General features: G+C 36.2%; 4 protein-coding genes across 6 annotated transcripts in view; 1 reads left to right on the forward strand and 3 right to left on the reverse strand.

The window, feature by feature from the left end:
• Window positions 1-4,057: 4,057 nt before the first annotated feature.
• On the reverse strand, window positions 4,058-11,234 carry adnp2a (ADNP homeobox 2a). Its single transcript, NM_001098265.1, is given in 4 exon segments — window positions 4,058-7,310; window positions 7,453-7,545; window positions 10,543-10,660; window positions 10,985-11,234. Coding segments are annotated over 3 exon segments (2,889 nt in total). The 5' UTR covers window positions 10,651-10,660; window positions 10,985-11,234; the 3' UTR covers window positions 4,058-4,622.
• A 5,657-nt stretch (window positions 11,235-16,891) lies between these two features.
• Window positions 16,892-24,055, reverse strand: pard6ga (par-6 family cell polarity regulator gamma a). 2 transcript variants are annotated; one of them, NM_001130659.2, is given in 3 exon segments: window positions 16,897-19,790; window positions 21,752-21,974; window positions 23,575-24,055. In NM_001130659.2, coding segments are annotated over 3 exon segments (1,194 nt in total). In that variant the 5' UTR covers window positions 23,641-24,055; the 3' UTR covers window positions 16,897-18,885.
• Window positions 24,056-25,111: 1,056 nt separating this feature from the next.
• On the reverse strand, window positions 25,112-32,070 carry zgc:136493. Its single transcript, NM_001045249.2, is given in 6 exon segments — window positions 25,112-25,663; window positions 25,993-26,089; window positions 26,167-26,345; window positions 31,090-31,261; window positions 31,350-31,725; window positions 31,841-32,070. Coding segments are annotated over 5 exon segments (975 nt in total). The 5' UTR covers window positions 31,723-31,725; window positions 31,841-32,070; the 3' UTR covers window positions 25,112-25,509.
• Window positions 32,071-38,744: 6,674 nt separating this feature from the next.
• jarid2a (jumonji and AT-rich interaction domain containing 2a) overlaps window positions 38,745-72,089 on the forward strand; it is a 97,476-nt gene continuing 64,131 nt past the window's right edge. For both annotated transcript variants that reach the window (XR_015511395.1, XM_087287001.1), the window contains exons 1-2: window positions 38,745-39,310; window positions 69,394-69,517. Coding sequence is in view for 1 of the 2 variants with exons in the window: in XM_087287001.1 (XP_087143127.1) it covers window positions 39,266-39,310; window positions 69,394-69,517 (169 nt within the window). In the remaining variant the exon portion in view is untranslated. The remainder of the gene's footprint in view (window positions 39,311-69,393; window positions 69,518-72,089) is intronic.

Below are 72,089 nucleotides of genomic sequence, written 5' to 3' on the forward strand. Positions count from 1 at the left end.
ACATAAAACTCGAGACAGGTGTTCAGATAGAGTATAGTTTATTTTGTTTGACCTGCAAACTCATCTAAACAAGATAAACTTTCAGAAAACAGCACGGAAACATTATAATGTGCACGCTCATAAATATAGCCTGCGGTTGTCTTCAATAGTCCTTCTTTGCTCAACAACTTTGCTGAAAAACAAAGCAAAACATTACAACAGTCAGACACATAGGTAAAACATTACAGTTACCATGGTTTCCATTTTAATCTATAGTAAACTAAAGTTTGACACTATAGTTTAAAATAGACGATGAGTGGGCCCCGCTGCTCCCACCCACCATGACCCTTGGAGCGGGGTCCCTCTACCGGCCTCCCGTGTTTCCCTGAGGGTCTTCAGGGCTTGTATTGTTCCCTGCCTATACAAACTGCCTCGCTCCAGGGAGTGCACGAGCTAACCGGGCGCCAGTCCGTGCCAGTGTTCACTGGAATGTTGCTCGGCGGCACATTTCGAGTAACAAACACGTAATATTTTTCGCAATATTGCGTTTATGTACGCAAACCGCAAAGAGGTGGAGGGGGGGGGGGGGGGTCCGAACTAACCAGCCCCCACGGCCAAAGGGTCCAGAATTTGTCCTTTTAATTATTTTAAGTAATTTAATATTATATACTATATTTATTATATTTTTAATTTAATACATTTATATTCAATATATATTCCTGTCACGTCTGTGTTTTTGAGGCTGTTTGCTCACTTCATTCGTTTTATTCTGATCAGATATCCGATCGCTCAAACCACTTCAGAAGGTGGTCTGGATTCCAGATGAAAGGTCTAATATTTTTTTAGACATAATTAATATAAACAAAATAAATTATGACCTGGAAAAAATCTGACCTGCGCCTAAAACACCTGTAGGTGCGCTTTTACAGCCAAAATTCAATTAAAAACATGTTTACTATAAGCATTAAACATGTGCTCTAACCTTTCAGGCCTGTAGCCAGGGGGGTTCAGAAGACCCACCCTCATTGACAAAGGACCAGAATTTGTCCCATACATTTGCTCATTTGTCCTATTTTGACTGCTATGTCATCATAAATAATGAAAATAATCCATCAAAAAGGCTTTAAGACCAAACGGAATCCACTGTCGGCTGTTGCTTCGGTGGGACTGAAGTCTTCTGTCACTACTGTATTGTTTTTATACAGAGAAAACATTTTACAGGGAACTTTTATTCTAAATCTTGGACCTTATTTCTGAAAAAAAAAATGAGCAATAAAAAGGTGTGAAGCACCGGAAGCAGACCATGTTACATTAATTTGAATATATTGTGGCTATTGTTGATATCCAGGAATTTGTATACTTTTTTTTTACCAAAGAGGCTAGAAAAATTCTAAGGAAATCATTATTATCATTTTATTATTATTATTATTGTTTTAGTTTTTTTTGTGACTAAGGATAGTACAATGTGCTTGCCAGTTTGTTTTTTGTCTAAAAAATGATAGTGGCTTACAGTTTTTTTTTAAAACTTTAACAGACTGCCATTATTCCTAATGATATATTATCTAACAAATTTGTATTTTAAAAAATATTCTTGTTTTAATTTTTTTATTGCAATTTATTATTAGGAAATATTTTATTACATCAAAAAGTGTGGTTATAATGACATCTGACTAGCTAATCCAGCAAATGCATTATAAAATGCATTATTTAAATCTCATAGTTAAATAGAAACTGAGGCATATACTATACTGACAAAAAGATAGGACTGAGTTGGTGTATTTCTCTGAAAAAGTCATAATCATATTTTTTATACAAGGAATGGCACCTTACTCTTACTAAATATTTACAGGTTTACAGAATCTTTTTTTTACCTTTAGAATACACTTGTTGAACTCCTCACTATTTTCATAGTATGTTCTAATTGCTTTTAAACATTAATTATATTCGTCACATCTATAAAAAAAATGTAATAAAATTTTTATGAAGTATATTGTCAAACATGCTGCAGTGGTTGTTTGATTTAGCATTTACGTCCTTGTAAAAACAGTACATTTTCTATTTCTATGCTGGCAGCTACCTCTTCGCAACTCTCACATGGTCGTCCACTAAAGCTATGCAGGGCTGTGCCTGGTCAGTACCTGGATGGGAGACCACATGTGAAGGCTAGGTTGCTGCTGGAAGTGGTGTTAGTGAGACCAGCAGGGGTTGCTCAACCTGCGGTCTGTGTGGGTCCTAATGCCCCAGTTTATTGATGGGAACTCTATACTGCTCAGTGAGCGCCGTCTAAACAGGCATTATATGAGGCGTTAAACCAATGTCCTGACTCTCTGTGGTCATTAAAAAAAAAACCCAAGGATGTCCTTTGAAAAAGAGTAGGGGTTTAACCCTGGCATCCTGAACAAAATTTAACCACTTGACTCTGTCCATCATGGCCTCCTAACCATCCCTATTTCATATCTGGCTTTATCACTCTTGCTGCGTCCCAATCTGCATACTATCCATCCTAAATAGTGTTTGAAAATAGAATTAGTATGTCCCAAACCATAGTATGTTGAAAAGAGTATGCCAGAGGTTCCTGGATGGTTTGCTATTTCCGATAAAAAATTTAAGGCTGCGTCCGAAACCTTATACTTCCATACTATACACTACATTAAAATCAGTATGTAAGCCAAGTAGTATGTCCGAATTCATAGAATTCGGAAATCAGTATTTGAGAAGTACCCGGATGACTTACTACTTCTGGCGAGATTCTAAAGTGCGCATCCCATGCACGCTGCGCTATCCCATGATGCCCTGCGAGCAAATTCATGAATGGGAGTGAAGCGACGCAACTGACGCAGGTGGGTTAAGTGACCATGACAAAATGTTGGATGTAGTACGTCCGAATTCTATTCATTCAATTCATTTTCTTGTCGGCTTAGTCCCTTTATTAATCCGGGGTCACCACAGCGGAATGAACCGCCAACTTATCCAGCAAGTTTACGAAGCGGATGCCCTTCTCTGGGAAACATCCACACACACACACACTCATACACTACGGACAATTTAGCCTACCCAATTCACCTGTACCGCATGTCTTTGGACTGTGGGGGAAACCGGAGCACCCGGAGGAAACCCACGCGAACGCAGGGAGAACATGCAAACTCCACACAGAAACACCAACTGAGCCGAGGCTCAAACCACCGACCCAGCAACCCTCTTGCTGTGAGGCGACAGCACTATCTACTGCGCCACTGCTTTGCCCCGTCCGAATTCCATTCCACTTGTTTTAAACCTGTTTGAGTGTTAAATTCAAGAGTACATTTTAAAGGATGTCGTAATCTGGTAGCCTTTGACTTCAATATATACAGTTTAAGTCAGAATTATTTTCCCCCTCTTTATTTTTTCCTCAATTTATGTTTGACGGAGAAAAATATTTTTCCTAACACATTTCTAAACATAATAGCTTTAATAACTCATTGCTAATAACTGATTTCTTTTCTCTTTGCTATGATGACAGTAAATAATATTGGACTAGATATTTTTCAAGACACGTCTATACAGCTTAAAGTGACATAGGCTTAACTAGGTTCATTAATTTAATTAGGCGGAGTAGGGTAATTAATCAAGTTATTGTACAACCATGTTTTTTTTTTCTGTAGACTATCGACAAAATATATAGCTTAAAAGGTCTAACAATTTTGACCCTAAAATGGTTTTAAAAAATGCTTTTATTCTAGCTGAAATAAAAAAAATATATTATCAGACATACTGTGAAAATGTCCTCGCTCTGTTAAACATCATTTGGGAAATAAAAAATAAATAAATTCAAGGGGTGCTAATAATTCTGACTTCAACTGTATATCATTTTTCTGCTATAAAACAGAAATAGAAAATTAGATAAAAAATTCAACCTTTAAATCTTTTTTTTGGTGCTGTGATGAATCGTCTGAATATGCTTAAAGGTTGAAATAACATTCACTGTATTCTGAAGTGCCCATCAAAATATCTTCCTGTTCAACATCGTTATATACCTACCGCAGGCATATCAAAACACAACCAGTTTTATCTCTAGTAAACCACACATCTGTAATATTTAGTCACGTTTATTCCAACAGCCAAATACAACTGCAAACTTTAAATAAGACGGAGGCACTTGTTTTTTTTCCACATGTCTGAAATTAATACAGTGTATATTACATAGGGGGAAAATTAACATGAAAACAACAAAGTGTCCCTTTTACAGGGACACAGTGATACAGCTATGAAATGCTGCCTAATCCGCAAGTTAGTAATAATAATTAGTTAACCAAGTCTTCATTCTCTGTACAGTACTCATAAAATGTTAAATGCAGAACTTTATCACTACTGATGTCCTCAAATTTAAATTACAGGTGTTTTAAACAAGGATGACTATAAAAGATAGGAAACCCGAGTGTTGTTTTTTTCCTTGCAATAGAGATATATAATAAAAAACTTTTAATGTCATCATCATATGAACTATATACAACGAAATTACAAAACTGTAAAGTCTTTGCTGTAGGTTCCTCTTTTTACATACTCCAATGCCCAGAGGCAAACCACCTTATAAGTGTGAATCAAGTATTTTTAAATAAACATTTCTCAACATGCTGCATACAAACATAATTAATCTAAAAACACCATTAGCCATTTGTACAGAGCGCATCTTCCATTTCATCCACTTCTTCTTGTTTAACAGTCACCTCTTGGATGATGAAGCCATGATCAATTTCACACACTTCCTCCTCTTTTTTAATAGTTACTGGTACCTCCGGGATGAAGAGGGGATGTTGTGTTGTTGCATCCACTTGTTCTGTTTTAACAGTCACCCCTGGAACAAGGCTGCTGAGGTTTACCTCGTTTGGGTCTTTTCTTTTAACAGGCTTTACCTCAGGAATGAAGAGATTGTGCTTGAGTTTGTTCACTTCAATCATTTTGAACCCGAGACGTACGCAAACCCTCTTTTTCTGAATCGCTTTCAAGCACTTAGTGAGCTTGCTGTTGAAGTGCGCCTTCACGTCCGCCTTGTTTATCCACAAACGGGAAGCGAGCAGTTCGATTTCTGTCTTTGTCACGTATGGCTTTCTGTGGAAGTACTGTGAAAGGAAGTCTTTTCTGTCCTCAAACGACGTCCTCTCCATTCCCATTGGTTCCAAGACCAGTGTAACTGGGGTTTCGGGGACTGGAGTTCCTGTCTTGGAAGCCTTTGTGTTCCTTCTTCTGTTCCTCGGCGTGACAGCTTCTTTCTTTGGCTTGGGAAATTCAGGTGCCCCCTGGAAGGTCACTTCTGAAGCAGGCATCTGAACAGAGCTGCATACATCACCGTCGTGAGATTCAGATGTATCAGGATTCAGTTTCCTCTCTGCTTCCTTGATGGCTTTAGGAGCACAACGACACCGTTGCACGTGAATGGAGATGGTTTTAGGTGTTGATTTTTCAGTATACACCCCAAAACAATATATACATTTGTATGCAGGTGTTTTTAGTATTGCATGGATGGTGGGAACGATATGGTGTTTCGTTTGAAGATGCAGCTCGTAGTCTTCAGGGTTCTGGAGCTTTACTTGACAAAACGGACAGGCGTTTGGTGCCGACTTCAACATAGTTGTGTATTCTGCCTTATCTGGATACATTTTTATGTAAATCTTGTCTTTAGTGCTGGTGACCAGTGCAAGGTTAAGCTCTCGGTTGTCAAGCAGATCTTTAGGCACATCCGTGTTCAGATTAAAAGTGCTGAATATGAGGTTGCCCTCATCATCACAGTCAAGACTAAACTGTTCCTTTATGTAAAGTCGGTTGTCTTTGACTTTCAGACTGTGCTCTTTCTTGCTGTGCTCCATTATCTGCTTGAAGGAGTAGAACATCTGAGGGCAGAACAGACACTTCAAGCCGTGCAACAAATGCTGGAAAATACCCTGCTCTGTCAGTAAAATCTTGCACCTCAGGCACTTGACAGTTTGATTATCATGTTTTTTCAAAAACGGCGCCTGCACAGCAAGTTCATTTGGTCTGGAATTTTTATTCATCGCCCTCTGAACTGGAGGCATAAGCCCTGGGGTTACCACTGCTGAATTTGGAGGCTGGCTAATCTGGTTTTGCGCTAATACCATTTGAGGGGGTCCGCCATGGACGGGAACAGTCACTTGAACGGGTGCTAGAGTGTAGGTCGGGACACCGTTGACTTTGTTGCCTGTGGGAATGAGACGCACAGACTGCGAGGTGATGAGGGGAGCTCTTGGAACCGACTGGTTCAGCTGAAGACCTTGAGTAACAAGAAATGGTGAACGTACACCCATTTCGCCAGGGAGGTTGACCTGGACGCCAGGAGGAAGAAGAACCTGCGGTCCTTGCTGGGGCGGTGGTAGCCTGGGCACAGTCATAGTGAGGGGTAACGTCTTGGGTGTGTTCTGCGGCATGTTTGGCATTACCATATTGAGGGGTTTGACTACTGGAGAGGTAGGCAGAACTTGGGACATCCCGCCAGGGGACTGTGGATGCGGAGCATTCTGAAGCGCAGCCACAGTCGTGCCTGAAAGCAGAGCTTGAGTTTGTGGAGACAGAAACATCTGGCCTGCACCAGGAGAGCAAAACAGAGCAGCCGCGTTGCTTGGGCCGGCCAGAAGAACTGTGCCATTTCCATTAGTTTGTTGAGTCTGTTGTGGAATATAGTTCGGTCTTGCAAACAGCGTGACCGGCTGCATCGATTTAGGTGCAAGGTTCAGCAGATTCTGTAGCCCAACCATTTGGTTCATGCATTCTTTTTCAATTATACAAGGCATTATCTGCCAGTGTAGTTCCTTGTGCTTCTCTGAACTCAAGATATGGTACAGTAAATGTTCAATGGTCTCTGCTGGAAGTTTGCACAGTTTGCAGTGATATTTGACAGGTGTGCCATCACGTATCTGCGGACCAGCCATTGGTGCACTTTCCGACCCAAGGCCAAAGTAGCGATCCAGCAACGTAGCAAAGTGGTTTACCAGGACGTGCTTCTTCATCACATACAATAAAGAGTCATGATAACCACAGGTCGCGCAAGTGTATCTGTCGTCAGCGGCATCAGCAGAAACTGTAACTGATATGGTTTTCGGTGTGTGGGCCAAAGTGTGGCTAGGGTGGCTCTGATGGGCTCTTGATGGCAGCATGTGGAAAAACTGAATGTGTTGTTCTGTGACTTTTGGAGAGCTGACAAATGGGCAGTAGGGGCACATTAACAAACAGGCCCCATCCAGATTTTTCCAGTGACAGCGATGGATGTGGCTTCTGAATGTGGGCACCGACCGGCTGGAGTACCAACACAGACTGCAGCACAGACTTTGGCTTCGGTATGGATACTGAGAAAGGAAGGCAACATCATAATTAATATGGGCTTGAATTACGTTTATTAATAATGCGTACAGTGGAAAACTGTAAAGCATAAAGAGGTGCCAAATGCATTTAAAAACAGACACAAATTTACAATATGTACATAATCACCTTTTTTTTCTTTTTGCCAACATGACCGTCAGTGAAATCATCCCATTCTGTGTTGTCAAAGCTTGCATCCCCAGCATCAAAACATTTATATGTCTGAGGGATATAAAGGAAAAATCATCAGCAGAAATAATAATATCAGAGTAAAAATAAAAAATAATAATTATGTGTAAAAAGACAACACAACAAAATCACGTTTAATGCTTTACACCACAACATTATAAATAAAAGACATCCATAGATTGAATAAACATTTTTGCCATCATCTACAAAAAAAGTTGGAAATGAAAATGTATAATTGAATATTCAATATTGATTGATATTGATAAATGTTAAAAAAAATAGTTACTTAAATATCAGGATAGGTAATATAGTGGGTGTGTCCTCATGATTATATGCTGCGTTTAATATCATTAAAATATAACATTCTGCTTAAACTCCAACATAGGGATTTCCCATAGGGATTTTAAGTTCTCATTAAAATTTTAAATCTTTGTGGATTATCAATAAAATATAATATTTTGCTTAAACTTATAAAAATAATATAAACAGCCTTATTAACAGTGACTGTTCCGGACATGTTTTTAATCACGAGGACTTTAAGAAGTTTTCGTTAAAACATTTTAATCCATAAATCAAAACAAAACCCGAAAAAGTGAGTTAAGACTTTACACATCATTATAAACATTAATTGGATGCAAAATATTTAACAATTCATAAAAAAAATTAGAGGTCAAGGCAGTGTTGGACAATGTAGGTTTTAAAATATACCAGACCTTAGAAAATATACAATATACTGTAAGAGATTGTACTGATAAGTTTTTCTCACTTGGCAACCTATTTTATAGTGCATCCAGAAAGTATTCATAGTGCTTCACCTTTACCACATTTTTTTGTTACAGCCTTAATCCAAAATGGATTAAATTAATTTATTTCTTTAAAATTCTACACGCAACACCCGATAATGACAAAGTGAAGAAAAAAAAGATTTTCTGACTGAAAATAAAAAACCTGAAAAATCACATGTGCATAAGTATTCAAAGCCTTTGCTCAATACTCTGTTGATGCACCGTTGGCAGCAATCACAGCCTTAAGTCTTTTTGAATATGATGCCACAAGCTTGGCACACCTGTCTTTGGGAATTTTTGCCCATTCCTCTTTGCAGTACCTCCTAAGCTCTATCAGGTTGGATGGGAAGCAACAGTGTACAGCAGATTTTCAGATCTCTCCAGAGATGTTTAATATGATTTAGGTCTGGGCTCTGGCTGGGCCACTCAAGGACATTCACTGAGTTGTTGTGAAACCACTCCATTGATATTTTGGCGGTGTGCTTTGGGGTGTTGTCTTGCTGGAAGATGAACCGTCACCCCAGTCTGAGGTCAAGAGGGATCACTGTAGGGATGTTATTAGCCGGCCAGCTCTAGTAAGAGTCCTGGTAGTTCCAAACATTTTCCACTTACGGATGATGGAGGCCACTGTGCTCACTGGAACTTTCAGAGCAGCAGAAAATTTTCTTTAACCTTCCCCAGCCGTGTGCCTCAAGACAATCCTTTCTCAGAGGTCTACAGACAATTCCTTTCTTTTCATGCTTGGTTTGCGCTTTGACATGCACTGTCAACCCTGAGACCTTATATAGACAGGTGTATGCCTTTTCAAAACTATGTCCAATCAACTGAATTTACCACATGCACACTTCAATTAGGCTGCTGAAACATCTCAAGATTGATCAGTGGAAACAGAATGCAGCTGAGCTCAATTTAGAGCTTCACAAGAAAGGCTGTGTATACCTACGTACATGTGATTTTTCAGGTTTTTTATTTGTAATAAATTCGCAACAATTTCAAAAATCTTTTTCACATTGTTATTATGGGGTATTGTGTGTAGATTTTGAGGAAATAATGGAAATAAATTCATTTTGAAAAAGGCTGTAATATAAAAAAATGTGGATAAAGTGAAGCGTTATGAATACTTTCCGGATGCACTGTAGTTCACATAAAGGTGGACTCTTCAATTATCTTAGAAGAGTAGAACCTTCCCCTTTAATTTTTTTTATTATTTTATTTATTTATTTTCCCTATTACATATAAGAGTGAAATATGTTACTTCATGTTATTATTTTTTTGTATTTTATTTTAATATTATTCATATATTTTTAACAGATTCTCAGTGTATATGTGTGCAATAAGTTTTGTTTGTTGTGCAAAAAAAAAAGAAGACAAAAAAGGAAAAAGATATTTGAACTGCATGTTTCATATCTAAAATGTTCAATAAAAACACTTTTAGGTAAAAAAAAAGTTGATTGTTTATCAGATCCTCTAGTATTTTCCTAGTTCAATAGTTCTTGCATAAAAAAATTACTTTTTACAAGACTATGTAGTTTCAAAACACAAGAATTGAATTAATGCCGCAAGTTATAAGCAGGCCCACACGGATTCTGTGCGATTTTTTTTAGCCCATGATTGAGTCTATGTATTTTTCTTGTGTTTTTAAATTTATAAATTATAAATTTATATTTATTCAGTTTTTAAATTAATTTCACTAATTTTATTGTGATTTAATAATAGTAATATTAAAATGTCCATGTGATTTATTTACAATCAGTTTGAAAAGTAATATTTTCTCTCTTTTAGTAGATATGAGACTTGGTTTGTTTACCAAATGAGTGGATCTAATTGGATTTGCATTGTAAACATTAATTAAAAGTTACAAAACGTATTATTTTTTATTTAATAAATTAAGTTATTTGTTATGATATTCCCAAAATCATTTCGCATAAATCCGCAGACTAAGCAGAAATAGCAAAAAAATGTCCGCAGATTCTGTCTGGCCCTAGTTATAAGAAGAGACAATCACATAATAAGAAATTTTAGGCAGCAAATCTATATTAAAATTAAGTCCTTACTAAACGCTGGAGGGGCTGATTTGTAATTAAATTTTCAGTATTTAATAACAATATTTTCAAGTATTCTTTGATAACAACTAAAATTATTTGGTGAAAGCACAAAGACAGTAAAGAACCAAAACAAGAAGACAGTAAAACGTCATCAGGAAAATCTGCCAGCCAATCAGAAGATCAGATCTACAGTACTCTACCTCCAGCATATCCTGGCACTGCTGCATCCCGATGTCACACAAAATACTTTTGACCCGTTTCCTCGGTCGTCTGAGTTTTGTAAGGTTCTTCACTGGAATCTGATACATTTTGCTCAACCTGTAATCAAAATTAAATATAAAACGAAGTGTTTGTTTCCGTCATATGAATAAACACAAAACCACAAATTCAGCCTCAAATGCGAGTGAACAGATTAAAGCGACTTCTGAAATAAACTGAGGCCTAGCTATAACATAGTTATAATAAACACAGCTAGTTGTAACTATGTACCTAGCAAGCCAAATTTCAGATCAGAAACCACTACTGTTATTAAAACAACTCGTGTCTTTAAAGTTGTTTGTAACTTAAAGAGACGCCAGGACATGTCATTGATAAACTGAAGGGTGTGAATGATTATGAGGCGTATCCTGAATCAGTGTCTACCTTCAGTGTTCTGGCACAGATGAGTGGATAAATGTCTGCGCGCGTCCGTTTTCTTCCGGCGTCACTAGTAAGGCGCGCGCTCCTGAAGCGTCTACTTCATCGTCCGGAGCGTCCAGGTAGCGCTCGACCCGCCTTTCCCGATGGACTGACGATGGTCTGCTGAAATACGAACCGAGCGCAGGATTGCCCACTTTTGATGAAATCTCACTGAAACATCAGCCCACTCCTGCTGAAAAAACATGGCGTACAGGAAGACGGGAAGTGACGTTTTCTGATTTACATACTGCACAGTGCACTTCCACCAATGGGAGAGAAGTGGGCTGGTCTTGTGAAGTTGATCAATGTGATGGTCATTGGTTTTTTGGAATAAGTCATAAAGCAGGGCTGTGGTTTTCCCCTGGGGATGATGGTGGTGACACACCTGTGGATCTTCACCTTTGGGGATGCTGCTGGTATGGGAAGGTGGATTGATTGATGGGTGGAGGTTTGATAGTATGTGAAGGGACTGTTATTATGAGTAGTGTATTATCTGATGGACTTTAGGAGCTCTTTTACATCAGCACAGCATGTTGGTTAAATTTGCTCTGAGGAAAAGTTTGGATGGTTGCTCACGGCTCAAGAGGCCCACTGAATGGATGCTGCAGAGACCCAGGTAAATATTCCAAAGAACAGAGTTGGTCAAGCTAAACTGTCAGTTAGGAAAACTTATAGAATGGATATATAGAGAAAGATTGGGACATTTTTGTTGCCTTAAATTTTCATTTAAATGGTGCAAGAATGAAGCTTTATGTATGCCATGTGAAGTGGAGATGGTATTGTTAAATTGGTTATGTTTGGTGATCGCATAGATATTTTGTAATGGTTGCATTTTGCTCTCTGAGGTCTTAACGTTAATTAAAGTCTTTTAGTGTAAAGGGGTTTTCTCATTCTCTCAACTGTTTTGAAAGTTTGATGAAAGTTTACTGAAGATGCTTTTCTTTTTGGAGTAAGGTACAGTCAAAAGCAAAGGGTCAACTGCTGTTTAACTTTTTGAGTGGTCAAGTTAACTATATATATGAGCGGGAAGAATAAAAAGGACAATTGACCTGATCAGAAAGTTATGTGTTTGTTTAAAGCTGGGGTGTCTACATTTTTTTGTATGAAGGGCCAAAAACCGAATATCACTGATAGCCGTGGGCTCAAGATAAATATAGTAAACTGTATTACATTAAAGGTCATTCATTCATGCATTCATTCATTCATTTATTCATTTTCTATTTAGCTTTGTCCATTTATTAATCTGGGGCAGCCACAGCGGAATGAACCACTAACTTATCCAGCATATGTTTTATGCAGCGGATGCTCTTCCATCTGCAACCCATTACTGGGAAACATCCATACACTCTCATTCAAACACACTATGGACAATTTAGCTAACCCAATTCACCTATACCACATGACTTTGTGGTATAGGAGACCGGAAACTCATGCAAACATGGGGAGAACTTGCAAACTCCACACAGAAATGCCAACTGACCCAGCCGAGGCTCGAACCAGCGACCTTCTTAATGTGAGGCAATCGTGCTACCCCACTGCGCCACCGTGACGGCCTACATTAAAGTTGCCATGGGTAATTTCCCTATTTATTTCATAATATTATAAAAATAGAAAACATTACTTGAAACCGTATGAACTAATGCACTTTAAAATAAATAAACAATCCCATTTATAACACAGTGGAGTTCAATGCTGAATACACTAGTCAAGCAGAATCTGCCTTTGACTTGATTTGCTCACCAAAGTCTCTGCATTGCCAGGTGACAATGTGTACATTTAAACAAATTTGATTTAATTGACATGTTTTACAATCATTTAATGTAAACATTTAACTTCAGTTAGCTTTTAACAATAAAACAAACAAACAAAGGGCTTTATTAAATTTGAATTGACAATCTCAAAACCATTCCCATCATTCTCCCTCTCTTCTCAGATGGGATGGCGGTCCAAATCAAAGGTTTCCATGGGCCAACTTTGGCCCACGAGCCCTAGATTGGGCACGTCTGGTTTAAAGCTCAAGTTTAGAATTGTCTTTGATTGTATTAGCTGATTAATGATGTCATGAACATTTTCTGTGATGTGAAGGAAGGGGGTTTTGTTTTTATCACTGGCTCGGAAGTGTTTAAAGGGATAGTTTACCCAAAAATGGAACATTTATTCACCCTCAAGTGGGTACAAACATTTATGAGTTTGTTTTTTTCTGTCGAACACTAAAGAATATATTTTGAAGAATGTTAGAAGCCTGTGACCACTGACACCCATAGTAGGAAATGCAAATACTGTGGAGACTCAAAGAAAGAAAGAAGAAACAGGTTTGAGACCATTTGAGGGTGAGTAAATTATGACAGAATTGACATATTTGGGTGAACTATCTCTTTAATGGTTGTCACAGTGGCACAGTGGGTAGCACGAACACCTCATAGCAAGAAGGTTGCTGGTTTGAGTCACGGCTTGATCAGTTGGCATTTATGAGTGGAGTTTTTATGTTCACCACTTTCGCGTGAGTTTCTTCTGAGTGCTCCGTTTCCCACAAGTCCAAAGACATGCGCTATAGGTGAAATGAATAAACTAAATTGTTTGTAGTGTATGCATGTATGACTGTATGGGTGTTTCCCAGTGTTGGGTTGCGGCTAGAAGGGCATCCTCTGCGTAAAACGTATATGCTAGATAAGTTAGTGGTTCATTCCACTGTGGCGACCCCTGATTGATAAAGAGACTAAGCCGAAAGGAAAATGAATGACTGAATATCCCTTTAATGTAAAGTATGGTCAAAGTGCTTTCGCTGTATTTCCTTATGCAAATATCCAAACATCAAGCTACAATTACTTCAGGTAAAAAATGTAAAAGTTTACATATAAATGAACAACAACTGAACTACATTTAGTGAGCTTGTGCTTAAAAGGTCTGTCAATAGGATCGGAAAATTACCTTTGAAATATGTTGCTTTTTCTGAGCCCATTAGTACATTTTTGTTCGTGAAGTTTATTCATAAACAAATTTCGAGAGGATCACGTGCTTATGATTGTTCGCAGCTGTTCCAACTTTAGCTAATGACTGATTATCCTATCAGACGATCCTTAACTCACTATAAATAACCAGACTTTTCTCATCTCAATATCTTCGTCTCGAAGAAACCCCTCCCCACCTAACCCTACTTTCCCTCCTTTCAAACGGGCGTCACGGTGGCCAGCGATTAGCGCTGTTGCCTCACAGCAAGAATGCCCCAAGAATGGAATGGTTTAATTCCTTTCCAAACCAGACAGCATTTCTGTGCGGAGTTTGCTCGTTCTCCCCGTGGTCATGTGGGTTTTCCCCGGGTCCTCCGGTTTCCTCCCACAGTTCAAAAACAAGCACTCTAAACAATTAATCAAAATACATTAGCTAACCTCTGAGTACACCTTCCAGTATACATATCTGACACTTAGCTACAACAAGCAAGAAGGGGAGTCATCGAGATCTACCTGAGCTCAAACTCCCCTCTCGCCTTGCAACGGGAGGGAGCCCAGGGCTCGAGGATCTTATAAGCTCAGGGCTCTTTCCCGGGACAGCACGCCAAACTAGCTTTACTATCAATCATCAGCTAAGTGTGAACTCTTGAATTGTTTATTCATAAAAAGCTTCATAATCAACATGAAAGATGTTTACGATTGTTTAGATGTTTGTGACAAAAAAAATAGATTGAAAAACAAATTTGTGCAGTATGATCAGGTGAAGCACGATCGCCTCACTGCAAGGAGATCACTGGTTCAAGCCTCGGCTGGGTCAGTTGACATTTCTGTGTGGAGTCTGCATGTTCTCCCCGTGTTTGTGTGGGTTTCCTCTGGGTGCTCCGGTTTCCCCCACAAGTCTAAAGAAATGCACTATAGGTGAATTGGGTAAGCTAAATTGGCCGTTGTGTATGTGTGTAATTGAGTGTGTATGGGTGTTTCCCAGTGATGGGTTGTAGCTGGAAGGGCATGTGCTGCATAACTGGATAAGTTATATATAATATGCTGGATAAGTTGGCGGTTCATTCCGCTGTGGCAACCCCAGATTAATAGAGGGATTAAACCAAAAAGAAAATGAATAAATGAATGAATGATCAGGTGGTTCAGTAAACATTATTTCTATATTCTACCGTATAAATGTACATATAGAGAACGTATTGTCTCTTTCAAATGATTAATTACATTTCCTTTACATGCTTTTTAAAAAACCTCTCAAAAAGTCTTATTCACCTTCATAAAACATGCACAAACCCTGTTTTTGTAAAAGTCGCCAGCAGAGGGAGATCATCTACAGTGTCCCAGTACACTACTCACAATACTATACTATACTATACTATACTATACTATACTATACTATACTATACTATACTATACTATACTATACTATACTATACTATACTATACAGTATAGAAACACATTGATAAAGAACATTGTTAAGATGCTGAGTTCACAACATTGAAAAATCATTTGTACAAGGTTTATATGGTCATGGAAAAATGAGAGAGGTCTGGATGCAGACATGGTGCAGTGCAATCTGGGCTGCATCCAATGCTTTTTAATGGGGTCACCTAACCCCACCCTTCTAAGTGATGTAATCTCAGCTTGCATCATAAATTTTGACATGGCATTTTCAAGGCCGGGAAAAGTTTTGGAAAAACAGAAAAATAGAAAAACCCACAAGGAAAAGTCATGGAAATTACATTTACATTTAGTCATTTAGCAGTAATTTTTGTCCAAAGCGACTTACGCTGCGGTCACGCTAGAGCGTGTGCTTGCAAAATTTTGCCTTATAGCGCTGCGAAAAGGGGTGGGGTTAAACAATATGATTAGCTATTAATAAAAGTGAGCGATTGCTTCTAATTTAAAGTAATGGTCTCATGCAATCACCTGATGTGATTACGTAGGTAAGAATTCATCAAGTTTAAACTTTTGAATGCAGCGAAATGCGAAACTTGTCGCACGTGCTTGTGTTTCCGGTCTGCCGGATTCGCATCCCTATGAATGGAAGTCTATGGAGCGAAAAGTGGAGTGTGACCGTGGCTTTATAATAGAAGTAGTTTTACCTACTAAAATAAATATATCTATTTAATAAATCTGTTTTGTTTTAATGCACCAAAATACATTGCCTATATTTGCTGAGAAATGGATAAAAATATTCATTTTCAAAATGGGGTGTGGGGTGACAGTGTTCACCCAGTGTTCGCTCTGGGTGCTCCGGAGTTTCCCCCACAAGTCCAAAGACGTGGTACAGGTGAATTGGGTAGGCTAAATTGTCCGTAGTGTATGTGTGTGAATGAGCGTGTATGGATGTTTCTCAGTGCTGGGTTGTGGCTGAAAGGGGCTCTGCTGTGTAAAAACGTGCTGGATAAGTTGGCGGTTCATTCCGCTGTGGTGACCCCAGATTAATAAAGGGACTAAGCCGAAAAGAAAATGAATGAATGAATGAAAATGGGGTGTGCTCAATTATGCTGAGCACTGTACTTGAGTATATCTTTGAAATGATAGTCTGTAGAACAGTATGTCTCTGAAAATCTTAATCAACATTTGGGCAGTCCGTCAGGGTTGTTCTCCAAAGCCATATTTTTTTGCTGGCGAAGAATATCTTACTTTGAATATTACGTTCCCTGGCTTCTTCCAGCTTTCGGTTATAATAGTTGGTAAGAAGTGTCATCTGGACCATCCTTTATTGTCAGCAGAGAAATGACCCACTTCAGTATGTCATCCTAGACCTCTTCAAACTCTCTATCAAAGCGTCTCTTTCATCTCTTATGTTTCTACTCATCACTAACAGCTGTTTTTGCAAGCATAGAAATATCTGAATATGTAAGAAAAGTTTTGTATCCTTTACATTTCATGTCATTAAGTCATCCAGACACCACAATGTTCATGGCAGATTTATTTATTTTCTTTATTGTTTTGTTGTTATTCCAAACTTTTAGAACTGTTGTGAGACACAGTTAATTTGAGACTCTGTTTTTTGTTCATACTCTACAGTACAGGTCAGTTCTATTTTAGTGATGAATGAATGATGACAGTAGTAGGTTTATTTTGTGCAGCAAAATCAAGAACAGAAAAACAAGAAACAAATCTAAAACAAGCAAATACAAAAAGCAAGAATAAGTCATAAAACTACAACAAGAAGGCATTTAATATGATTTTGTAGAGATGTATAATTGAATTATGCATTGAATTGCTTGGTCTGATACAAAATTGAAAAATAAATGTGTGCCATGACAGATGTACATGAGAATCTGTTTATGCAAGTACAATTTACACTAAAAAGTGATTTAATCATGTTATAAAGAGCTGTTCAAATGCATTCAGACATCTGCTGACAAAATCATTTTTGTCACATTTCAGTTCCCGTTATTACAACACAGTTCTTGATTAAACTTAATTCCTGTGTGCAGTCTATTTTATTTTGTAAAATAGATATATATTGTTGTGGACTATATGAAAAAATATATAAATCTGATTGTGTGGATACTTTAAAAAAATTAGATAATAAAAAAAATAATGGACATTATAATGTAATGTGTGCATGCTAATGGAAAATAGCTAAAACATTTAGTTTAATTAAATGTAAAACTTTTTCAAAATTGGTTTATTCAAATATAAGAAAATTTTAATTCTGTCATCGTTTTCTCACGCTCGTGTTGTTACTTATGATTTTCTTTTTATCCCTCTATCTTTCTATCTTTCTATTTCTTCTCTACAAACATTTAGATGATTCTTTTGTCTTTTTGTCTGATTTATTATTTTTTTGTCTGGGAGAAAATGATTTAGATTTTTAGGTGAAACTTCACAATTTTCATTAGGTAATTAATTAGTTAATTGTAAAATTATTTAACTTTTTAAATTAGAAATTTTTGGATTTGCCACATCTTAAGATTTTTTGATTCAAGTTACTTTCCCGTTTCATCCTATATCGCTGCTTTGAAAGAATCCCTGTAAAACAGTTTTAAAAGTGACTTTTTGCATGTGTTTGTGATGTATAGGTCAAAGAAATGTACAAAAATCAAATAAAATGTACACATGATTAGAAAGCATTTCAAATACATGTAAAGTGTCTACATTAGTATTTCAAACAGCAAAAAGAATCAAAATATATGTGATATAATGTTCCATCAGCATAAGAGATGTTTTTTTGAAACTATTTTGTTTTAATGCTTAAAAAGTCTTCTTTATAGGGGACCTATTATGCCACTTTTTACAAGATGTAAAATAAGTCTCTGATGACCCTAGAGTGTGTATTTAAAGTTTCAGCTCAAAGTATCATTCAGATGTTTTTTTTATTATTCTTTGAAACTGGCCCTTTTAGGCTATGATCCAAAATGTGCCGTTTTTGTGTCTGTCACTTTAAATTCAAATGAGATTGAGCTCGCAGTCCTCTTTTAAAAAGTGTGAGGAGCTACAATCACCTGCACATCAGCATAACAGCAGGTTTTAAACAACATGTAATCTCTGTGAAGTCAAAAGAAGTGTCTAAGAAGAAGGTAGTCTATCAAGACTACACTGTAAAAAAAATCTGTTATTTTATGTTTTTTTCCGGTAGCTAGGGTGCCAAAAAAAAAAAAAAAGTAAAATATCGGCCGTTAAATTACAGACATTTAGCGTAAAATAACATGCGGTAAACTACTGAGGTTTACCGGAAATACAAATTTAAGTTTTTTTTTTTGCCTTTTACATAGCCTGATTTTTAATTGGTCTCCTTTAAGATATAAAGAGTCTTAAAATGTATGACTAAAAACCAGACATGCGAGCTAAACATGCAAAGCCTTGAAGAAAAAAACAACAATCCTTTCCAACAGCAATTATATATACTGAGAGTCATTTCTCAACCCTAATTGGTGTCGTCCTTCCAGAAGGTTTATCTTCTACAAAAAGACAACAATCCCGTCCTCCTCCATCGCCCCCTGAGGCAGGAGTAAATGAGAACTCAGATCGACCTGCCATGAGTTGCGAACATCACCAGAGCTGCAGCTTTCCTGTCTGATGGCCGCTTTAAACCCATAATAATCCTGCCTGTCGCTCACACTCCTTAGCCCGGTGTGTCCAGTGCAAGCAAGACAAGGTTGAGAGCGAAAAGACGCTGCTGAAAGGAGTGAATTCGGCCTTCCGGGAGCAACCTGAGGCCTGTATGAAGTGCTAACATGTGGAGATGAATATTGATGTTTGACAGGCCTCTCGATGACCAAATCTACATCTTCTTCACTCTCCGAGCCATTAAAACCATAGGCTTTCATTATCATTGGCAAACCGGGATAGCAAACCGACTCTGTGCTCTCGAAATAATGTCCCGTTGTTGAAGAAGCACAGCTTTTGCGAGTGATGTTGTTGTGCTGGTTTGCAGGTTTGACTGTGATGATGAGATTGTGGCTGTTGGCGATCATCATATCCGTCACCTGATCCAAAGTCTTGCCTGAAACCTCGATACCGTTCACCTCCAGGACCTGGTCGTTGAGGGCTAGCAAACCCGTGCAGGCTGCCAGTCCGCCGGGCACAATGCGGGAGATGAAGACCCCTGGGCGCTTCTCCAGGCCGTATGGAGTGACGGTGACTGTGGTGCCATCGCGAATAAAGAAGCCAAGAGGACGGTCTGAGTTTTGCCGGTACAAGCGAACTCTCCTGTGGGATTCCGGGACGAGGTCCACATCAATGATGGAGGAAACGGGACGGAAGTTGTGTGGTTTGCTGATCTGAAACGCTGGTTTTCTGTGGCTTATGGATTTCTTGCGTTTGGTCATGTCATCAGGACAGGCGCTGCACTGCTCTGCTTCCTCTGGGAAATGGGAAGTAATAGAGTAGGTAAGTGTTTTCTGCTATTATTGTAGATTATTATATAACAAACCTGTACAGTTATGATTGATCAATTAATTCATTCTAAACTTGTATTTTAGACTCATCCCATTTTGCTGTGACGATGTCCATAGAAACTTGAGTTAGAACATTTAACATTTAGTTTTTATTTATTTAAAGTTCCCCTAAAGTGCTTTGAAATGTGCATTTTGTATTCATTGTTTGTTGTAATTGATACATTCATTTTCTTTTCGGCTTAGTCCCTTTATTAATCTGGGGTCGCCACAGCGGAATAAACCGCCAACTTATCCAGCAGACGTTTTACGCAGTGGATGCCTTTCTAGCCGCAACCGATCTATGGGAAACATCCATACACATTAATTCAGCTCATCACTGAGTCTGTGTATTTCCTTGTGTAAATGTGTGTAAATTTATATTTATTCAGTTTTTAAATTAATTTCACTACTATTATTGTGGTATTAGTAATATTAAAATGTTCATATGATTTATTTACTAAGTAATACAGTTTGTAAAGTAATATTTTACATATTTCAGTAGATAAATTATATGAGAGACTTGCTTTGTTTACCAAATAAGTGGATCTAATTAGATTTGCCTCGAAACATTAAATAAAAGTTTAAAATATAAATGAAGTTTTAAGTAATGATACTTTTAAAATCATTCCGCATAAATCCGCAGATTTTTTTACCAAGTTCTTAGAAATAGCAAAAAATGTTTCTGTCTGGCCGCATCTGTAATACAAATACAATATAAAAACTTTGTATTGGTGACTGTGGCTGTGGCACAGTAGGTAGCACGTTCGCCTCACAGCAAGAAGGTCGCCCTGTGTTCGCGTGGGTGTCCTCTGGGTGCTCCGGTTTCCCCCACAAGTCCAAAGACATGTGGTACAGGTGAATTGGGTATGCTAAAAATTGACCGTAGTGCATGAGTGTGTGTGTGAATGAATGTGTAATGAATATGTATGGATGTTTTCCAGTGATGGGTTGCGGCTGGAAGGGCATCCGCTGCGTAAAACATATGCTGGATAAGTTGGCGGTTCATTCTGCTGTGGCGACCCCAGATTAATAAAGGGACTAAGCCAAAAAGAAAATGAATAAATAAACTTTGCATTTTCAATAAATTAGACATTCAACTCAGATGTAAGTATTTTACTGTGCTGATATTTTAATTAAAACACTAAAAACACTAATTAAAGTTTTAAACGTTACAAATGTATCATTTTCAAAAAATTTTTTTACTCAAGTAACACTTTATAAAAAAATATTCAGCTTGTTTATTCTTATGGTATATCTATTTTGAGAATTTTTCCAAATAACCCAGGAAGCTCAACAAAATCTGCTAAAGATCGCAGGGGACGAAAAGCAACAAGATAATCTGTCTGGCACACAAACAAACAAACACACCACAGGGGAATACAAAGCAATTATACTCGAGTACATGATTCCTAACTAGATAAAAGCCTTCTTTTTCTTCCTCTTGCTATTCCTCCTTCTTCCTGAAGCAGACTAAAATAAAACCTGAATAAAATCTTCCTTGATTAAAGACCTTAAAATGACATCTTAAGATCATCACTTCAAATATATACATTTTATCTACATTTTTATACAATATGGTGAGAGTACTGTGTGCTACATACTGTAAAAAATTAATATGATCAATAAATTACAACGTTTTATATAATTCTAAGTCAGTAAAATAAACAAATTATATCTAAGTTTCATTTTTTACAAAATTTAATTTAATGTTTAAATTAAGTTCAAATGACTTGTGAAGTTAATTTGATTCAACTTAAAAATGTAAGGCAGCAATAGTTTTAATACTGTATTATGTTTTGATATTGCTGCTACAATAGGTAAGAGTATATGTGCATGTTAGGACCATAAAGTATTTAAAAGGAAACTGCAGGTATTTTTGAGCTTGTACCTCGCAGCTGTATGAAGATGCGCAGTAAAGACTGTGTGGAGCTCACAGCTTTGCAGAAGTTGTCATCATTATTGATAGGCAGCAGCTCTCCGTGAACATCTGCATATCCGATAAACACGTCCGTATGCCATAGCTGATGTAAACGCACTATGAGTCTGTAGAAGTCTTTATATCTGCCAGGCTCGTAGCGATCCACGGAAAACCTCCTGAACTCTGCACCATACTAGACAGCGAAAGACACGGGTGGATTGCATTAAAAATACAGGCAAGAATAAACGCATAATCACATTTATGATTTAATGGAAAATCAAAATGGTGTGTGAATATATACACTTCCAGTCAAAAGTTTGGGGTCAGTAGGAATGTTTTAAAATAAGCTTCTCCTGCTCACCAAGGCTGCATTTATTTAATCAAAAATACAGTAAATAAAAAAACTGTTCAAAAGTAGTTTATAATGTAATTTCATCATTTATAGTAATTTTAAAGATGATTTTCCAGCTTCATTAGTCCAGTCTTCAGAGTCACGTGATCCTTCAGAAATCACTGTAATATTAATTAATATTAATGGTAATTGTAATAAAAACAATAATGACTGGAGTAATAATTTCATTTGAAACTACATACAATAAGAAAGCAGTTATTTATTTTAATAAATATTTAACAATTGAACAATTAGTTAGTTGAAGTAAAAATTATTAGACATCCTTTTGAAATTTTCTTTTTTTCCCCGGAGAGAATATCTTTTTTCAACACATTTTATGCATATTAGTTTTAATGACTAATTTCTAATGTTTGTTTTTGTCATGATGACCATTCACAATATTTTACAGTAGTTATTTTTCAAGAAACTAGTATTCAGCCTAGTGCAATTTAAAGATCGTAACTAGGTTGTTGTTAACTATGCAAGTTATTTGTCATTAGTTGTGTGTTTTGTTGCCATTCTTCAAAGTAATACTTCTTAAGGGGGCTAATAATAATGAACTTAAAATGGTTATAAAATATATAAATATAAAACTGCTTTTATTCCAGACAAGTTTAAATAAATAAGACTTTTTCTAAAAGAAACAAATATATTATAGAAAATACTGTAGGTATGTTCATATATGTTAAACATCACATGGGAAATATTTGAAAAAGAATACAAACTTCACAGGAGGGTTAATAAATTTGACTTTATATACAACAATTTATATTATATTATACAATTTCTATTACACATTTATATACAACAACGTTACATAATTGTATAAAAGTATTTCTCGACTTTTTTCTTTAAAAAATACAGTGTGTATATAGTTTTAATTAGTTTTTATTTTTTATTTATTTTAGATTTAATCATTTGCATGTTAAATTAAATTATATTAAGATTTTTGAAATTAGTAATTTTGTAATAAATCGGCAATTAGTTATTTGCTTGGGTTTATAGTTTACTATAATCATTTTCAATGTTTTTTTTAAATATTTTATAAGGCAATTTTCTTTATTTATTTATTTTTTCAAAATGAAAATTCATGACCTGAAAGTTTTTTTACTGTGAGCTTCAGAAATAGACCTGGACAGTTTTCAATCAGCTGAAACAATGGACATATTTCAGAAGTGAGCTGCTTCTGGATATTGTGTTTGCGTTTTTGATTGTTTAGGTCTTTTAAAGGGATTTCCCTTCAGTCTGATGGGTGCTGAAGAAACCCAAATAAGCATTGGGACAATATATACACATATCTGAAAATTAAGGATGAAGAGCGAGTTATAATTTAAACTAAAATACCCTAAGTTTAACAGAAACGGAGGCTGCAGCTATCAGTAATGAGAATAAAGAAACTTACTTTACTCTTGACCTCGAGCATCGAGCAGCAGCGCAGCGAATGAGCCTTTCTTATCGGCCGGTTCATGTTGTCTGGTGAGCGGCGAGCGCTGGACTGAGTCCCGCTGTACAGACACCGCGCGGGTTTGTGCAGCTCAGCAGGACTCGCATCCCTCAAAACGCGGAAAAGCAGGACGAAGCTCTTGTAAACTACAGGACAACACGGAAACAATGACATAATTTCCTGACATTAGGCGGCTAATAGGCTTCTTCATTTTGGATAAACATGCAACATTGAGTTTGTGAAACGTGCTGACTAAACAAATGGTCAAGGACAAAAAAATTTTTTATAGCATCATATTTCCCCCCCTCAATACATGGACACTTGTCCCCATTTCTCAGCAGGAAAAATGACATAATATGTCATAATGTCATAATAGCCTACATTTTTATCATGAGTTACACTATAAAAATGCAATATTCCACACAATTCATGCTGTACCAACACAAAATCTATTAGCTACACATAACTATTAAATATATAAAACTACCCTCATTCTCAAATATTTATAGAAATCACTTTGAAAATTTTATATGAATACTATAGATGTTAGTGACAGCTGAGATTATTTATAAATTGCAGTCTGTTAATGATTACAAATTATATGATGAAAATTGTAATGATACAATAATACAGAGTTCTTTTTTAGGTTACGCAACTAGTGACTTTTAACACAACTTGCTTATATTTTTACATTTGTTTTCAAATTCTGAATCACAGATTGCAAATGCTAATCACAATTATTAACACTGCCATTTTTTTAAAACAATGAAGCTAAACAAAAAGATGCAGTGCAATGTTTTAGAGACCACACTGACCAGAATAATATGATTAGAGCACTGTGGAAAATTGTTGGGCTCCAGACAATTCCTTCTAGTTGTCCCAAAATAAATTGCTTAAATTAATTAAAGTGTTTTCCACGTTTAAGTGTATGGGTGTTTCTCAGTGCTGGGTTGCGGCTGTAAGGGCATCCGCTGCAAAACGTATGCTGGATAAGTTGGTGGTTTATTCCGCTGTGGAGACCCCTGATTAATAAAGGGACTAAGCCTAAAAATATATGAATGAATGAACACACATTTAAGTGGATTGAACATAAAACAATTCAAATGTCACCAAAAAACTCAAGACATCTCAGCACATTTTAAATAAGTAGTTTGAACACACAGCAATAATATTTTTTTCAGAGAGTGAATCAATCAATAATGTACAATAACAAACTTATTTTATGAATCAGCTGTGATCATGCCATGCATAACATGTACTTATAATCTGATTATGAGCATTTTAAAAATGTAATTTCTAATTACAAACACTGCACTTTTGGAACTTGACTATGTAAACTTTGTAATCCAGATTATACAGTTTTACCTAGCAATATAGTCAGTGATACTATATAGTAACAGATAAGTAATAACCCCATAATAAAGATGCAAAAAAAAAGTCATTATATAATTGATATGAAAACATTTATACAGTACAAAAACTATGAAAAGACACATTTTTCAGTATTGTGAAATTTATTTTTGAATAATTCTTACAAATTCTAAAAATATATTCTGTGGGTAAAATATTGACAAAACCATCCCTTGGGTTAATTAGACCATAATTGACCAAAATTTATTGAAAACCAACCCTAGCGAGTGTTTTGATATTTTTTTATGATTACAATTATGGGAGATATTTTTTGGACACAAATACATGAACTTTTAATAAGCTCTTTATTCAAACACAATCTTTAATGTTGTGTATATAACACTTAAAATCACAAAACATAATCACGCTTACTGCTGATTACACTATCTGTCTTTAAAATGCAATGACTGCCGTTTCTGTTGGAGTAGTTTTGTTGTTTTGCTGGTTTAAAACAGGAGGGCCAGATGGCTGTGTGATCTGGCTCTATGCCTTGACTTCATCAGGAAGTTGGCCTTCGTTTAGAATGGCCAAAGCATTGGTCACCATCCTCTCCACCATGAGCTGAGACGTCTCCAACGTGTGTGTTCCTATATGAGGCATGACGATGACATTTGGGAAGGACAGCAGGGGGTGATCCCTGAATATAACAGGTCAGAACACATGTCATTTATATTACAGCATTTTACACACTAATGATTCAGTTGAATGATTTTTGTATGGCTCTCAATGCAAATATGTAACAGAAACTTCATAAACAAGCCCATAATTATTTGATTATTTATTCACCATCTAGGTCTTATATTATTAATTATGTATTACAAATAATAGAGCTTGCAAAATGTTAGAATGAAGGACTTTCGGTTTGGCAGGAATATAAACAGTTGTGTATTCCAAGCAGCTCTGTTAATAACATTGCTGACCAAACCAAATGCAATTAACGAAAAGGTGTGCTAAGCAAAAACAAACCGGGGCAGTGGTTCAGGATAAGTGACATCTAAAGCAGCGGCTCGGATCATTTTCTTCTGTAGAGCGTCCACTAAAGCATCTTGGTCCACTACTAGACCTATGAGAAGAAAGGTAGTTCTGAAATGAGTCTGGTTGCTTTTAATAGGACTGCTTTGTTCCAGAATATTACATTACCTCTGCTGATGTTGATAAAGGTGCTATTGGGTCTCATCATGGCAAACTCTTTGGCACTGATCAGTTTGTGCGTCTGTGGGGACAGATTGACCACCACCATGACAAAGTCTGACCTCTGGAGTAGCTCAGTCATGCTTGCACAATATGTGGCGCCAACTGCTCTCTCTTCATTCTCAGGCCTGAACATAGAAAACACTGAATTTACATTTTAATTAAAGAATACAGTTCATCCAGTTAAGTTTGGTGTTAATTTACTCACCCTCAAGCCAAATATATGGGTGACTTTAAAGATTTGTAGCTGAAACCATTGTCTTTGGTGTTTTATAAAATGCAGGTCAATAATTACAGGCACTTTTGTGAATGAAAAACAAATACAGACAAAACAAAATTAAATTAACTACCAGTTGCTCCTGACAATATACTGTGGCCTTGTGAAGCAAAACGGTCAATCTTAGGAAGAAACTGAACATTAATTACAACATTATTACCTTTGATTTAATTTGTTTCACATCATAAATGCTCAGTGTATCATCAGAAGCCACGCGGATTTTGTTTTGCCTATATGTTTTTCTTAAGGGTTGTGTCTGAAAGCTTTAAAATGCTGTTTTTGGAGGCCGAATCCAAATTCTGCTTCACTTCTTATCTCAGAAAGGTAAAATTTTCAAATATCCCATAATCCTGTGTGTATCCTTTCTCACAGTTGAGTTAAAAAATAAGCAAGGCGTCTCTGAAGCACTGCTTGAGTGTCATTTTGTGTGTAAATTACAGCTGCACAATATTGCAAAAAATGATATTGTGATATTTTATTTTTCTGCAATATGAATAGTTTCCCAAGATAGTTTGAATAGCACTATTTGATGATTTTCTGGGGAGTCTAACAGTGTTCAGGTACAGAAATTCAATAAACACGATACAAAAAAAAAGCTTTTCTTTGTCTCGTTTCTTATACAAATATCTACAAATTCTTAATAGAGTAGGGTTGGGCATCTAAGCTATAATGCCGATCCGATACGCATCTCGATACAAAGAATACGATCCGATATATTAGCGATACATTTGTGACATATTGCGATGCAACACGATACGATTCACACCCATATCACGATACGATGCGATATTTCAGCACTAACTAATTAGTTCAAGTTTATGAGATGATGTGAAAGAGGATGCTGTGCCATTGAATGAGTTTGATTATTTATTAACCAAGCAAAACCAAGACTTTTTTTACAAACTGGCTCTTCTCTCTGAGCCAGAGTGTCAGTTTACAGTAGAGGGCCATTTTAGAACATATAGCACATATTATTTAAGTATTTTCAAGATAAACAGAATGTATAAGTGCAATATATATTAAAAATATATATATATTTGCACTCTTTCAACATAAATAAATTTAGCATTGCACAACAAGAATTGTGATTTAACTTTTCAACTATGAAAACAAGTTTTACAAAGATATATATAGCCACTGATTATTCAAAACTTAAGGTCGTGAACTAGCAGTGTTATGCTACGTTGAAACATCACTGTCACTGTAAACAACAGGCTAATAAAAATATAACAAACCAGCAATCTTCTTGCTGTGAGGTGGTCAAACTACCCACTGTGCCACCGTGACACCCAATTATTTTTATCATTATTATTATTAATATTATTATTATTATTATTAAATAAAAATTAACAGGAGGAGGTGTTTAAAACCTTCGTTCTCCGTGACACTAGGCTGAATATCTTTGCAGATGAACAATGCAATAACATTCGTTATTGGCGTAGAGCGAGCAGAACTGTTGAGCATGGAAAAAAAACTTTCAATGCTTTTCTCCCCACTTTTGGAGCTGGTTGAAGCAGTGCGAAAGCCGGGGAAGCAGGAACACTGGAAAATGCTTTCACAACAACACCGTGGCGCCGCTTCAAGTGAGATTTCAGATTAGTCGTACTGCCCGCGTATTTTACAGATGCGCGGCACATTTTGCAAATTGCATCTGTCCTGTCATGTCGTCCATCCTTAAATCCACAATGTTGCTTGCTATACTTTAGATTTAAAACTCAGTGGGGAATAAAATGTTTGTTTTGCTTCTTGCGCTTTCTGAGGGCGCTCCACTAGCTTCATCCGCACACCTGATACACTGAGTTGTAGTGTGTGCACATCCGCAAATCCGTTGCTAAGGCTTACTTTATGTAGGTCGATTAAATTATGCGCCAAAAACAGGTTGACAACACTTGTTAATAAATAAAAAATACATTCTATATTAAAAATATAAGCTGTATCTCGGAAAAATCGATGCATCCCGCAAAAACCGATGCATCTCGATTTGCTTCCAAAATTTCATTCATCCTCTGCTGCTCAACCGATGCACTCGCATCGTGCACGCGCATGACCGCGTATCGATACATATCGGTTAATCTTCCCATCCCTATAATAGAGTAAAAAGTATTGTTTTGTTTTCAAATAGTTTTTCAATTTTGTTTTCAAAGTTTTTTAATTCAAAAACAAGTCAAATTATCTGCCAGTGGGTTAAATAAAAAATGGTTTTGCTTTGAAATGTAGATATTTGGACTAGAAACACAAAAAGACATTGCGCTCTATTTTGACGATCCATGCGCAAAGTCCAAAGTGCAGGGCGCAAAATCATTAAAGGCATGTCAGAATCAACTTTTGCTATTTTAAGGACGGAAAAATCAGCTTTGCGCTGTGGCGCATGGTCTAACAGGGTTGAGGTTATTCTCTTAATGAGTTATAGGTGTGTTTTGAGAATAAACCAATCAGATTCTCATCTTCCATTCCCTTTAAGAGTCAATTGCGTTGCGCCATGGCGCATTTGCTATTTACATGATGGACTTTGTAAGTGAAAAAACTGAACGCTGCACTAGCGAGAAAACAGTTTAACAGACCATCTACAGCACAAGAATGAGAGATGAGCCTCCTCATTCATTACTTTCACTTTTACTCTCGTGGCTAGGGAAACGTGTTGTACACACAGACATCCATTAGCCTATACTATATTAATTGTGTTTGTTAAGCGCAAAGATTTGTTTGAAAACTATTTCTAAATTCAGTTCTAATTTCCAGCAAACAAAAAAATTAACAATAATAACAAAGTGTAATCAAAAAACTGAGTTATATCCAAACACACATGCTGTGCCCCATATGGTCTAAAACCTGACAGGTGGACAAATCTAAACATGTTTTTATCAAAACAAATATAAATATGCATATAATAAATGATACTACTACTAATAATAACATTATACAAAAGCAAACTGGGCAACGCAGTGGCGCAGAAGGTAGTGCTGTCACCTTAGCAAGAAGGTCGCTGGTTCGAGTCTCGGCTAGGTCAGTTGGCATTTCTGTGTAGAGTTTGCATGTTCTTCCTGTGTTCACATGGGTTTCCTCCGGGTGCTTAGGTTTCCCCCACATGGTCAAAGACATGTGGCACAGGTTTAATTGGGTAGGCTAAATTGTCTGTAGTGTATGAGTGTGTGTGGATATTTCCCAGAGATGGGTTGCGGCTGGAAGGGCCTCCGATGTGTAAAAACGTGCTGGATAACATAGCGGTTCATTCCGCTGTGGCGACCTCGGATTAATATTGGGTCTAAGCCAAAAAGAGAATGAACGAATGAAAAAAGCAAACTGTTATGAATAAACTGAAAAAGCTCCCCGAGATAAGGAAGGCATGAAAGTATGGTTTGTATATTTATGTAGTCTAGAAAATAATCATATTTGTAATATTTTAATCCTTTAATTCTTTTTCATTTGTAAAAATATTTGCATATTGCTGTACATTCTGTCTGTATTAAGCAATGTGTAAACCAGGCGCACAACTAACGCGGTCTGCGCTGGACATTAGACTAGCTTTGATCTGGGCTATTAAACAGTCTATTATAGCACCTCAAAATAGCAACGCGCCAGCAATGCGCCATAACACAGCTCCTCTTTTAGACCTGAACGCCTACGGGCACACATATAAGCGGAAATGCATTTGCTATTTAAAAAGCGTGGCGCAAAATGTCAAAATGACTCGTGCGCCAAGCTGAAACTAACAAACAGAAATTGTGTCATGCCTTGCGCCGCATTGCCCCGGGTGTATGCAGGGCCTAAAAAGTGTAATTAAGAAAAACTTTTTTTTTTTAAATTCTACATAAATTGTATAAATTCCATATAAATACAGTGATTACATACAATTTTATAGTTCCTGGTAGGGCTGTGCGATTAATCGAAATCGAATTGCAATCAAGATATGGAACGTTGAGATTGGCTAATCGCAAAAGGCTGCAATATGAAACATATATGTATTATTTAATTTCCCCCGCCGAGAGCAAATGCATGTGGGAATATGGGAACATTTTGGTTTGAAAGTCACAGACACTGAACAAAAACAGTTAATTTGTAAGAATTGTTGCCACAGCACAAGGAAATACTACAAAACAGCACCTTAAAAAATACCACAGGCAGCTATATAAGTAGTGTCTAGCTAAAAAGTCAATTGGAAGTACTGCCATGACACTCAATCTGATAGCTAGTAACAGCAAAGTACAATTTCAGAGTTGTTTTAGCCATGTTTGCTGAGTGTTCTGTATTTTAATAATTATTTTTTATTTGTATAATAAGCTACACTATCTTTCTTTTAACTAACACTCTGCATTTTAGCAGTAAAAAGCTACGATACACATCATTAAGCTGAAACTTGACTACAAAATCAAATTGCAAATCAAATTGAAATTGCATTATCTGTCAAATTTTTTTTTTAAATAATCACAATTAGATATTTTTCCTAAATCGCACAGCCATAGATCCAGGTCAACTATAATTCAGACTGGACATTGCATATAGTAAAGCAAATAGTAAAGTCTAATTGTTAAGCAATAACTAATCATTTTTATCCAAAAGAACAGAAAATGAGACATAAAAAAGTGCAAAATATTCACCTTCGATTTCTATTGTGATAAAGAATCTTCATGTCAAACCCTTGAGCCCTCTTGGCTATTTTGTACCCAATTCTCCCCATGCCGATGATGCCCAGAGTGGCCCCGCTAACATCAGTGCCCATAGTGGACTCTGGAAAATCATCAGACTCCCGAAATTTGGAAAAATGTTGCCCTAAAGAGAAACCAAAAAAAAAAAAAAATCACAATGAACTTAAAAGTATGAAAACAGGACCAACTGAAGAACTGGTCTCAATTCTCACCCTCAATAATCTTCCTGGCAGATGCCAACATCAGACTCATGCCAATATCTGCTGTAGCATTATCCACTACATGAGGAGTGTTGGACACTTTAACACCAAAGCTATTGATGAGAGGAATATCAAGGTGGTCCACTCCTACCCCTCCATTAATGACAGCTTTGAGGTTCGGCAAAGACTGTAACAGGTCTCGGTCAACATTAATATTGGGACCCCACGAAAACACTGCCTGGATTTTGGCAGCGAAGTCCTCTTTCCTCTGTACAAACCTCTCGTATGGGATTATAGTGAAGTGTTTGTCGATGCAAGGTTCAAAACACTTATAGATGCTTCCAGGAGCTCCAAGTGTCTTGGTTAATATGCATGGCTTCTCCATAACCTGTGAGAATATTAGCCATTAGCATACATGAGCTAAAGCCCATTGTAAAAACAGCACGCTAGCACATTTGTTTGTAAACATCTTATTTGAAATATTTTTAGTCATATAGCCTTACCACTCGCGTGACAGTCGATCGCAGCCTCTGTATTCCCTGGAAACGTATGACTGTCATGTGTCTACATATAAATATTAGGTACTAGATGTGGTTAATGAAGCACCGATTAAGACCAAAGGTACGACTTCCTATAAATCATTAGTGGGTAATAGTCAAGCCTCCACCCCTCCAAAAAAGGCGACTGTCAAAAACTGCAAGCTACTTGAAACTGTTTCTAACTCATGTTTTCGTATCTCGTCACAAAATTGCTAGTCACTCAGATGACCAGAAGGGGGAGTGAGAAGCCCATGAATCTTTTGTAAAATGGTCATAAAAAAGTACTGTAACTTGTTACACATTTCATTCACAAGAAAGATTAGGTGCTTATGTAGTTGTTTGATGGACATTATGTGTTCATTTGTAAGCATTATTATTTTTACATTTGGCTTTATTATTTGAACTATTTCCTTCCTTAATAAAAATAACCACAAACAAAACAATTGTTATTGTAGTTCAGTAATGTTCACCCCAAATTAACCATGGCATTGATACTTGTCATCTCTTATGAAAATTTTACAACGAACAGACCAATAAAAACATTATAGTTAAAAAGTAATCACAATTAACCATGGTTTTGCTACACTAACTAATAGTTTAACCATTATCTTTGTGGTAAAATATGGTAATCAATCTGACAAAAACATGTTTACAACTGTGATAAAACCCACAGTTAATCTTCATAAGGGATTTTTTACATGTTTCATATGAATCCCATTCATAAATTCTTAGTGTGACAAGATTTCTATATGCAGCATTATTCATACATTCATTCATTTATTTTTTTGTCAGCTTAGTCCCTTTATTAATCAGGGGTCGCTACAGCGGAATGAACCGCCAACTTATCCAGCACATGTTTTTAAGCAGCGGATGCCCTTCCAGCTGCAACCCATCTCTGGGAAACATCCATACACACTCATTCACACATATACACTACGGACAATTTAGCCTACCCAATTCTGTTTCGCATATCTTTGGACTGTGGGGGAAACCGGAGCACCCGGAGGAAACCCACGCGAACACAGTGAGAACATGCAAACTCCACACAGAAACGCCAACTGACTCAGGTGAGGCTCGAACCAGCGCCCTTCTTGCTGTGAGGCGACAACACTACCTACTGCGTCGCCTATGCAGCATTATAACAGTTGTAATTATATTACTGATGTGCCAAGCAGGTGGAGGCTTAATTGCTAAAGATTTGAACAAAATAAAGACATAAAATATATATTGGTGGTTGTGTTGGTGCTGAGGGACACTGCATTTATTGCAGAACATTTAGTAGATGGCTATTAATGGCTGTAGCACAGCTCCAGCTTTCCTGTGGCCTCCATCTGTTCGAAAATCCACATGAAGAGATTCTGCATCAGAAAGCAACTTCAAAATAATTCACTATACTGAAGCTCCAGTAAAGCAAATATGTTTTTATTTCTACTATACAGAACTCTAAAAAAACTTAGTGTTAAATCTGAGTACAGTCTTAATGAACAAGGTGTAATATTTGTTCTTTTACATACTGTTTCATTGTTGGCCATAACACACTGATTCCCAATTGATTTGTGCTAAAAACCCCAAGTCCATCTTCTACAGTTAAAGGTATGTCCACCATAATTATTTATTATTCACTTCTCATACAGTATGTGTGCAAAGGTTTAGCCGGTTATATTTTAATGAGAGTGATAGATAAATAATCCAAATAACCAGCCCTTTAAGCAAACAATGCAAACACTCTCGATCTTTTACAGCAGATCAATCTCAGCCAACTTGAACTGTGTCCATTCTTTGTGACGAAAACTACTTCCTTGAGAGTTTGCTTGGTTTGGCAATCAACCAAAAATCTTTTCTGTTCTGTTGAGCACTTCTCTTCAAAGTGTAGTGCTTCACAATTAGCCTACATCTCTGACTCTGCCCCAGGGACAGGCATGTTTTAAAGAGATGAATTGATTTCCCTGCCAGCAGGGTGGCCCATTATTAGTGGTGAATTACAGCACTCATATATATAAATACACTACTTAAAACCCTATTTTCTAGATCTAAATGGGAGAAAATGGTCTTGATTTGCAAACTGCAGCAGGCTCATATGATTTAACAAAACTAAGATTAATACAATGTTTTCTTTTTCAAAATTAACTGATAAGAAAAAAGTGTACAGTACCGTACCACTAGGCATGGTACGATTAGCGTTCAAGCTATACCGCGGTATGGAAAAGTCAAAGTTTTAAAACTGCCAAAGTTTTCTGCTATACCGTTTCTATGGTATGTGAACGATTTTTTTATAAAAGTTTATTTATTTGTTTATTTATTTAGATATTTATTTAGATATTTATTTTTGTTTTTAGGACAGCAGGATCTATAGCAGAAAAGATATCCAAAGATACTGTTTCAAAGTGTAAAGAACTCTGTGTTTTTGAAACTTACGAAGACAGAACAAGTCAATAATTTATTTGAATTATTTAGCCAGACTTGTTCACTGTTTCAAAATAATTTAAATGTTTTTCAAATTAAACTATATTGTGTAATTTTTTTTTTAGTTTTTTCCCAGACATTAAAAAATAACATATTTTAGAGCAGTAATTACAATACCGTGAAATCGTGATGTTTTTATCGAAGGTTATCATACTGTCAGAATCTGCCCATGCCTACGTTGCAGCAAGCTCATTTTATGTGATTTAACAAAACTAACGATGCTACAATAGTCTTCTATATTATTTATATATATATATATATATATATATATATATATATATATATATATATATATATATATATTATATTTTTTTTTCTTAATTAACTGACGGGAAAAATCCTAAACTGTAAAACCCAATAAGTTAAGGTAACTCAAACCATTTGAAAAAAACAATCACAACAAACCATTTAAGTTCAAAAACTAATCCTGATGTGTACTGTGAACTTCATTCAAGTTAAAGTAATGAGGTATTTAATTAACACATCACCTTAAACACTGAGTTCAAAACTCTTTTCAAATGAGTAGAATTAACTTTCAGGAAATTTTGAGTTAACTACACTATTGATTTGACAAAGTTGAAGTGTAGATATCAGCCATAAACACTCAGAAGTTTCAGTGTATTCTTGTGATTCAATGACTGGTCATAATAATACTTATAATGCTCAGCGTTTATAAATACACCCCTCACAAATCTATCTTTTAAATTCATATTTTAATAGGAATCTATACAATAGTCAGTACTGAAACCAAATCTGGAGCTTATCTAACAGAATAACTTATGATAACGGTCCACAAAGTTCATTCATTTATTTTCTTGTCAGCTTAGTCCCTTTATTAATCCTGGGTTGCCACAGCGGAATGAACCGCCAACTTATCCAGCATGTTTTTACACAGCGGATGCCCTTTCCAACTGCAACCCATTTCTGGTAAGCATCCACACACACACAGACACTCATACACTACGGGCAGTTTAGCCTTCCCAATTCACCTGTACTGCATGTCTTTGGACTGTGGGGGAAACCGGAGCATCCAGAGGAAATCCATGCGAACACAGGAAGAACATGCAAACTCCACACAGAAACGCCAACTGACTCAGCCGAGGTTCAAACCAGCAACCCAGCGACCTTCTTGCTGTGAGGCGACAGCATTACCTACTGCGCCACTGCGTCGCCGGTGTGTGTATGTGAATGGTCCACAACAGCCAAATTTAAATGTTATAGAAAAATATTAAGTACAAAATTTTAAAAAGAGGAAAAATCAAGAGAAGCAAATAAATTGAAAAATGTAAGTTGTAATTTGTTGCAATATTTTGCTTGAATGTAATGGTATTAACTTTCAATTTCTTAATATGTTTGATGACTAAAATATAATTTTAATACATATATCTGTTTAATGAATATGTTTTGTTTAAAATTCATTGCCTATATTTACTGAAAAATTGATACAAATATAAAATTTTAAAATGGGGTTTACTTAATTGTACTGAGCACTGTAACTATGGCATTTTGCATTGTAAAACTATTTTCCTCAAGTGTTTGGTAGTACACTGGTTTAATCATCTGACAAAAACCATTACCGATATCTTGCAGTTTGATTTTCCTGTTGGCATTTACAACTCTAGAGTAATGAAATGGGCACTTGTGCTGTGATATGCCCCTGATACCTCTTGAGGTTATTTTTAACGCTGTTCCAATTAAAGGGGCCTATCTGCCCTCAGGCTCTGGCTGAATGATAACGTTCTTCCTGCTAGAAAGACAAAGACTAGACTTCAGCAGATCTTACAGCTGCACAATCAGGAATATTCCAGCACCATTTCCAGCTAATAAAAAAGCAAAGGAAACAACAGCTGGAAATTAAGCAGCCTGTACTGTTTTCTAAGCATTATGGGGATTATACATCAAAATGACAATAATAAATGTCCCTTTTCTCTGTTATTTTTGTAACTCGATGGTAATGCACACATTGTTAGCTCTTGATAAATTGCTTGTTCTCATTTGTAAGTCCGCTTGCATAGTGTCCACTAAATCAAATCGAACAAACTTGTACAAATAAATAACAGAATATGACGCATGTATGATTTAAATGAATGACTCATAACACTTCACACTGTAATGAGGAAAATACCCCATCAGATTCATCCCCATATACTGGAATTGCTGATCGGTGCGTTTATTTTTAGAAATAATCCATGGATTATCACAGAGAGGGGTTTGCTATAATCCTTAAAGACTCCTTGATTTCACCAACATTGGCATAGTACAATGCATTCTGGGATATGCTGGCAGATGTGGATCAAGGGTGTGCCCTTAAAGCATTTAAGGGTTTCCATGTGAATTGTGTCGCATTTATGTTCATTTTCATTTTATATGCTACTGATTAGAAATAAATGATAAATTGACACTACTGATTTCAATCTGATATTGGCATCTGGATTAAATAATTAGAATCCATTGTATGAAATGAAAAAAAAAATGAGTTAAATAAATAAACACTGCTATTGTAAAACTTACTATATATATATAATCGCTGCTTATGTTTGTTTATGTAATGGAGAAATTTCCTCAATTTACTTATCAGTTAAACTCTTTTGGCCTTAAATAATTATCAAAAAAATGAAGTTAACATTTCAATAATTTAATAACATATTTAAAAGCTTACACGTCTTTGATTTGAGCTATTGTTTTGTGATTTTGTCCCTCTTTCACTTTTTTGAGTATCAATATAAATCCCAATCAAATTAAATTATTTTATACAAAAGTAATTAAAAGTAACCCGAAATTAATCAGAATATATTATTTTAAATGAGTATTATAATACTTGGTTTCTAACTTTAATTAGATGATGTGATTTGTAAGCAAGTCCTGTTATGGGGTCCAAGCACTGAAACTCAAAACTTTCTCTTTCTTTGAGGATATTTTTTTCTCTATAGATTATTTTTTGTTTGTTTGTTCTTTGTAAACAAACTGCATGCTAAAATATATTTTAAGTGAAACTTTTATCTTCTTTCATGATTATTTTCTTTTATTGTTGACATTTTTTTGACATTTTGATTTTGAACAAAGCCTGAGATCCACAAAACAAAAAAATAAATAAAATAAAAACAGTAATACTGTAATAAAAGGTACAAAATCAGGATTGAAACATCAGACAGTCTCTCTCATTTAACCAAAATTGTACAGTTTTTTTTTTTTACTGGCATCATTTATTTTAGCTGTAGTGTATTCCAAACTAATAATGTCCAGTAGATAGAGACTCCAGGATCAGCTGGAGCAGATGAATCCAGCCATATTTTTAGGATTTTTTTTTTTTTTTTTGTGCAGCAGCAGCAGTCAGAACAACTGACCTCCAACTGAGTCCTTCTTTGGTTGATAGATAAGGAGAGTGATGAATCGTTCAGCAAGAGAAAAAGCAATGGGTCGCATGAACTTTTATCTTCTTAATGTAAAATTAAAAACAATAAACTGACAACAACAACAAAAAAACAATAAACTAACTAACTATGTGCAATTAAATAGCCATATTTGTGGTTAGATATTAATATTTGCATGTGTAGTATTGAAGAAACATTCCACTATTCATGGGGGCCCCAGTTTCGAAAAGAAGTAACATTAAAATCTTATTGGTTAAAGACAGATTTTGCAACATATACTATCGAAAATGCAGGGTTCCACACAATTCATTCATGTTGTCCCCAAAAAAATCAAAAATCAAATCCATTAACTTTTCAACACTTTTCAAAAAATGTATGTTTATTGAACATTAAAAAATTAAGTTGTCCCAATGAAATCTGAAAGATTGTGTTGTTTCAGCTCATTTAATAAAGTAGTTTAAACATGTAAAAAATATTATTTGAGTGTATGATAGAAATTTAGTAAAATAGCTATATGATTAATATAGGCTTCTTGACATTGGCTGGGGCCCCTAATTTCCCGGGGTCCTAAGCCGCTGCTTACCTTGCTTATTGGCAAAGTCCACCCCTGATTCTATGGTCAGTTCCATTCCTGCAAAAAATAAAAATAAAAATAATAATAAAAAAGCTCTTCATAATAAAAAAGCACATTTTAAAAGTTTTTGACACAAAGAAAATCTTTTTTTTTTGAGGAACCAAATATTTTTTGTCTATTCCATCTCTGCAAAACCCCCTATTTGGAAGAATGCAGTCTTTTTTATGCATAATTGTTTTCATGAACTTATTATACAGTAATTACAATTGGCAGCTCAGTCAAATACCGTTTAGTAATAATAGTTCAGAATCCATAGGGCTAAAGGAAATTCAAACATGTTAAAAGTCCAGATTAGTGAGGTGTTTCGAGACAGCCTTTTTAAATGTACCGCTAAACGTGCTGAGGGTGAATGATAGGACGGATCCTCCTATGAAAGACGCCACTAGGTCGCATTAACATCGGTGCCATTGAGTTCACACAATATGAGGGAGCACAGCGGCAGGCAAAAACCAACTCCAGATTTTTCAAATCGGTGCGTTTGGCCGTTTTGTACCCGCATAATGTAACAGTAAACGACACGTTACGAGCTACGAGAATGGGAGCCAAAAGCTGGCTTTTATTTTGACTGCAAGAATGTGGTGCGGGGAGCCCTGACAATACGCCGTTCAGCTTTCAAATGGAAGATTGGCTACTCCAGCTCGTTTCGGTGGAAATGTTGCCGCTGCTTTTTTCACACAGACCCTTTTTAATCGCCATGGATCTTCGGATTTGGATTCTTTTACCTCTATCGTGTCTTGGGCTGTGAAAAAGAGAAAGACAGGCTTCGCCGATCGACCGGGATACAACGTTCTCTGCCTACCTCGACATTTTGCTACCAGGGATTTAAATAATCACGTGCTACAACAACGGAAAGATTTTTTTCTTCTTAATCAGAATTGATGTGGCCGTCTGACCTTTAATGAGTTCAACCTGGAGGGCAAAATGAGTAGGGAAAGGCCGAAGAGAAATATCATTCAAAAGAAATTTGTAAGTGCAAATTTTGTCGTTTAATCCTTTACGTGACCATCGAATTTAGTGGCATCTGCCTTGTAATTTGTAGTAATCACACCGCTGTTTCCCCCCTGTTAAGGTAACATCAGGTTTGCTGACAGAATTGGGTCAGATGTTATAAACGAGCAGTCCGTGAACCATCTTCAGTGTGAATTAAGGGTTAAGGACGGGCTGGCCGATGCGTATCTCGCTGTTGACCCAAATAATGCATTGGGCTTTTGAAGTGTACCTTGATACGTTTCGCATTTCCGGTGTCTGTGTTTGTTTCCACTGTCTGTCAGGTTTGTCATAAAGGAGCTCCTGTCGATGTAGACGACCGTCTCGCGACACTACCGTGGTCAGTTTGTGGTCGTGTGTGTGTTTGCGGTCGTCATTCTGTATGTGTGTGTACGTGTGTCTTGGTCGGTTTTTCAATGTCACAAGAACTTAGCTTGTCAAATCGTGGGCAGATGCTTGTGTTGTGGTAAGGGCTGAGGTGGTTTACAGCCTCTCTCTGACCTCCTGCTGTTTGTGTGCTGTGTGCAGACTGACCTCTTTATTGCTAAGATATGCTAAAACTGGTCCTCCACCCCTTCTGCTTTCACTCGGGTCTGATTTAATCCAAGCTCTTTCTTTAGTTATTTTGTCCATCATATGTGATATCCTGATCAGTGGCTAGAGTTATCTTTAACTAAAAAGTAAACATTTTGACTACTTGAACTAATGTTATCTAATAAAATGTTTGTTTGTTTTTTTACTGTAAATAAATGTATATAGATACACTAATTTCATTTAGTTTATTGTGATGTAATGAGGTAACTAAATGTAGCCTATATTAAATAATAAATTAAATTATTCAAAATAATTTGTTTAATTAGTAAATTATATTATTCATAATTAAAGATATATGAAACAAATGATAAAATGACAAAAACAGAACAAATTTGCTAAAATTTTAAGAAAAAAAAAAAGAATTCAAAGCTATTAAATTGTAATAATTGTATTATAAGTATGTATCATAGCAGGTCCACTGGCCCCTTCTTAACGGTTGTGTATAAAAGGCAATGCCATTTTATTTCTTTAGGTTTCTATTGGTTGCAGCCTATTAATTTTTATTTCTAAATCTGTTTGATTTGTCTGGAGGTACAATTCTGCTCGTAAGTTTACACCCCCCCCCCCCCTTACACCCCCCCTGCAGAATATAAAAAACTGTAATCATTACAATAAAATAAGCAGGATCGTATAATTGCTTGTTTTATTTTGTTTAGTGCTCTGAATAAACTATTTCACACAACAGCTGTTTATACTCACCAAGGCACAAATGATTATTGAATATCTAGAAATTATCCTAATCAAAAGCTTGCATACTCTTAAATAATACTATCTATTGTTACCTGGATGATCTAAAGTATTTTATGTTTGTGATAGTTGTTAATGAATCCTTTGTTTGTCCCGATCAGTTAAACTGGATACTTTCCTTCAGAAAGTTTACAGCATCTTCTGTATATTGTAGCACTTTCCAACAGTGACAGTGTAGTTTTCACTTTTATTATTTTTTTACAAGGACAACTGAGGGTCTCAAATAAAACCCTAACTAAAAGTAATAACATTCACTGATTCTCAACCAAGTAACACAATGCACTGAGAACAGGGGTGTAAACTTTTAAACAGGATGCTAACTACAGTTTTACATTTTAATTTGATTCAATTTTACATTTTATTTACTGCCTTTCAGCAGCTAATACTTCCATGTTTCCTGAAGACAAAATAAGTACAATGAATGTAAACCAATCATCTATTTATATTTTATAGACATTTAATTGAAAACTGATTTAAAATAATATGTAGGAAAAAGGCCCTTATTAATGTTTCAAAGTATTTAGATTAAGCTGCTAACCTTGATGAAAATGTATGTTACAAATGACTCTTTAAAGAGTGGATTTTGTAATCTGTAGTAAAATACTGTTTTTTTATTATGAAAGCACAGAATTCTGACTCATCGACGTGAAATACATTTTTATAGTAACCTTCCCAACTACCTGGTATTAATGTATTAAATGTGTGTCTTCCTGCCTGCTTGTTCAGATTTGTCAACCATCCAACTCAGAGTTTAGTGCAACACACAAATCCTGTTAAGTGAATAAACCAGTGTTACAGGCATTGACAATCAAGCAGGAACGCTGGTGAGTGAAAAGAATATGGATGACAACCACATTTTTGATCATAATCCTTACGTTCTGGTATAATGTAGCAAAGTATAAATGGCTTTTTTTACAACATTTCCCATAATGATAGTTGCCAGTAAATGGGTATCAGGTAATCTTTTGTGGATGTTAAAATCCATTTGACTGCATGTTTTGAGCAATCTGATAAAATGCATTTTCCACTATCTCTGAAAGTGGTCAAGAGTTGGCTTTTTTTTTTCTTAACGTTGATTAATTAAAATGCATCTTAATACTAAATGTAAATAGTTCATCAATGAATCTTAAACAGGCGTTTAATAATTTCTTAGATTTGCAAGTGTTTTGGTGAACCCTCGGTTGGAATGCTTTTCGATGTACATAAATAAGAGATATTTAGCAACAGCAATAGTGTCTTGAAGGGGCGGGAGGTAATGCTAGAGAGCATATCATTGGTCTGAAGATTTGATAAACAGAGTTGACATCGGTCGTTGATTCATTTGGCTGTAAGTGACAAAACGAAAAACTTGAAAGTTTATATCTACTTAATGCTCATTTTGTCACTGTTTTGTTGCAATACTGGAATTCCATACAAATTAGTATCGCGAACATTTGAGCGCTGTAGAGCACGTTCTTAAACACCACTGATTTGCCATTGTGTTCATGTGCTCAACAGAAATGATTATGATTGGCTGTAAAGCTCATCCGTTTATCGAAAACACAGCTGTTTACTGCACCAAATTTCAGTACCGTTTGGTATCGAATTCCAGTATCATGACAACCCTAATCACATACCCCTTGCCTTCTGACACTGTTGTGTACCTCTCAAAAAAATGTTACTACATATTGCGACAACACTTAGCAAAGCTCTGTGATTGGTCGGCTTGATATCGGTGACGAGTGTGGGTGGGGCTGAGAGCTGTGGGAGTGGAGCGAGCCTGTTGAAACGAGTGTTGACAAGTGAGTGTTGAGTTCCATGAAGTAGCTCCAATTGGAAGCTTTTGTCTTGATTAAAGTTGTTGCACGTCCACTGGTTCCCGCCTCTGAATAAGCCAGTTTGAGATACTTGTACATTAAGGTAGAATTCAGAAAAAAAATCAACAGAGAGCAATCTAAAGTCCCACTGCCAGATAGCATTTTGAAAGTGTTATTGCAGAGCAACTTAAACAGCATGCAGAAGTATAAATGCACCACTACGCGCAAGGCATGCCCTATGGTTCACGGCGATCACTCAACTCCAAAGTGTAAATCAGCCTTTAGAAGAACCATTTTTGGTTACCCAAGGAAGATTAAAAGGTCCATTTTGTCCTTTTTAACAAATCTAATAAACTCTCTATTGAAAACTTTTTATGAAATTAAAAGTTTCTATGGATGTTAAAGTTTCTGCATGGAACTTTGAAAAGTTTCAAATTTACGAGTTGTTCTTTGAGGGTTATTGTTTCATTCAGCTTGCTGTCTGAAGTCTTTGTTTACATCAGTTCTTTGATGTTTAATGGCCGCATGGCTGGAAGTACAAGCTCTGAACATTCAGTTTGGTTTTGTGAAGCTGGGAATGATCACTTTAAAGACCATAGCTTCTTTGTATGATGCTCTGTGCTTTGACTTTAGTCAGTATTCACCACAATTCATTGGATAAAATACAGCTGTCTACATCTAGATGTTTACACATGAGGAGGCACTAGCACAAACACACATTTAGCGCTTCATGCTAAAATCAATCAGTCGTCAATATGAAGGTCATTTTATGAATAAGCTTAGCATAAACCTCCACTGTTCTTGAAAACTCAAGGCTATAAGTATAAATAGCCCATTATGCATATTGAGACTAAGAATGTTTTACATTCTTCTTTCTCTCTTGCCAAACCGGATATGGAGGGTTACTAAATCAACACAGGGATCAAGAGATTTCTGATTATGACTGCATGAATCAACAGCACTGTTGATATGTCACTTTTCATTGTAAAGCGACCCGCATTTACACAGTAAACGGCTGTTACACTTCCTATTATGCGATTTGATCTCATTCTTTCGGTTTGAGAATATTATATAATGTCATTCAGGATTAGGTGAGGTTACGGCACACATTATTACTGTGGATTATTGTATCATTACCGAAGTGTAGTGTAAATGAACAGGCTGTAAAAACAGGGAAAGCTGTAAGAAATCGTTTTTCACGCTTTCTCCCGAGCACCATATGTGAAAACAAATCTATTTAATGTGACAACAGAGCAGAAATTGGCAGATATATATCGCTGGGTGTTTACAGTGTGCACAGACCTGCCTCACATGCCAGAGATGGCCATCTAAACTGAAGCGCTGGTGTCCCGCACTTTTTCTTTGGCCTCAGCAGTCAGAGATATTTGATATACTGTTTAGCTGTTTCGGACTCATCCTTGGCATTGGTTTGCTTCAGTCAGTAACAGAGAAGTAAAGCCGATGCTACACTGACCCACTTTAGGTTTGTGCTACATTCACAAACTCCATGAAGGCTAATTCGTTTGAAGTGTTTGCTTTAAATGGGTTTTTATCTCGCAAATATTGAGTGTTTTTGGAAATCTTGAATAACAGGTTTTGTTCGGTAGCTTAACTGGAAAGAAACCAGACGGTAATTTATATTTGATCAGGTTTCTTCGTAATTAAGTGTGATTTAAATCGGTTTCTGTTATAATATAAGTATATATATTTTTTTGACATTTCTGGTACATGTAAATGACAGAAACATAATGTATTTCATCTTAATATGTTTTTTCACATTAGTCAGTGGATTGCCTTATAATTCTTGGTGCAGACTTGTGGGTTTCATGATATATTGTTTCTACATGTGGTTTGAAATATTGGGCCTGAGGAAACACTTAACAGTGTTCGTTTTGCATGTGTATTTACATGAGTAATGAACAATAATACTAATGGACTACATGGATTTAGAGAGTAATTATTTTGTGAAGTGGATTGTTATATTAATTATATTAATGTGTTATATGAGATGCTTGCTGACACGGTAAAATAGAGTTAAATATGGTCAGATTTGTAATTTAACACCCTAACAACAGAATTGAATCGCCACTGATGTCACTCACTGATTCGTTATATTGATCTAATTTTATTTTTGTCAACATTATTAATATTGTCTGATCATTAATTACTTGTGATTATTTTTCAAGAACAGTTAAACAAATGTACAAGCTCAGCTGTATGCATCTTATTAGGATAAGTTTATGTTTTTTTTTTAAATAAAAATCCCAAAATGAATGATCAGTTTAATTGTCGTCTTCATGTTTTGCATAATTTTTAGATCATTTATGTTTTACATTTCAAGCGTTGAACCAATAGTAGGGCTGTGCAATTTGGCGGAAATATCTAATTGTATTTTTATTTTTTTTGATAGATATTGCGATTTGATTTGTGGTTTAATTTTGTAGTCAAACTTCAGCTAAATATCTGTAAGCCGTGGCAAAAATCCTGCAACAGCTTCTAATAATGACCAATATGACTTAGAAACTAAAATATTCCCATATTACCAATGCTGTTTTTTAAATATATATTAATTTGTTTATTAATGCTTCTGAAGCATCAAATGCCATTATCTTACACTTTCCTGTTTGTTTATTTTAATGTGGGTGTTCCACATAGTTTGGTTGCGCAATTTTGATTGGGCAGAACAAAAATGTGCTCACTCAACTGGCTAGTTAGACTACACAGACGACAGTCACGCATTTGCTCTGGGCAGGGGAAATGAAATAATACATAAATATTTCATATCACAGCCTCTTGCGATTAGCTAATTGCAATGTTTTAAATTGCGATTGTGATTCAATTTTGGTTAGTTGCACAGATATAACTAATAGATTTGACCATTTTGTTATTTTTTTGTACCATTTGGTAACTTAAGCTATATTTTTTGATGGCACGGTGGCTCAGTGGTTACCACTGTCACCTCACAGCAAGAAGGTTGCTGGTTCAAGTTTCAGCTGGACCAATTTGCATTTTTGTGTGGAGTTTGTATGTTCTCCCTGTGTTGGCGTGGGTTTCCTTCGGGTGCTCCGGTTTCCCCTACAATCCAAAGACAGTAGGTATAGGTGAATTGAGTAAGCTAAATTGCCTGTAGTGTGTGAATAAGTGTGTATGGGTGTTTACCAATACTGGGTTGCAGCTGGAAGGGCATCCGCTGCGTAAAACATATGCTGGAAAAGTTGGTGGTTCATTCTGCTGTGTCGACCCCAGATTATTAATGGGACTAAGCCGAAAAGAAAATGAATAAATGAATGCTATATATTTTATGAGTGTAGATCAGATATGTATCTGTTTCAGAATAAATAATAATTAAATTAACTTATTATTTTGAACATAAATATATCTAGTTGAGTATGGAACATGATTTTACTCAAATTAAGAAGTCTTTTTATGTTTTAGAGATTTTGCTTGTGATTAATATGCTTTTATGGGTGTACAATTATTATTTCTTTACATTTTTTAAATAACTCAAATTAATTGATTATTATTTACATACACACCACATGAGCATTTGTATTGTCAACACTGCTAATCTATATTTTAATAATCCGAAGTGATGAGCTAAACTACAAACATGATTAATATCACATGTGTTGTCTGCAATCATACAGCCTCGTTGCGTTTTATCTGTGTAATGAAATTCTGTGGCTGTGTTATCACTCTCAAATAAAACAAAGGATGATGTAAAAACTGCAGGCTGCTTGTAATGGCTGCTTCATGCCTCCGTCTCAGACGTGTCCAGCTGTGCACTAATTGATGCAGTCATCCCAAACCCCAAGGAGATGCACTGTTTTAGCTTGCTGAATTGGGGACAGTTGTTGCTGTGGCATTTTTTGAAATCCGATATTTAATCAAGAAACGTGTCTGGCGTTTGTTTATTGATTTAATGGATTTTTCACTTGTTTTTTGAGAGATGATACTCTCAGATTTCATAAATGGCAATTTGATGTTTAAAGGCTCCGGTAATACTTTGACCAGCAAATGTTGTTTTTAACGATTGATAGTATGTAGTTTAGAGTATCAATGCCTTTCTGAGGGGACTCTCTTTGTTTGCTGCTGTTAACAAAGCAGCTTAGGATGTGAGCACATTACTCTTCACTTCATAGCCTAGATTGAATGAAACATGGATGAAAATTAGTGCAAGCTGACTTCACCAGTGTCATTTGAACTTTCAGACTTCATAACAATTGTATTTTTCTCTATACATTGCCTTTTTACAAAGGATCAAATGTTGCCTTCCTCATTTGTAAGACACTTTGGATAAAAGCATCTGCTAAATAAAAATGTTATGGTGCAACATCTCAAAATATGCAAAAATAACAAAGAAAAACACATGACATCAACTGAGAAAGACGGATTTTATGCTATAAGAAGCTATGCAATAAGGTACATTAGAAACACATTTGTGATCACAAATCAGTCTTTTTTGGACAGGTTTATTTTTGGCTATACACTGCTTGATTTACAAAATGATGATAGATATTTAATTTTTGCTACAAGTCATTAGAATATTAAGTAAATGAAGATATTTTTTAGTTTTTTGCTTTAATACATAGTTTTCTATTAGTAAAGTGCATGACTAGGCACTTAATTTAGACACCAAATTTGGTCTTATTTCATACATCAATGCATGAAAACTCCAACAGCGGCTCATTCTGAAAACATAGCCCTATATACATTTCTGGAGATCTTGAATTATGAAGCAAGAGAAACGTATGGCTGCATTTCGTCTTTAAAATGACCGATTACCTCCATATGGACAGCTTTTCCGCTGTTACCAGTTTGCCCAGTAGATGTAGAAGTCAAAATATATTCTAGAAATAAGCCTCTGGTGGATTTGCGAAAACAAAAACGGCAAAAAAAAATAGCTCCTGGGATGTATTTTGCTCTCTCCAAAAATGTATAAAGGCGTACGTAACGAGAGAGAGTCTGTATTGGAAAACTTGTGTATTCAGCTTTTAGTTAAAAAAATCTCAGTTTCAGAAAACTTTCCTGTAAGGGGTTCTGGTGCAGGGTCAGAGCTATCAAATACATTCTTTGACGCACAGCAAAAAAAAACTTGTGTGATTTTGTCTTAACAGATCATTTGATTGAACAACTGACTTTCTAGAACACTACTCTCATTGGACACCATGCAAAATGCTGTTTTAGTTTTTCATCAACGATTTGGTTAATTTTCTTTATGTCTTACAAGGTTTATTGCCAAACATCTGACAATTGCCTTTTAATCAGCCTCTTTTTATCACTATGGTTTTCTCCTGGTTGCAGCAACTTTTTTTATTGTTGATAATTTGTGCCAGTTTTGTTGGCTTACGCTTATGGATATATAAAAAATATATACTAAATTTCAAAGTCTGTCAAAAAGTTGCATTGCATCGTATCATATTGTAAGATAAAGGGATAGTTCAGGCCACAATTAAAACAAGGTGTCTGCGTGGTCTTAAAAAGTATTAAAAGTTGATTCAATTATGAATTAATTATGAGAAAATTTAGGCCCTTAAAAGGTATTAAAAAGTCTTAAACGGGTTTTAATGAGGTCTTAAATTTTATTCAAGCATTGTCCAAAGTGTTTGATTCCAAAAAAGCATAAATTTATTTATTTTCCTCCTAATATTAACAATGACGTACTATATCCATGCGATTAGTTTGGGCAGGGGCGCATCCGGCCAAGCTCCTCTGTCTGGGTGATGTCATGTAATTTGTGTCAAACGTGGGAAGGCGTGGCCACTTGAGTGACAGCTATGTCTCGATGGTTGCCGTAACTTCACCTCAGCTGATTCCAGATGATTTGCTGCTGATTTCGGAATATACATCGTATTTCTGTGTTGATTTATGTGGCTTTACACAGTCAGTTGCTTTTTGGAACTATTTCCATATCTAAAATGTGTTTGTTTAATTTAAGATAATTTATTATTTATAATTTTCCTTATACCTGTAATGCACTCCAGAATCTGACAGATTGATTAGCTGTATGCTTTAAAACAGTCATCTGAAACAATGTCATAAATGTCATGCCTGGATTTCATCAATAGCCTTGCATTTACTAACACAGACCATATTTGAAGTATTTGAAAATAATTGGCGTTTTCCTGCTGTGGAAAAGCATCATAAGAACAATGTTGTTTAGTGGCTCAAAGTATTAGAACAGTGTTTTTAAAGGACTAAACACTTTACTGATATATTGTTCAAACAAGCACATTTAGTCAGAACACAAACAAGTCACAGATTGTGAAGTTTAAAGTGTTTCAAAATACTAACAGGCGCCTATAGCTCCGCTTCGCTCTTTGCCCTTATTTGGTTACCCTCGGTTGGAGTGATGACGCGCAAACAAAATGACGCAGGTTGGCCATGCCCAATTGTAGCTTCTTTCGTGCTTTTCAGAAATTCATGGGTAAGTCGCAGATACTACATCCATATCTTTTCCAGTCTATGAGTAAAACCAAAGAGCAAAACAGACAGCAAAATGGAAAAATGTAAGTTTGCGTATACTCCTTGTTAGAGAAAGACGAGTTTAAAAATTAGCTGAAGCCTGTCGATATAAAACAACCGCATAATTTATTCTTTCAAGCTTTGTTTCTTCCGAGCTTATCTGAGTTCTGTTCCATGTTTGTGCACCATTGATTTGTTTACTACAACTTTATTAACGACTGTTTATTAACAACTGTTAGTTAGGTCAGGTTTGATGCTGATTAGAACTTGAAGTGGCGATGAGGTCCTAAAATATTCTGAGAAGGTCTTTAAAAAGTCTTGAAAAGAAAAGACCCTGTAAAATTTGAGGATAATATAATAAACCTCAGGCCACCCAACGTCAATCTTTTCTTTTCCACTCTGTAGAACGTTGAAGACACTAAAACTGTGATCCTTTGTGATTCATAAAATTCAAGTCAATAGCACTCTGAGAGTCATAAAGATACAGACAAAACAAAATGAATTTCAGTGGCTCCTGAGGATACACTGAAGCAAAACGATCAACAACTGAACAGTCTTGGCTTGAGGGTGCTGAAATCTCTTTTGATTTGCATCCTCTGATGGAAACACAATGCCATGGGAGATCACAGAGTTTTACATTAGTTTCAGTTTAAGCAAGTATTGTTATTATGTCTGTTGAGATGGAGGGAGGGAAGTGTGAATGTAAAGCATCCAGGTTTGTCACTGGCGTTCTGCTGTTGTCAGGGCAGGAGAGGGGACTGTCATTGGGTGGCTCTGTGCTTCTTTGGCTCTGTCTGCAGCAATCTGTCTTCACAGCGAGGTGAATGTGTAGAGGCTGTTGTCACTGGAAACAAAGTGTCCTTGATAAGCGAATCCTGTATGGGCGCAGGTTTGTGGGAACTCCCTGGAGCATTGAGTCCTTTGTGGTTTTACAGTTGGTGAAGATTGTGTTGCTGAATCTGGGAAGATCAAAACATGTATTTGCAATGTAAGCATAAAGTTCAGCGTTTTTTAAATTGTTTATTTTTTTGAAGAGGTGTAGGCTGTCAGTTATTTTTGGTTTTCGTTATTTTGTTCATTTTGCACTTTTGGTGTTCTGAGTTTTCCATCAGATTTTTGTTGATGGAAAAAATTAAATATATAATCAACATAGCTTCATTCTGAAAACGTAGTCCTGTATACATTTCTGAAGATCACAAATTATGTAGCCAGAAGTAAGTATGGCTGCATTTTGTCTTTAAAACGATCGATATGGGGCGGTATGACGCCATTGCTTTTCACGCTTACCAGCTGACCGCTTACCTCCATATGGACTACTTTCTTATGTTTCCATCCAAAAATGTGAATGATCTTTATGTGCAAAACTGGATCATCGAATGAATGATTTGCGAATAAAGCAGCGTTTCCATCCAACGAGTCAAAGTGAACAAAATCGTCACTTCCTGATTAACTGGGGCCAAATATCAACAGTAAAAACTGAATTTGCTGCAGTAGGACAAGCTGCGTCAATCTTTTCTTCATCTAATAAGTGACTTGACACGTTGTGAACACACAGTGGCATTTGAAGGTGTCAGACGCGAACCACAGACACTCTTGATTTTGGAGTTCATTAATTATATAAAAACACTAATACTGTTACGATAACTAGCGATCGTTCGTCATAGATTACTGGTTCTCCCACACAACAAGCCATGGACTACACTTCCGCCTTCTCCTGGACTACATATTCATACATGCTCTCCGATCACACTCACACATGCTCACTCATCTAGACTGATTACATTCTCACCACCTGACCCTTGTCAGAGACTGATTGCACTCACTACTTAAACCACTTGTTAATCTGTTAGTCTTGTTAATCTGTTGATGACATTACAACGCGTTCTCCTAGTCTTGTCTTCCCGTATCTTGATCTTAGCCTTGCTTATCCTTGTTATCCTGTTTAGTCGCCTGCCTTACGACTTATTGCCTGTTTATACGACTACGATTCTGGACTGCCTGTTTATACCCGTTTATACCCTACAGTGTGCTCAGCATAATGGTTTGTCTATTCACACACATTTTCATCATCACATGATCTCATAACAAAATCACATGACCTTTTTTAATGCGCATACTGGAGTTTGTGCGGTAGAAGTGTTTCCATCGTAGCTGGTGCGCAGCTTTTCTTATCAAATAAAAAGTTTATCCTACTCAGTTATGCGCATACGTTTTTTAAGGCGCATTTTCAACATTTATGCGTTTCCATCAACTGTTTTTTTATATGCAAATGCAAAATGCTCATAAAAATAGGTGGATGGAAATATTGCTACTGTTACCAGTTTGTCCAGTGGCTCGCCATGTACGTCGGCATATTTGAGACGCAGAGAAGAATTGACCACAATGATGGGGATTCGAGTCCATCAAACGATTCCAGAAAACGGGTTAAACAAAAAAAAAAGCCGAAAAATTTAATAAACAAGTAAATAACAGGGTGAGAATCTGGTAAAATCTGAAATCGTGGTAAAAATCAGGCAAGTGCTTTTCTTTTTCTGCATAGTTTTTTTTATAACTGTCGATTGGGCTTAGGAAAGTGAGTGGGCAGGTCAATCGGTGCTTTTAAAAACACTATTGGTTGGGTTTAGGGAAGGAGGAGGGTGTGTCAATTGATCGCTTATCAGTCAGTCAGCCAGCCTCTGGTGGATTTACATGAGAACAGCAAGCACAAATGGATAGGGATGTCCCGATCCGATATTGATATCGGAAGTTCGTCCGATATCAGTCCAAAAAGTTATATCGGACTGTGTTAAAAATCTTCGATATAAGCAGTCCGATGTGCTCTTAACTCCGTTACAGCTATTCTATCCAGCAGCGTTCAGAGGCAGCGTGCAAAGCCCACGTGATCACAACACTGCTTGCTAGCAAAGTGTCTAATATTTAACATGCTCTTCACACTAAGTTATGATGTATTACGATAGAAATCTATTGTGACGGTAGCACACGCTGACGCTATCAACAACAGCACGTCTAACGTTACTGGTTTATTTACTTCACGTCAAGCGATCTTTAGATTTTATTGTATACGCTGCTAAGCAACACAAGGCACCGAATGGCGACGTAGCACACATCGTGCGAGCCTCAATTCGGTCAAGGCATATCGTGGTGCATCCAGTGTGATATAATAAGACTTTACCTCAGCGGCTTGATTTTGTGTGCGTGTAAATACTCCGCCACGGAGTCGCGTGCTCTGCCGATGCAGACCCACAGAGACTTTAGCTTTGAGAAGAGTGCAAGAACACACGAAAAAGAAAAGCCATTTACTAAATAGACTGATCCAGCTCATTATTTAGGGTGAAAATACCTCCTCTTTTTCCCGGACATGTCCTCTATTTGGCACTTAAAAAATGCATTTAGCCAAGATTTCTAAATCGCTTAACATATCCAGGATTCTGCTTTCTTTAGCTGCGTTTCTACATTACTTTATACGCAAACTTTGGCCGGTGCATCTCAATCTCTCAGCAGCACCAAGACTAGAGAGGGAGCAGATTTGACCTTTCAGTGGTGCACATAGATAGTAGGAGTGAAATAGTGGATTTCTTATTCTTTATTTTATTTTTTAACTTGAACACACTGGAAAGGACCAGTGTCATGTAAAAGGTGTTAAATGCTAAACATCTTTGTTGTTTTAATTGTCTGTTAAAATAAGAATAAGAAGTCATTCTGGTGCTGAGGGCCATTACAGTTTAAAAAGTGGATGGTATTACTTTTGGCGCAATAGGAAAATTTAATTAAAGGCATTCCCATATTTAACTCTTCTTTAAAAAGCCCAGAAAGATAAAGTGCTCTGATAACAGTGTCTGCTTTGCACATGAGTTTGCAGTTCTGTCTCTATTTACATTGTCATACTTTTCCCATGTGGGTAGTAGGGTGGAATATGTGCAATATATTATGCAAATATAATGAATTTTGATAAATAAAATTATTCTTAAAAGTCACATTACTTCATGTGATGTGGAGAAAAGGTGTGTATCAATCAAGCTATTGCAAGTATATTTATATTAAAGATAATATGCGCAATATGTATTAATATAAAATTAATAATGTATGGGAACATTGATTCAGCCATAATCTTCTTATAATACAAACACAGATTAAATAGATCTGATCATGTAAATGTTTGTACTAACCATACTGCACATTTTTATTAACTTAACAATACCTTACATCTGCGCCACTGTGTGAAAGATATTTTTTTCAGCTCAACTTGATCACAAATTTATCAAGAAGCTGTGTGTAAAATTGAAACTTTGGACACTGAACCTTTAGCAGTTGTTCAATTACAGTAACAATACTTTTTTCTCTTATGTTCCTGCTCTCAGCTGTTTCTACCATTTGCTGATGTTAAAAAATAAATAACTGAAGTGACCTTTAATTAGTATTTTGCACTTTAAAAATATATATTTTTGTTTTTTTCAATTAAGATATTTTTCAGGCTCTTAATTTTTATTCTTTAATACTTTTATATATATTCTTATGTAAAAGGTTCACATTTATGCAACCAATATTTAATAAATTGGTCATTTTTTTCCATACTGTTGCTGACTTTTGTTCTCAGTTTGATCTAGCCGTTCATACATTCCACTTAACAAAATAGGTAAAAGTAAAGTATTCATGATTTGTGCTGATATCAGATTTATATCGGTATCGGTTCATACTGAAGGATGCAATATCGGTATCGTATCGGAAGTTAAAATGTTTTATTGGGATGTCCCTACAAATGGCACTCCCAAGAGAAATTTGAGATATTAAAAAGCATACACAGTGGCCTTTGGTGGATTCACAAAAACAATAACTGCAAAAAATGTAGCTTCTGGGACGTATTTGGCGCTCTTCAGAAATGTATATAGTGGTACGTTTTCAGAATAAGCCTGGACTATATATAATTGTGTATGCCATAAGACATTTTAAGCCTGTCAGCAATATCTAATGTACAAAATGAAAGATAATAAAATACAAAATATATAGAATAATTAATAAAAAACAAAAAAAGTTAAATTATTGCAATTATCAGTCTTACTGATAAACGAATGCAAAATCCAAGAATTTTTAAAATATGCAGAAACAATTGAATATGTGATATGCAATGCTGAAGAGGAGAATAATGCAGTGTTTTTTTTTCTTGTTTGTTCTACCAGCATGTACCATTTCACCATTTGTACTATTTCACCATTTTGTCTTTAGCTTTTCTCAGCGTATGTGATGGTCGGAGGACAAAACTCACTATAGTTTTCTATTATGGGTAATTATTTTTAGACCAGAATATACTTGTTTAGACTTCACTTATATGGTTTATTTATTTTAGAATTAGTTTCGACAGCTCTGGAGATGCCACAACCTCACAGCTCTAGGGCTTCAGAGGTTGTTCAGCACTCATGTACCCTGCCTAGAGCATTCTTATTTTGGACACTTATTCTGGAATCTACTTCTGGCTCTGGTATATGTCTCGGTGGTGATTAAACATGAGATGTAATTAGTTAAGGATATCTCTGACCCTGATGGGCAGTTCCAGAGCAAATAGATTTCACTGAGAGCAAAGTTTCCAATTTATAATAACTGCAAACTATGAATCTTTAATAAGCATTTGCAAATAGTTCAGCTTTTGTAAAGCAGTAATTCTACATTTATAGAATATATATATATATATATATATATATATATATATATATATACACACACACACACACACACACACACACACACACACACACACACACACACACACACACACATTATTAAGCAGTTTATAAGTTCAGCTACAAATGCTCTATTATTTACTTATAAGAATATCTCATGTGCATGATTGCATTTTCATACTTTTGTTAATGATTAATATGTCACTACTAAATCAAGTATTGACCATAACCAGCGACCTTCTTGCTGTGAGGCGACAGCACTATCTACTGCGCCACTGCTTCGCCCATCAAGTATTGTATTATTTTCAAAACAGTTATTTAAGCAGTTTAAGGACTAAGTTAATCATAAATAAACTATTCAAATGAACATTACACATCTTATTTTGTCAGGCATATAGTAATAGTTGCTGTGTATATTAATAAATACTTTATTAACACAAATTCCATTTGTGTTGTGAGCTCATCTATTTATACTTTGTAAATTCTTTATAAATGGCATTTAAAGGCTCAGTTATATTTCAAACTGAAAAAGTCAACACAGGGTCATTCTGAAAACGTAGTCCAGAGGACGTTTCTGGAGACTGCAAATTATGTAGCCGGAGGTACGTATGGCTGCATTTAATTTTTTTAGGCGAACGCTACAGGGCTGTATGACGCTGTTCCTTTTGGCGCTTACCGGGTCGACAACCGGGTTTGAGTCCGGGGAAGAGCGGTTCCAGAAATCAGGGAAGACAAAAACAGAATCCAAAAAATGAAATGAATGAGTGAACAACAGGGTGACAATGTGGTAAAATCCGAAAACGTGGTAAAAATCAGACGAGGGCTTTTCTTTTTCTGGACAGCTTTTGTAAATCGTTGGCTGGGTTAAGGGAAGTAAGCGGGCGGGCGGGTCAATCTGTAATATGTGTTTGGTTTAGGGAAGGAGGAGGGTGAGTTAGTCGATTGGTCGGTCACCCAGTCAATTATTCAGTCATTCAGTTGGTCGATAGTGGCCTCTGGTAGGTTTACGCGAGAACAGCGCCGGCACTCGCGGAAGACATTTGAGATGTGAAAAAGCGCACACACCGCCCTCTCGCAGATCGAGACGTTTTTCGCCGTCTCCAGAAACGTCCACAGGACTACGTTTTCAGAATGAACCTGGGTTGAAAAAAAGTTATGAATAACAGTGATTCAGTGCAACAAAATGTTCATTTCTATATACAAAAATAAATCTTTACAGTGCAGTTTAAAACATTGCTGAATAACAGGAGTGTTCAAATGCAACAGAAATGTTTATAAAGCAAAAACAATATAATACAGGCTTTTGCTCCAACTAAAAAAGGTCAACTCATAGATTTTAATCCACAGAGTGTTTTTTTCTTTTTTTTGTACTTCATTATGTTGCCTTCAAATATTGTGTGAAGTGCATTAAAGATATAAGATTAAAGTTTGCAACACAGTTAAAAACCTCAACATCACAGGTAACAACAAATAGCTGCGGATGATCAAAAAGCAGTTAACAAAGCTGATATCAATTTGTTTGACCCAGAGCACAGGTTACTGACTAAGCTCAAACACCATTGTGTTCACAAGCTCAACAAACATGTGGCTAAAGTACGTGATGATGCAAAGAGACCCCTATTGACTTCACAGAGTCCTTACACAAATGGATACAGAAGTGTTTAAAAGCAGCCTCCTATCAGCAGGCACTTAATCAAACATGTATTTGGTACTTTGAGTAGTGCAGAAAAATATGCACAATAACATTTCTGAAATTCCAGTATTGACTTGATATGAAAAGGCTGGATATTTTGACAGCACTGGACATAGAAAAAAATGAAGAGAGCACTTCATGGTTATTATCAGCTCTTTGTATTTGCTCATAATAAGTGAATTTTCTTTTTTGTTTTTACTATTTTAAAAACATGTTTATCAGAATAACAAGACAGTATGAATAATAATAAATATTAATAACAATAATACATTTATTTAAAACACAAAAAGAACTCAAAACACATACTTATTAATGGTAAATCTGTAGAAACAATAATACCTTTGAAGTGGCCTTTTCATTCCTTTCCAGAGCCGTATCCTGCATTTCTGTCTTTGTGAACTCATTTCCAGTTCATGTAGCTTTTCAGAAATGAAAAGATTTCATTTTGTCATTTAGAGTAGGTGGTTTTTCTTTGTGATCTCAATGGATGTGTGCCTTTGAGGGATGTTGAATGGCTTATTTGAGAAGCTTATGACAGTCAGTTATTTTATTTATTTTACAATCGATTGCTTGCATGTACTGTGCTGATAGGCCAGCCGGTGTAGGTTTAACATCAGTTTGTTGGTCCTGGGCAAATAAGAGATCCGTTTTATTTCTTTCATGCCAGCTTGCTTTTGTTAACATTAGTAGTAAGTGAGCCGTGTGTGTGTGTGTAAATGAGAGGCCAGTGACTGGTCTGAGACAGATGGGTAGCAAGGTCAGATTTGATATGTTGGCAGGCCCGTCTGCTCCTGCTGCCCTGTTTAAATATGATCTGTGTGAAGCAGAGCTCAGACACAACTACTGCTGGCCTGAATCTCCGTCTGCTCCCTGCACTTTAGGTAAAGATTAAAGCATCCATTTTCCCGATTGTAGCACAAGTTGCTTTTGGATTCAAGTTTGCCCAATCCATAAGGGAGCAATTTAGTCATTAAAGCCATCATGTTTAATAAAAGGCGTTTGACAAGTTATCTGTATGCAAATCAAACCCACACACTAGAATTAAACAGTCCTCGCTTTGCTGCCTATTATTCTGCCATTATTCCTCTCACTTTGTCTGTTTTTGTTTGGTTTTTGCTCTTTGTTGATGTTCTGATGCCTAACTTGATCAGGGCTTTAGGCTACAAATGTAAACAAAAGTAAAGTTCTTTCAATTTAACTATGGTTAGTCGATTATAAGTGGATATGTTTATTTGATTATGCTTTGCAGCAGCTTTATCTCTTGAGGAATCATGGTTTGAGTAGAAATGTTAGCAGATGTTACTAATAGATGCATTGGAAATATGCAACAGACAGCAAAAAGTTACATGTCAAAAAACAAACATATTACAATTTTTTTTCATTCAAAAAACAAGTCACCAACCTGATATGGCTTTGTGAATTGGTGGCTAATTTGAATATAAATGAATTGTTCCATTAAAAAAGGGCCGATATGTTGATAAATTAAGCATGAATGCCCAGCCTTAAACATAACCATCACTGTGACGCCCATTATACGTACATGAAATAGTAAACATTACTAGTCTTCATAGGTTTTAGCATCTCATATACACTCACTGGCCACTTTATTAGGTACCTTACTAGTACCGGGTTGGACCCTCTTTTGCCTTCAGATCTGCCTCGATCTTTCGTGGGATAGATTCAACAAGGTACTTTAAATATTACCCTCAGATTTTGGTCCATATTGACATGACAGCATCACGCAGCTGCTGCAGATTTGTCAGCTGCACATCCATGATGTGAGTCTCCTGTTCCACCACATTCCAGATGTGCTCTATTGAATTGAGATCAGTTGACTGTGGAGACCATTTAAGTACAGTAAACTCTTTGTCATGTTCACATGGCGCGTTATCTTGCTTGAAGTAGCCATAAAGGGATGGACATGGTCAGCAACAATACTCCGGTAGGCTGTGGTATTGACACGATGCTCAGTTGGTACTAATGGGCCCAAAGTGTGTCAAGAAAATATTCCCCACACCATTACACCACCAACACCAGCCTGAACTTTTGAAACAAGGTAGGATGATCCTTGCTTTTATGTTGTTGATGCCAAATTCTGACCCTACCCTTTGAATGTTGCACCAGAAATTAAGACTTAGACCAGGAAACGTGTTAACTTCTATTGTCTAATTTTGGTGAGCTTGTACGAATTGTAGCCTCATTTTCCTGTTCTTAGCTGACAGGAGTGACACCTGGTGTGGTTTTCTGCTGCTTTAGTCCGTCCGCAACAAGGTTCAACGTGTTGTGCATTCAGCAATGCTCTCCTCATTCCTCAGTTGTAACCAGTGGTTATTTGAGTTACTTTTGCCTTTCTATCAGCTCCAACCAGACTGGCCATTCTCCTTTGACTGGATATTCTGTAAACCCTAGAGATGGTTGTGCATGAAAATCCCAGTAGATCAGCAGTTTCTAAAATCAGATCTCAGATCAGCCAGATTCTTTTTTAATAGAGTTGTTTTTATGTAGATGTGCTTCACTGAAGTGCTTCAGTGTTGTGTTTGTATATTCGATCTTTTACCACCTTTTGCACACTAAACACTATTTTCAAAATGGAAAAAAAAACTCATTAAGTTTCATTCATAAGTCTATAAACGTGTGTGTTCTTATTGATTTATTTTAAAATGATTCAGTCATAGAAAAAGGAAACCCCTGTGAAGACCTGTTGCAAAAGTAACCATCAATGGACTATGAGCAGATAATAAGAATTTATAGTTGAGCTAAACATAAAATAGATATGAACTGCCATGAAATAGTGTTGGAGATGCTGAAAGTAATTGGGCAAGAAACACAGGTTATGAGACTTTGAATGAACTTTGATTGGAGTACCACTATTTCATAATGTTGATCCATGTGCAAAAACACAAGCTGTAAACATCACAATCTGTCAAGCGCATGTTTACAAAACAGTGGAAAGTGGAATCCAAAAACCTCCGAGAACAGGTGTTGTCAGTTTGCCATTTCATGTTTTCATGATGGTGAATGCTGAAAGGTAGTTTGTTTTACTAAATATTTACTGTTAAATATTAGTCTATACTGGATTTATACTTTTAGTCATTTCAGCTGCTTCTCCTTTGCATGCTACGGTTTAGCAATGCTCAGCTTGCTTTGGTTTGGTTTTGCTCAGCTCAGTTTGCTTTTCCACTACACAGGGCTTCCTAAAGTTTTTATTTTTTTTGGAAGATCTTGAAGTTTTAAAAGGTCTATTCCAAATATTGAAGTCAAATAGGCTTTGACTGAATGCACGTTAGAATAATGTCGCATGAAACATCCAAAGTGTGTCACACATCTAAGGAGAAATGCAACGCTGTATGTCTATGACAACTCAAGGTATCTCACACCAGATGAGAATTTTCTATACTCCATATAATTGTTATTTGATATTAAACAATGCAGATGGAGCAGAACGAATTTAAACAGTCTCCTGGCTGGCTAAAATCCACAGAAAATATGTGGCAATTAAAAACATTTCAGGCTTCCTTGATCTTGTGTTAAGTTTGGCGATTACAGAATCACAACATTCCAGAGTGACTAATCAACACTGCTGCTGCCCGTTTTTCATTATAGGTCATGGAAATTCAACTTTATAATTGATAAATGGCAGGGAATTTGACATTTGGTGGGAACCTCGACACTTAAGTGACTGGGATTATTGCTGTAGGTGTGTCGCCTCTACTGCTGTGACATCATTGTAAACACAACATAAACAAACCACATGGCCTGTCTGCGTTAGTAGTGATGATTATTTAAAAAAAACAATCGGTGATCAGCAGTGTTTATTTGTTACGTTTTGCTCGCTTGGATCCTCACATGAGGTGGTATTAAAAAGTACAATGCACTAGTGTAAAAAACCCCAAAAGTGAGCCATAAACTGATTTCACGCGGCTACAATTTTAAAAGCGAAAGTGAGGCTGTGGTGGGGAGAAACCCAGAACTATCACCTGGAGTCACACAGGAATGGCGCCTGGGTCTGTGTGTCCTGGCTATAAATCTTATAAGCGAAGAGTAAGTGACACAAGTATATAATTTCACCGCCTTCCGAGTGACCCAAAGGTCCGTTCTGAACGGACAGTGAAAATAAAAAGTGATATCGGACCTCATTTTCAGCTAAGTTAAGGGAAATGGCACTAATTAGGCTAACGTTTTCTTTCCCAAACACACGTTTTAGATGCCATTTATCAAAACTCAAGGTAATGAACTGATTTTTTTTTGCTATGTTAAACTTATCATTATACTGAAATTCGGTACTGAAATGTATAAAATACCCTTCCATTTCCCGCTAACGTTTAAGCACTGTTAAGCACATTCTTAAACTCATTTGCCATAGTATTCACCAGCGCTCAACAGACAGGTCATCAGTTCACTGCACGTCACCGATGTTTACCGAGTACAAACACAAATGAGTAGTCAGCTGATGAATCAACTGATCTTTAGGGCTTTAAAACGCTCCAGCGTCTGTGTATCTGTGTTTGCACTCGGTGAAGAGCGGTGAACTGATGACTATTAGACAACACAAGGGTGTGCTACAGAGGACTGCATTGTTTTATCGCTCAACGGGTTACATTGGCTGAAGCAGGGAACCACAGTGTTTACCTGATGCCATGAACTGAGGCCCAGGAGGACACTTAAGCGTATTACATATATAGATTGTGGTGCTGTTTAATGCCTAATATGCTTTTAATTGATTAAATTAAACTTAACTGAATTATATTAAAGTGATGTTTACACCATATCTGCATTTTGAAATTGCGGGAACAGCTGGAGGTAGTCAGCAGCATATTGTTGCAATGTTAACAGTGCTGATCCTATACTTCCGGGTTTCTTCCCACCACAGCCTCACTTTCGTTTTTTAAAATGGCAGCTGCGGGAAATAAGTGTATACCAAAACAAACAAACATGCCACACTATGCAGTAAAAAGTGTCATTTACATTAAAACATTGACCTATCAGTCAGATGGTTTTGCATGTTGCTTTAATAATGTTGCGGTTATGTTTTGAGTTGACTAGAAAGTGTTGTCTTGAATCTCCTGAAAAAATATAATCAAGATTTAATTTATTTGCCATGTTGCCATATGTGGCTTATCATGACAGATCTGCTTTGTGCTTGTTCTGAAAGACTCGTCCGCATGACTTCAGACACAATACACCTTTATCAATAATTGACATGGTTGTTGGCAGTGTAATAAAAGCCAGCTCATGGCTTGAAGACGCGTGTGTTGAGAGATGCTGGTGTAATTGTAAGAGCTGCTCGGAGCAACACACCGCACTCACACAAATAGCCAGCTGATGTGGTTAAAAGGGGGATGCATAAGAGCTGTTTTCACAAAGGAACTCATTATGACAGTTAAATGAGCAGCATGAATCTTCTGTTTATTTGATTTCAGAGATATTGTGCTCATGTGCTATCTCCCATTAATACGTTGATATCAGATGATCACTTAAATGGAAAGTTCCATGTACATCAGTTCAGGATACTCTGTGTATTATTGGTATAAACAGGCATGTTTAGTGAAAATAGTGGTGTTATATTGTTGCACTTCTTTAATGAGGCTTGTCAAAGACTGCTTGCACAAATAATAGAGCAGGATATCCTAGAATCAGTCACTTAACTGTCAATTTCTAAGCATCAAGCAAGCAAATTTCATTTTAGAATTGGCAGTGGACTTGTCTTGGCATAAAATCAGTGAATTTGGCCCTAAATCCAGAAAGTCTCTGTCTGCCAGTAATTCACGGGCTTTGCTTTTTATTCTAGTGGGATATAGACCCATCTATCAGTCTCATGACTAAAAAAGAAAACCACACTTTGAAGACATTTCAGAGTATAAATACACATTTTTCACAATATATATGATAGTATATGTATATTTAGAAATAATTTTTGAAAGAAATCAATACTTTTATTCATTAAATATTCAATTAATTCATCAATAGTGACAGTAGCTGTGTGTTCACAGCAGAGGCGGTGAAAGCGTCAAAGTTCCCTCTGGACGCCCTGGCGACAACGCTGTCTGCTCGTACAACTTCGCCGGCAAGAGTGTCAAAATTCACTACATTGATCTTGTTTTGAAAGGAGCTTTTGCAGCATATCTGCAAACTAGTTACATTCCCGCATAAAAACATGCTTTCTGTGTGGAAATTTTGCGCACTTTTTATCAAATTTATTTAATTATGGAAGATCAAGTTGTGTGTGGTGTGACTTTGCTCCACTTTATCAAAATGTGTCCATATGCCCGAAATATTCTGAAGCAGCAATACTGTTTTGTATTGTTGCATGAGTTTCCCGCTTAAAAAAAAACTATATATATATATATATATATATATATATATATATATATATATATATATATATATATATATATATATATGTATGAAATAATTGGAAATTCGCAATAATGCAATAATCAAACCCTTGGGAACAACTGTCGTCGTAATCAAAGTTGACAGGACTGACTTTTCTAAACTCCTCTCAAGCGGTGGACTTCTTTATTCTGATTGCTTGCCGCTGAACCGCGTCATAGCTTATTACCATAAAGTTGACTTGATTTCAACTCTCCTCGACGATCAGACCGGCAAAGATGCGCCACGCTGCTCCTCCTCAACACCTATCACCGCCAGCTCCCATTGAAAATGAATGACTTCCGGCTACTTTGATGCTCTTGCTGCTTTCGCTGTGAATACACAGTTAGATATTTGGCACATCACTTTGTTTCTAAGACCGTATTATGCTATACATTTGCGGTGTCAAACTGAATTCCTGGAGGACCTTCAACAGACCTATCTATAGGTTTCAAACAAGCCTAAAACACTCAATTAGTTTGATTAGGTGTGTTTAATTAGGGTTGGAACTAAACTTTGCGGAGCTGCAGCTCTCCGGGAACTTGGAGTTTGCCACCTGTGATATAAATGCTGAAAGTAAATACACAATGGTTATTGTTATTGTGTTTATTGTTCATTCTGCATTCTCTAATTTTGGGTAAAGAAAAAAAAGCAGTTTGAGTCTCTTTAAATGCAAATGAAGTGCCTCTCTTCATGCCCTTACCAGAAGGTGTTGCCATTACTCAGTTACTCAGCCATCATTGTTTTTTGAAATCTTGTCAGTTTAAACTTCTCATTAATGAGTTATGTCCAAGTGCACAAACAGAAAGCTGCCTGTCAGATGTGTGTTGCATATTAGGTAATGATGTAACAATTGACTGATAGTGGGAAAGTGGTTAAAGATGCAGCATGAGCAGTTTTTAATCTAAACTAGCCTGTAAAATTTCGAAAACTGAAGCAAAAACAGAAGGGTCTGCATCAGTTTTGTGGAACTGCTGGCCTGCTACTAAAAACATCTGATGGAAACAGCAGTCGATAGGAATGAGATGCAGATGCACACTTTTCCAACAGGTGGTGCTTATTAATCATAGTGATATAGTGTTTTCTAGGTTACCTCTGTAAACAAACCATTACTGCTCTTTTCAAAACCAGAAAATACCACCTAAAGTTTTCTAAAGACAGACAGTTCTCCTTGAAGATGTGTTCATGATATAGTATAACATACAAGAAGTTTATACATTATAGGAAATAAAGGTAAGCTATCAGTCAAATGTGCAGAATCAGCGTATGTGGTTCCATATATTAATATAGACCTTTTTCTTGGCAGCTGCATGGAGGGCACCATAGCGACAAGTGTCTTCCGGTAGAATGTTTAGAACTTCCGTTTGCAACATTTACAACAGGTAATTTGCTCTCTGAAAATTAGTTTCAATAGCGTTTTGAGTGGATTATGGAGTGTTTTTGTGACACACAACTTTGAAAGGTGTGTGTTAACGCCGTTATAATCTGTCAGATTTGGTTCAAGCGAGAGAGAAAAACTTTATTTTAGTTCACGTGTCTGCCGCCAGAAATACAGTGTGTGTGTGTTCCCGACCTGTCAGCTGTTAGCTAAGCGGCTCTCCAATGCACGCGCACGCACACACAGACACACACGCAAATACTAGAGCAAACCAGATTACTGACATAAAACTTAACAGGTGTGTAAGTTATACAATTTACAAAAATGACCAATTAAAGTCTGTTACTGATACTCTGCTGGCTGATTTGCATGTTGATTCTAATCGTGAGCTGTTTATGTTTATGTTAGTGGGACAGTACAGTAGGCTATTTGTGTATGTCAAACATTTTGGTGAATTACATTTGTTTTGGTTGGTTAAATATTTGAAAGAAAGAGAAAATGTTGACTTTAGCGATGACAAGGCTTCATTTAAACTGCACAAGATGCCGTTTGACAACAAGGAGATAATGCCTCACAGCAGTTGTTTTCCATCTTGTTAGATCGCATTTTTTTTAAAGTAAGTTCAGGAGGTGGCGCTGGTCATCAGCAGTATTAGTTCAAAGACGTTAAAAGGGAATAAAATAGATTAAAAATATTGTTTCAAAGCTGTCCAAATATGACAGTTTATATGCATCAGCAGCCGACCAGAAGTTCTTAGCATTCTCCTTGCGCATACACGCAAAGCATAAAGACCTATACTCTTTGATTTTGTTATTATAATTATTATTCTTTGTTTTTTACGATGTGGATGTCATAATTGTAAGATTTTGGTATTATTTTGATTGTTTAACATTCAGCATGTACAACAAAAAAAAACGCTGATAAAAGTTTTTGTTCGCGTTAGTCTAACTAACCTCTATAAACTATGTCTGTATATTATTTATATAAATAAAAAAGCGCAGTCTGAGAGTTTTATTTATTTGATAGTTTATTTGACATTTCTTGTTTGTAAAGGCTAATACAAATAAAAAGTGAAAAATATTTTTTTGTATTGTTTTTATTAAAAAAAAAAAGTTATAAGAGCCTGGAGGTATTATTATAGACTTTGCATATTCAGTTTGCAGACATTTGTAGGTACAGACATCCGTTGTGTACGTTCTTGGTAGATTTTCCTGTGTTTTTAATATTGTCCATATCAATATCGGAATTATATTGTATCGACTGAAATTAAGAAATATAAGTCTGTAAAATAACTTTTAAAAGTGCTGATGACTGTGATAGTACATGTTGTATAGTTGTCTTTCAGGTTGCATCTCAGCTTTAATGCGCTTTTCAAATAAACAAAAAACAAAGGAGCTGCTTGCCATCGCGACAGCAATAAGATCCAATGGACAGCCGATCGCTTTCACTCCAAAATGGTGGAATCAGGGGCTGTTGCTGGGTGCTGCTGTTGCAATGTTCTATTAAGTTTTGCCTTTTGATCATTCTAAGCTCTTTGGTGGGATATAGAGTAGCTCCTCCCCTTAAAAATATGATGCTATGTTGATGTGCGAATCCGCAGCTGTTTCCTTTCTAGACTCGCGCTTTTGACCAGCCATGTATCCTTTGTAGATTTTACCAAGTGTCTTGAAGGGGCGGGGCGGGGCGGGTCATGTCAGATACTAGAGAGCATTTTTATTGATCAGAAGATTTGATGAGAAACTGAAGTATGACGCAAAAAAATTGTTGATTATGTTTGTATCAGTTTAATATCTTCTAAGCGCAAGTTTTGTCAGTTTTGGAGTACACTAGCTAATAGATATCCTTAAAATAATACTCTTACTAACATCTAAAAAATGTATTATTATTTCACAGGACCTTGTGACTTTCTTTGCAGCAGTTATGTTACTTCATCAAATCAAGAAAGATGTAATCAAGTATTGCTGGTATTTTTATGTGTTTTGGACCAAACGTCTTATTTGGCAGATCTCGCCGTCTTAGTCACTTCCAGGTTTTTATTCTGAAAGCCATTAAAAAAACAAGTGCTATTTTTCATGTGGTGCGCTTAATGACTCTAACAGTGTGATAAAGTCTGCTGTGTTGGTTCATTGGGTTGGATTGCTTTCTCACCACTCCAGAGTTCAGCCAATCTCAGACCAATTATTTTGGTGCAGATCTAAAACAGTATCATGTTCACTATAGGTGCTGGTTCACATTGAGTCAAAGACAAACAAAATAATATCAAATGCACAACAACAACAAAACTGGCCATGTTTACCTGAATGTAATAAGTTGCAGGTATTTCAGTGTGTTAGATAACTAGAGTATAGAAGCAGTGCTTACTGATGTGGAGATTTACTCCTTTTGGAATGGATTTTGTGCTTTGGAAATGCAGATCTATTTCATACACAGCAACACTAGGCCCTAAAGGAAGTCAAACCTGTTAACACAATAATGGACTCTTTTAAATCATAATTACAGATGAGGTTTCTAGAAGGTCAGGGAATCATTTATTTTTTTTGACTAGTAGTCTGAGAATGGTGGCTTCCACTTTCTAATGTCTTTTTTTGTGGGCCCATACATGCATAATCTCATAAATAATACAGCCTGGCCTCTACCTGTGAAATGTCATGTTGTTTTTGGTTTGCGCTGACAGGGACTTTCACATGAGCGCCACAATATACCTGTGGAGCTCCCCAGAGAGTGGCACTTTCCTCCTGTGCCGTGAGGAGGCCCTGAACTGAGGTCAAACACTTCACGTTGATATAATCAGCTCCAGTATTTCAAGTCACTGGCGCTGGGGGGAGGACAGCTTAATTGTCAATCTTGTGATCAGGATCAGTTGACTGAAATAAGTCTGATTTGTTGTGATAGCAGTACAGCAGATATGAAGAATATTAAATGTCTTGATGAAAGCCTGGTGCTTTAAAAGCTCACAGTGTTCATGTTAACACACATACACATACACACACCACTGCACAGCATTCCTGTGCTTGACCTGTGATGTGTCAAGCTTAACAGAACAGATGCTTCAAGAGGACATTTCTTTCTTTCTTTCTTTCTTTCTTTCTTTCTTTCTTTCTTTCTTTCTTTCTTTCTTTCTTTCTTTCTTTCTTTCTCTTCTCATTTTTTCATGTTTACTTAGCCTTTTCTTTCCTTCCCTCCTTCATCACATCCTCTTTTTTACTTCTTTCTTTCTTTCTTTCTTTCTTTCTTTCTTTCTTTCTTTCTTTTTTTCTTTCTTTCTTTCTTTTTTTTCTTTCTTTCTTCATTTCTTTCTTTCTTTTCTTTTTTCTTTCTTTTTCTCTTTTTTATGGCTCTATCTTTCTTCGTGTCTTTCTTTCTTTCTTTCTTTCTTTCTTTCTTTCTTTCTTTCTTTCTTTCTTTCTTTCTTTCTTTCCTTTTTTCAGTTCCTTTTTCTTTTCTTTCTTCCATCCTCACATCCTATTGTCCTTCTTTTCTTCATTACTCCTTTCTTTTCCTTCCTCTTTCTATTCTTTTCTTTTCTTTCCTTTTTCTCTTTCTTTTCTTTCTTTTTCTCTTTTTCTGGCTCTATCTTTCTTCATGTCTTTCTTTTGTTTCCATTCTTCCTTTCTTCCTTCTTTCTTTCCTTCGTTGCTTCCTTCCTTCCTTCCCTCTTTTTTTCCTGTTTATTTTCATTTTTCTTTCTTTCCTTCCATCCATCCTCTTATCTTCTTTTTTACTTTTTTTGTTTTCTTTCTTCCTTCTTTCCCTCCTTTTTCCATGTTTGCTTTCCTTTTTCTTTAATTCCATCCTCACATCCTTTTTCCATCTTTTTTCCTTTGTTACTCTTTTCTTTTTTCTTTTCTTTGTTTTTTCTTTCTTTTTTTTTCTTTCTTTCTTTAGCCTCTATTTTTCTTGGCTCTATCTTTCTTCATGTCTTTTTTTGTCTCCATTTATCCTTTTTTCTTTCATTCCTTGGTTCCTTCCTTCCTTTCTACCTTCCTTCCATCCTTCATTTTTTTTCTTTCGTTTTCTTTCTGAATCTGATTCATTATCCAGTTCAAGTTGGTGCCTTTTTTTTACCTTGAAGCTCAACAGCTTGTTTGTTTAAACTGTCTTCAACTATTTGCAAATCCGTTTTCTAGCATCTTCTACATTTGAAGCATTTCCAAGAGGAAATATATTATTTTGACATCCATCCTTTCACACTGAGGACAATTGAAAGACTCACACATAACTTTTAAAAAGATGAAAACATACAGTCTGTTATTAAAAAAGGCAACATGATAGATTTACATTCAGAGAAACACAAATTATTAAGCATTATTACTTTATTAAAAACACATAAATATAAACTAAATAAGAACACATTTTAACACATCATCAACCAAAAGATATTTGTGGGTCCTTGGCATTAAAACTTGAATGCTATTAACTTAACAGTTTGTTGTCTTTTCCAAGCTTGTTCTCAGTCATGTCCTTTAAAGTCACTAAACTGTTATGTTAAAAGTTTAACACTTTATAAGTGATCACATTACTGGAGCTTTGTTTTGAGGCTTTAAGAGAAATGTGAAAAACAGTGAGGTCATTCAGCTACCTAATGTGAAAGATGTCTTACTACAGGGTTTTCTGTGGGGAACAAGTGTTATACTAACACTGACCGCATTTGTTGTGATTGCTTTCAGAGCATTTAGTAATAAAAGGCTTTCTGACACGTGCTGGAATTCAGAAACTGCAGCCAACAGCACTATTTATAGCACAGTCAGTCCTCTGTGCTGTTTTTTTTTTCTTCTCCTGTCCATATTCAGTGTTTGTCAGTTCTTTTATTTGTTGTAATAAAATCACATGGGTTTTTCCAATTGTTTAGCTAATTAATGTTTATTTAGAGAGCACATGTTTTTGCTTTAGGTTATCTGTTTTGTTCTTACCGCTCTATAATGAACTTTCTCCTTCATGCCAGATGATGATGGGATTGTTTACTTCCTCGAAATTGGATTAGTTTGTTATGTCAGTGTTGGATCTTGATTGATGCACACCATGCAAGGTCTGAAATCAGTGAGAGCTTGGAGCAGAAATAGGCTAAATCGAAATGAGCAAAAGTCTATTCATACTAATAATAACTCTAATAATGAGCTCCTGTGATTTATACTCTCGAGCATAATTGTTGTTTTCCCAGAATTTCAGTGTGTTTACAAATGTCAGATATATTTCAGTGAACAGTGCAGCAAGCTATAATTACATTTTATTGTCTGTTTTTGTTTCTTTACTAAAATCCACACAAATGAATCATTTCTGAATAAATTCATTTGAATGATCGATTTTTACACTTCTGTTTACATGAACTCTTGTGTGTGTGTCTGCAGGATGATAATGATGGGATCCCGTGGTCAGAAGAGAGAGTGGTCCGCCGGGTGCTCTACCTCTCACTTAAAGAGTTTAAAACGGCTCAGAAGAGTAAAGTGGAGAACGGCACTGGAAGAGTTAATGGTGAGTTTTCCTCTTTCCTAGAGCAGTGCTTTCAGAGATCTAGAGACTACAGATAAACACTGACCTTTAGAGCAGCTGCAGCAAAGAACTCACTTCCTTGACCCTCAACATCTGACACTGCTGCTTTTAGCTGCCGTTCTGAACCCCTTCAGGGAAGGATATGTGGAGAATATCACATTTTGGGCCAGATATACTAACTCCCTGCTCCAACGAATGGTCTTTTTGGTCTTTATTATTGGGGATGCACTGAAATAAAAATTCTCGGCCGAAACCGAAAATCAAAAAAAGAGGAAAGCAAATAAAAACAATTTAAAAATGCAACAAATATTTATTTGGGCCCGAACTACAAAACCGGATTTAAAACAATTTAAGGATCTGTTTTGATTAAGTTGAACACTAGCACTAGTTTGATCATATATAAATATCATTACAACTATATTGTATAAATATTAATATAACTGTTGGCCTACATCATGTGCACACACTACTTCAGCTTTCCATCTTGGTCTGGATCATTTCGTGCATGCAGCTTTATTTGTGCATAGTAATGGTCTTATATCGTCGATCAAAGACAGTTGCGTTGAAGTGCAGAGGATCAGAACAGAAAACACATGTTGCTTCACCCACCACGTGCAAGCCTTGATTTCTGTTTACATCCTCATGACATACTGTTTCGGCCGCGTTGTTTCATGATAAAAAATCTTACGTCCACCAAAGTGCACTTTTGGGCCATTTTTAGCTGAATTTTTTCAGTGGCCGAATATTTAATGCATCCCTAGTTATTATATTGTTGGTATTTATTAAGCACACACAGCAGAATATTGCTGAAAAAGCATGGAGCTATTTTTGCGACTGGCCTTACTGAGTTTGCATTTGTAGAAGTTTCTTGGTCAGATGCTAATTTTATGGGGGGAGAGCGTTTAAATCAATCGTGCAATATGATGTAGTATCTTTTGCATTCTATAAATTATTGGTCGTTGCTTGAATAACAACTTAAGCATTGTTTGAAATTAGTTTTAAATGTTGATATTACTGCAGTTGTTGATGCTGGGTGGAGAACAGAACAGATAGCATAAGAACACATCATCTGAACATATCATTTGCCAAATGTGTAATTTTGAAATTACCTTAGGAATTAAAAGACACATTAGAACAAACAATTTTGGTGAGTCTCAAAATACCAGCATGATCTTATAGTCACTGCTTAATTTGAGCCTGATCTTGCCAGATGCTGTTCCAAAAAAGTCAAATATTGAAATATTCGTGTTTTGCGTTCTTCTATATATTTTAATGGATCCAGCATTAACTTGTGCGTGGTGAATACCTGCATGTGTGTGTGTGAGAGAGAGAGAATGTGATTGAGTGCAACCGAAGCCTGTGTGGACTGTGCGCGCACGCACACATAATGGTAGTCACCACTCACATGTTAAAGCAAAAGTCACGTTAAACTATTGACCCTGAACAGTATTTTCAGCCAATCATCTTTCTTATGTTTACAATCACTCTCATTGTTTGGTGATTGTTTCGCGCGCAGTGAGCAGCAAAATAAATGACATAGTGGCCTGTCTAAATAGTATTTGTATTTTTAAAATGGCAGAGAGGATATGAGTCAAGCATATTTTCATTCTTTAAAACCACCAGTAAATCTGAAAATGAGCCTGATCAATACAGCAGGAAATCAGGATATTTATCAGGATAGCAGAATGTTTTTATTGTCCATGTTTGACATTTAATGTTAAAGGGCAACAAAATAATTAAAGACCATTCAGAAATGTGATGCTCTTTTTTTGTGCTATCACCAATTAAGGACATCATGTTTCAAGAAAACTGAAATTGTGTGGTGGACGTCAGTCACTGTAACTTTTATTTTCTGGTTTTGTTCCAGAAATTATTCATTTACAAACTAAACACTGCTTATAGTCCTCTCAGACAGGCTTCTTGAACCTGAACTGTCAAAAACGCTATCTCACATAAATACATTCAGATATGGATTACTGTTAGTGAACATAAGGCGTGCGAGATGAGCACATGTATAATGTCCATTTCTGAAGATTTTGCAGTTTTTTGCAATATGAGTTTTCTTTTTTTACAGCGCATTATATTCTGTGTCCTGATTGGCTGTAGACCATTGTCGATCAATCTCCCGTGTCATGTTACCTATACAATACAGAATGCGTTCCGTATAAAAATAAAGCAGGGTCATGTGAAAGGAGTTGAGGATCCAAATGCAGGTTTTATTAGGAAAATGGTCAGGCAAGCAATGATCAACACAGGGGCAAACAGATATACAGAAAATCCAGAGTTGTGGTCAGTAAAGAGGCGAAATGGCAAGGCAAGGCAAGTTTATTTATATATTGCACATTTCATACACAGTGGCAATTCAAAGTGCTTTACATAAACAAGAATAAAAGAGACAAGTGTAAGAAAATGAAAACAAATAATAAAAATTATAAAAAATAAGATAAGAATAAAATAGTCAAAAGGCAGGCAGCAGACAGGAATAAACAATACAACAAACCAAGGGTCTAACACGGCAAGGCAAGGAAAATGTGTCGTAATGTTCACAATGACA

Source organism: Danio rerio, chromosome 16, assembly GCF_052040795.2.
Source record: "Danio rerio strain M-AB ecotype USA chromosome 16, GRCz13ab, whole genome shotgun sequence".
Taxonomy (NCBI): Eukaryota; Metazoa; Chordata; class Actinopteri; order Cypriniformes; family Danionidae; genus Danio; species Danio rerio.

Excerpts from the sequence above, each read along its gene's own strand:
- pard6ga (XM_087284934.1), bottom strand. The coding sequence starts at position 19,755 with ATGACCAAACGCAAGAAATCCATAAGCCACAGAAAACCAGCGTTTCAG.